Here is a 72,089-nt window from a genome sequence, read left to right on the forward strand (position 1 = left end):
CAAAACCCTGAGAGGGATTGTCAGAAGATCCTCTGACCAATCCTGAGGAAATCTGGTACACTGATGGAAGCAGCTTTGTCTTGGATGGAAAAAGAAGAGCTGGATATACAATAGTCTCCAATTTTGAGACCATAGAGGCTAAACATTTGCTACCAGGTACTTCAGCCCAACTGGCTGAGCTCATAGCCCTGACTTGAGCTTTAGAGCTGGGAAAAGGAAAAGAAGTAGCCATTTACACTGACTCCAAATCTGCCTTTCTGGTGCTACATGCACATGTTGCTATTTGGAAAGAAAGAGGCCACTTGGCCACCCAAGGGTCCCCGATCAAGTATGGTGATCAAATCCTTAGACTCTTGGAGACAGTCCATCTGCCTGCTGAGGTTTCAGTCTCCCACTGTAAAGGACAGCATAAAGAGAGCATGGAAGTGGCATGAGGGAACCAAGCAGCTGATCAGGCAGCTAAGAGAGCAGCATTACAGAACAATGACCTAATAAGCATTGCCACCTTAGTTCCACAGACTAATTTGCCAGAAACTCCTTCATATACTGAAGGTAAGATTCTTAAAGCTAAGAGTGAGGGCTTTCAAGAGGATCATATGGGGTGGTTCCAAAAGGAGGGACTCCTTTTTCTGCCTGGGGCCGTCTAGTGGAAAGTTGGTTAATTCTTTACATGTCACCACTCATTTAGAGGAGAAGGCCCTCCGAAGATTACTAGAAAGGTCTTTCAAAGGAACAGGCCTCCAAACAACTACAAGGCAAGAAGTCTCCTCTTCTCCTACTTGCCAATCAAACAACCCCCAAGGAGCTCAAAAACTCCAGCTGGCCCAGCCCATCCAACAGTGTGGGACCTACCCAGGAGAGGACTGGCAGATGGGCTTCACCCAGATGCCAGTTTCTCAAGGGTATGAATACCTCCTAGTCATGATATGTACATTCACAGGATGTATGGAAGGTTTTCCCACTGGACTGAGAAGGCTGAGGAGGTGGTAAAAATATTGCTCCATGAAATCATTCTGAGATTTGGTCTGCCCAGGTCATTACAAAGTGAGAGTGGGACATCATTTACTTGTAAGGTCACCCAAGGGGCCTCTAAAACATTGGCATTACTTCTTGCCTCCATTGTGCCTGGAGGCCTCAGTCTTCAGGAAAAGTAGAAAGAACCAACCAATTCTTAAAATCAGCAATAAAAACGATAACCCAGGAGACCTCCTTCAGATGGAAGGAGGCTTTACCAATAGCTCTCCTCTGCACCCATATTGCCCCTAAGGAACAGGTTGGTCTTAGTCCTTATGAGATGCTATATGGGAGACCTTTTGTTTATGTCAATGACCTCTTCCTAGATCCAGAGGCTCAGACCCTCCAGTCTTATACCATGGCCACTGGGCAATTCCAACAAGATATATGCTTGTGGGGTGTCAACCAGGACCCAAAAGATTCTAAAGAGCCACTATGCTCCAGGGACTCAAGTTCTAATTAAAGTCTGGAAAGATGGGTCCCCAAAGGCTCAACTCCAGCCCACACAGAAGGGCCCCTACCCTTTAGTATTTTCTATCCCCACAGAAGTCAAGGTACCAGGACAAGACTCCTGGATTCACTACTCATGAGTCAAGCCATGGAAGAAAACATAACAGCACACTCAATATACCTGTGAGCCCCTGGGAGCTCTCAGATACCTATTCAAGACTACAAATGAGTGCCATTCTAATGAACACCCCAAAAATTAAGTTTCCAGGGATAAGATTTCTTAGGATAGCTCTAAAGAGCCAACACAGCTTGGCAGGTGTTGTACTCCAAAATAGAGAGGAGACAGATCTGATCCCTGAACAAGGAGGGACTTGAGCCATCTTGAATGAGACGTCCTGTTTCTGGGTAAATACACCCAGCTAAATTAAAGAAAGTCTCATGGTCCTCAAGGAAAACATTCAGATCCTACAGAATCTCAAAGAATGAGCTGGAGAGTTCTCGGGGTGGCTACAATCTCACTTTGGGAAATCCTTCTCCTGACGAGGGGGAATTTGGTTGTGGCTAATGCCCCTACTAATCCCTGTTATCACCATATTGATGCTGCTTATGATTGCTCCATGTATTATCAACTGTCTAACCCATTTTGTCTCTGCCCAGGTCAACAAGCTACAACATGCAGTGACAGTTCAATAAGGATATATAAAACTACAGCCGACCACAGAAAATATCACTCACCCTTAGATGAACACCACTATAAAGACTCTGAGGCTTGAGACTAGCAAGAGGGGGAGGCCCAAAGCCCCTCACCATCCCAGCTCAGCAGGAAGTACCCAGAGAGACCTTGATGCCCCTATTCGAAAGAATTGGGCCTCCCATCTCTAGAGGGGGGAATGTTATATAATTAGAATAGGAGAAAGGAATCCAAAATGGCAGTGGCTAAAAGACAAAAAAAGGAAGAAACCCACGAAAATGGAACAAAGTAAAATCTGAGGACCTGAGTGAGAACCTCAGGTGAAACAAACAGCCCTCCTGGCTAGCCTAATTTACAGAGGGCAGGCTCAAGGAGAGGAGAAAAAACATAAAAAGAGGAGCCAAAATTGAGCCCCTCTCTTCTTTTGGGTTGGCCTGCCCTCATGCCTCATGGATGTATTTTCCTTTGCTTGCCAAATAAATCTGAGCTGTAACCAAGCTGTAACACTAGTCTACCATTTCAAATCTTTGCTGCAGTGAGACAGAATCAAGAAATTACACACTCCCCAGATAAAACCATCAGATCAGATCAGATCAGATCAGTCACTCAGTCATGTCTGACTCTTTGTGACCCCATGAATCCCAGCACGCCAGGCCTCCCTATCCATCACCAACTCCCAGAGTTCACTGAGACTCACGTCCATCGAGTCAGTGATGCCATCCAGCCATCTCATCCTCTGTCGTCCCCTTCTCCTCCTGCCCCCAATCCCTCCCAGCATCAGAGTCTTTTCCAATGAGTCAACTGCCCGCATGAGGTGGCCAAAGTACTGGAGTCTCAGCTTTAGCATCATTCCTTCCAAAGAAATCCCAGGGCTGATCTCCTTCAGAATGCACTGGTTGGATCTCCTTGCAGTCCAAGGGACTCTCAAGAGTCTTCTCCAACACCACAGTTCAAAAGCATCAATTCTTCGGCACTCAGCCTTCTTCACAGTCCAACTCTCACATCCATACATGACTACAGGAAAAACCATAGCCTTGACTAGATGGACCTTTGTTGGCAAAGTAATGTCTCTGCTTTTCAATATGCTATCTAGGTTGGTCATAACTTTCCTTCCAAGGAGTAAGCGTCTTTTAATTTCATGGCTGCAGTCACCATCTGCAGTGATTTTGGAGCCCAGAAAAATAAAGTCTGACACTGTTTCCACTGTTTCCCCATCTATTTCCCATGAAGTGATGGGACCAAATGCTATACTGACTTATAATTACATGATTATTCAACTTAATTAAAAACATTCTAAAATAGTACATTTAACAAAAGTGGGTTTATTTCCATGTAATACTTATTACATTTTTCTTACCTCAGTTTTATTTAAAGCCAGGTCAATATCTTACTCTAAATCACTTTATTAGTAATGCATGCTCTTTAGATATAAAGTCCTTCTGGAAAACATGCAACATTCAGTTACCTATTGGCAATGCACTTCAAGGAAAGTTTTGAAATTTGGTAAAAATAAACTTCAACCCCATGACCCCATACCAGGGTGAGGTGGGACAGGGAAAATATACACAAAATCACAAAGACATTACTGTCAAGCACCTTAGAGCTAATATCCATTTCACTTTAAAATAGCATTGCATATGGATTCAGGAAGAATTTCAAAATATTTGAAGATCAAAAGGAAAGAGTCAAAGACTGACATGAATGTGGAACACATTAAATTAGCTAACAGGGTAGCTCTCATTCATTATTTCCATTTCTAGCTATAGGGGGGTAATCAAATACAAGTAAATTTACAGTTAAAAAGCCTTTGTGAATATTCAAATTGTAACAGAAAATAAATTTAAGGGTTTGTTACTTCTAAGGGAATTCATTATGTAATATTTGTTAGATGGACATCTCTGTAGTGCATTTTAAATATGATTCAACATCAAGGTAAATTCATATTCCAATAATTCTTTGCTTAAAGTGAACTCATTTGGGGTTCTATCATCAGAATTTATGGCACATTCTCATGAGTATAGTTTTCGTGGCAAATTTAATCCTTTCAGAATTGATTTTGGGAAAGGAATAGGCAAAAGTCTAGCTGAATGGCTGCTCCATGAAAATGGATTAAATATGGTAATCAAAGAAGTCATATAACTTTTTAAAATACACAGATTTTAAAGAAAATTTGGCCCTACTATGCAGCTTGTGGGATCTTAGTTCCCTGACCAGGGATTGAACTCAGGCCTGGCAATGAAAGCACTGAGTCCTAACCTTTGGACCACCAGGAAATTCCCATATTATTTTCTATTTTTCAAAAAGCTTAAGCAATTTTATGATATGTCTGCTGAGTGAAATGCCCTTATATTTTGTACACATCAGTTTGACTGCATATGACTGGGTTTACAATTCTTAAATACTCCATGCCAGTGTGTGTAAAGAATATTAGGCTAATTTCTAAGCGGACAGAAAAGTAGGTGATTACATTTGCACAATATGAACCTGCACTCACTGCCGGCCAGAGTCAACAGAGCTCTATTGTTATGCAAGAAACCCAATGGAAAAAGGGTCCATCTGATAATCTGACCTAATAAGTCCAATTTTGGATCATAGGAAAATTCTATTTCCAAAAATAAATGCTATTAGAAGTCAAGATTTAATTATAGCAGTATCCTTATTAAAAAGGAGTCAATTATTTGTGAGCATTGTGAATACTTCTGCTATCTAAAAGCTATCTGAAATTACTAAAAAATATCTACTTTATTCATGAATATTGACCCACTGGATCAAAGTGTTACTCCCCAGTTTAGACTTTACAAATATTTCTCATACCTTGATCCAGGCAAGTGCCCCCTATTCTTTTCTTGTCCCCACCATAATCACTGCACCCTATTCTCTGAAATGCTCCAAAGAATAAGGAACCCCAAACCTCAAGGGTTCCTGAAAGCTGTTATTAGAGCAGCCAAAACTCTTTGCAAATGACTTTTCTGATGGGAACAATCATTTCTAACCTGTATGAAGAGGGGAATTCCCTTTTAGGTGCCTAGAAAAGAGCAATAAAGGTTGCTGGGTATATTAGTCAAGGTCTCTTGGGAAGACTGTTTTGTGGTTTATTCTTCTGAGCCCCTGAGTCATCCCACATTTTTGATGTACCTGTACTGTGATTAGCAATGTAACCAATAAAAATGTTTTTAAATACAACATGTAGAGCCATCAACTCTAAAATCCCTTGGATCATGACAACACCATCTCAGCGATAAGTCTTCCCCATAGTGGAGCTGGTCTATTGATAGTTTTACTTAGTTTCGAAGAGCAGGAAGCCTGCAAAGGTAGAGAAGCGCTGGTGGTCCCCATGAAGAGCGCCATTGCCCATTCTCAGCCACACCTCATCCCCTTTGGCCAGCTTCAGCACTGCATGGTTGCTGGATGTATCTGATTTCCCCTTTGTTTCATAGCTAAAAGGAAAAAGAAAATGCACCAACTACTTAGTCTTTGAAGAGAACAGTCAGATCTTAACCAAAATCTATCCCCGCTCTCTCCCAGAGTCCCATACATTTAGGTATAATCTGGATTAAATTCTCTAAATGACACATGAGCAGAAATTACATGTGCCACTTATAGAACTGGCCAGTAAAACTCCCACAAACCATCCCCCTTGATCCTTCCTCATTACGACTGTGTGGAATGCTAATGACAATGACCAGAATGAACTTGGAAACCTTTTGTTGAAACCTGAGTGCTTGAAGATTGTGGCATGAAAAGAAAAGGAATTTCTATCGTGTTCAAGCCCTTGGGTCAATGTTAGAGCAGTTCAATCCACCTTAACTAACAATAGAATTTGTATCTAAAGAAGTGTGCTGCCCTAACCCAAACTAAAACATGTTGCATCAGCTCATGGTCAGGGATGGAGCAATGAGGAAATAGATATTGTGAGCTTCAAAGCTGGAGATCCCTGTCATGTTAGAGAAAACCATCTGGGAAAATGTGGTGACTTGGAGTAGAATGTCTGATGCATCAAAGCTTGTTGTTCTTTCCACCTTCTGACTATGGCAATGATAATGACCAGTGCAAATTTGGGAGTCAGTTTTACAGATGGCAGAAAAGCTTTTACCAGCCCACATCCCTCAGAAACCTGTTGGAGCAATCCTCCATCCAACTTCCACACATTCTCCTCCTCTCTTTCAACCCCATTGCTCCCCAACCTGGAACCAGCCAAGAAAAATAGAATTCTAATATGTTCAAGCCACAGTCTTCTAGATCTCTTTGTTGTAGCAGTTTCACCTATCTAACTCATCTTTTCTCTTTTGGCTTTTCAAATACACTATCTTACTAGAGGCCAGGTTCCAAAAGAAAAAAAAGATGGCAATCCCCACAAATCATCAAAAATAAAAAAAAGCAAACATAAAGTTTTTCACAGTTTCTCAACACCCATTTCTTTAATTATGGGAAAGGTGTTGGCTCTCTGCCTCTTCTCTACAACTTAAGCTTGCTGCTAAGCTGCTAAGTCACTTCAGTCGTGTCCAACTCTGTGCGACCCCATAGACGGCAGCCCACCAGGCTCCCCCGTCCCTGGGATTCTCCAGGCAAGAACACTGGAGTGGGTTGCCATTTCCTTTTCCAATGCATGAAAGTGAAAAGTGAAAGTGAAGTCACTCAGTCGTGTCCGACTCTTAGCGACCCCATGGACTGCAGCCTACCAGGCTCCTCCATCCGTGGGATTTTCCAGGCAAGAGTACTAGAGTGGGGTGCCATTGCCTTCTCCGACATCTTAAGCTTACATCAGAGCAAAGTGCATTTTTTCTTTTTTATATGGACTTTTCTCCAAGGAGCCTTAGGGCCAGGTTGCTAAGATAAACATCAGAATTGCAACACAGCCTAAAGAGGGAGACTGGTTCCCAGCTCTTAATCTGCCAGCTCCAGGGATGATAGAGAAGGCCATCAAGAGAGCTAAACTCTAGGCAAACGGAGCAGAGAGTAGGAAAGGAGAAGGAAAGCCTGAAAGAGAAGGAAAGCCTGAGAGAGAAGGAAAGAAAGAGTTAAGAAAAGAACGCAAATAATTAGTTATGATGAGCGTTGCTAGTAATCAACTTAAGACCTCTTATCAACCTGCATGTTTTCAAGTTTATCAGATTCACTGCCCCACAAAGAGTAACGGTAATCTGACCATGTACTTGTGTATGGGAGCTCTGGATAACAAAGTTTGTGCTGGTCTCTGTTGAATCCTATTCACGTCCTGACATTGGCTATCCTTTGAGCAAACAATGGCAGCGTGCATACCTACGCTAGGAAAGACCACTTACCTGTACATGCTGAAGACCGTGTTGCCATTGTGCATGAGGTATACATACACTTCCTCCACATCCTCATGCTTCATCATGCTGAAGGTGAAGAAGTACACACCTGGAAGAGGCAGATATGAATCCACACTTCCGTTAACTATTGAACACTGAGGACTGGGACCTCACATTCATGTCACTGGACTTCACATTTCATTTATTGCTATTCTAAGTGGTATGTAGGTTCTTTCTTTCTTTTTTTTTTTTTGCTTGGTTCTGTCTGACTCTTTGCAACCACATGGACTGTAGCTCACCAGGCTCTTCTGTCCATGGAATTCTCCAGGCCATTTCCTTCTCCAGGGAATCTTCCCTTCCCAGCAATTGAAACTGGGTCTCTTATATTGAAAAGAGATTCTTTACCATCTGAGCTATCAGGGAAGCTCATGTTTTTCGTGTTTTTTTTTTTGGCTGTCCTTGGTCTTAGTTACGGCACTCAGGATCTTCAGTCTTCATTGCGGCATGTGAGATCTTTAGTTTCAGCATGAGAACTCTTTGTTGTGCCATGTGGGATCTAGTTCCCTGACCAGGGATTGGACCTCAGGCCCCTGAACTGGGAGCACAGAGTCTTAGCCACTGGACCACTGGAGAATTCCTGTTATGTAGGTTCTTCTTGGCCTTTATTCCTATGAGTATCCATTTATCTGCTTGCACCTTCAAACTCCTTTAAATTTTTATGAGACTTTCTCAGTGCATAGAATAAGGTATAAAAGCCTGTCCCTTAGGTTTAGAGTAACCATCAGCAGCACCTTCCTCAGAACATATATGAACACAGTAGAGAGCCCAGCATGAAGGTACCCATGGCCTCCTGTGGCCCGACAAAATGACCCAAGGACAGCACTACCATTAACCAAAGATAAGGAAATCATATGGCACAGAGAAACGTTCATCACTTCTAATGACTGCAGTGATTTCTCATGTTATTCACTGTAAGTAGGTGAAATTATGTACAATAAATAGATTGAACTTTGACTGAGCAGCGTGACCTTACTACTAAAAATATGAACACTTTTCATTTAAAAAAGACCAACACACTTTAAAATATGTTAGTTTTCTCATAAGGGCCTAGGGTTGCTAATTGAAAGCAACTTAATATACCTGATTCACTTTAAATACCAGTTTAGAAAATACTTTTACTGAAAGATTAAGAGGAATCCAATAGTAGAGAGATGAATGAAAAGGAAAATCTTCCTAACTTCAAATGATCTTGGTTTTGAGAGTGCATTTTAGAAAGATGAATGAACATAAAGTAGCACATTCTTACTGATTTCCATGTTACATGTTTAAACTAATAGCCTTGCCTTAATGTATTTGAGCTGCTATAACCAAATACAACAGACAGCTCGTGCTCAGTTGCTCTGACTCTTTGTGACTCCATGGACTGTAGCCCACCAGGGTCCTCTGTCCATGGGATTCCCCAGGCAAGAATATTGGAGTGGGTTGCCATTTCCTCCTCCAGAGGGTCTTCCCAACCCAAGGATTGAACCCGGGTCTCTTGCATCTCCTGCACTGGCAGGTGGATTCTGCCACTGCACCACTTGGGAAGCCCCAGACAGACTTAGTAGCTTAGAAAGAGCAACACATTTATTTCTCACAGGAAATAAATTTCTGGAGGCTGAAATTCCAAGACCAGGTTAGGGCCCTCTTTCAGGTCACTGAGTTCTGGTTGTGTCCTCTCATAGCAGAATGGACCCCATAGACTCTGTGGGGTCTCTTCTCTGAGGGCACTAATTCCATTTACGAGAGTTCATTGTGATGCCTAACCCCATCATCTTGGGCATCAGGTTTTCAGTATGTGAGTTTTGGGGGAACACAATCAGACCATAGTATACTTTGTGAAAGAAAAACCCAGAAACATCTGGAAGGAAAAAAAAAAAAGCACCACACAGTTCTATGCTGTTTTCCAAAGGTGCAATCAAGTAAAAGAGAAGCTATAAGGCTACCATGTTGATCCATCTGCCTCTGAGTCAAGTTGAACCACATACAGATGTTATCAGTTCAGTTCAGTTTAGTCGCTAAGTCGTATCTGACTCTTTGTGACCCCATAGATTGCAGCACACCAGGCTTCCCTGTCCATCACCAACTCCCGGAGTTCACCCAAACTCATGTCCATTGAGATGTATGATTTTGCTTAATTTGGAGCCAGGCTTGCATTTTCAATGCGCTGAGAATAAAAGATACAGTATAAAAATAAGCCACATCCATTCATATGCCTAAAGGTGGATCTATAGATGAAAGATAAAGGCAGATAGAAATCAGAGACTCAAATAAAATAATTTCTACGTGTGCAGTTTTTTGCATTTTACAAAACTTATTACTTACACACACAACTTTCAATGCCTCAAGAAGATAAAGTGGGAATAAAAATGACAGAAAAAAAATATTACTTTTCCTGAAGAAAAATGATGACTGCTATTAAAAAAAATAGATGTAGAGGTATATTAGAAACACTAAGAAACCAGATGGCAAATAAATGAAATGACTAGAATTGGAAATATAAAAGTGCATCTATATTACATCCACACATGGCTTTTCTCTGCAAGGGAACATACTGAAATCAGAGACAATATATTTTCACTCTGGTTTTTACATCTTCATGTGAAATTCAACCTTCTCTGTCCCATAACTCTCATATGGTCATTTATAATCAATTCAAAGTTTAAACAGTAAAGTGGGAGTCTAATGATGGTTGTTATTGTCCAAATTATGTCCAGCCCAAGAAAATTCTAAAAAACAACTAAATCCTTGAGCTTCAATTATAAAATCATTGAAAGCAATGGAACCACTCATTGGGCATATCTAGAAGTGTTTAACAAAACAGTTATAGGAAAATTTAACACAAATCTTCAGAGCAGAAAATCACATAAAAAGGTTTAAAGCTAACTGAAGGGTGATGAAAGATTGCTTCTTTCACTTCATATGTCAGCTCATTTCTGACTTCAGCTGGGTAGAAAAATAAATCAAAGCACACATTAAAAGTATTTGTGACAAATCTAACATGGCCACTGCCTCCATCAGAATATTCTTCTTTTCCTTCTCAATGGCATAGACAGAGACAAAGAAAATTGAAAACAAGCACCAAAAATATCCATGCTCTGCAAAACTAGGAGACCGGAAAGAAAATCAATCAACTTGAAGTATCAGTTAAGTGCTGTCCTATGTCAGTGATAGCAGGCAGAGTCACACGGAGGCAACATGGAGGTTGGGCAAGGAATTTTGAGGAGGCCAAGTGGCAGCAGATCTCAAACAATTCCCAGGAAAGTGCCCTCCCCTAACCCCCAGTACAGAAGGGTCACTCTGAAGTACTGATGCTGAAAAGAAGCTCCCTTGAGCAGAGCCGGGATAAAGCAAAAGTTATGTTTGGGAGGAAGTTTGCCAGATAAAGTACAGAAAGTGTGAAAGGTCCTTCTGCAATGGTGGATCCTGGGATCTGCCAGCAGATAGGAGGCAAAGGAACTGGCAAGCGCAAGGCTGGCTTCATGTTTTTCTAGACCCGGTGTAGTCTGGGAAGACAGAAGAGTGTGGCCACACAGAAAACACACAGAGCTGCTGTAGTTGAAAGAAATGGAGAGTGCCCGCTTCGGCAGCACATATATTAAAATTGGAACAATACAGAGAAGATTAACGTGGACCCTGTGCAAGGATGACATACACATTTATGAAGCATTCTATATTAAAAAAGACAGAGAGAGAGAGAGAGATGAGGAGTCCCCTGGCAGCAAGGGAGGAAACATTGAATTACCAAGCCAAGAAGTATGCTGAGGTCCCTTCCCTTCTTCAAGAAACTATGGCATAGTGCTGATCTAGGAAACCCATCAACCATCAGTTAATTTTAGAAAGTAGAAAAGAACAAAAATTATCAATAGATAAAGAATACTCCACAAGAAGAAATGTCGTCATGTGGGAGATGGAAAATAAAACCAAAGGTTCCATCATGGGTTTAAAAGTATATTAATGAAGGAAATCCCTCTATGAAAGAACATTGTAAGACAGAATGTGGAAACCCATGGTAGAAATGATCAGACAAGAGGCAGAACTGAAAACCAGGATGACAAGACTAATGTAAAACACAGAAAAGGTTAAAATAGTACCACAGAAACAAGGCAGAAGAGAGAAGGAACTGGGAGAAGAAAAGGAGAATTAATCCTAGGAAGAAGCAATTAAGCCTATGCAGGATGTGTGTGTGTTGGCCGCTCAGTCGTGTCTGACTCTTTGCAACCCCACGGACTGTAGCCCATTAGGCTCCTCTATCCATGGAATTCTCCAGGCAAGAATACTGGAGTGGGTTGTCTGTACCTCCTCCAAGGGATCTTCCCAACCCAGAGATGGAACCTGCATCTCGTGTCTCCTGCATTGGCAGGTGGGTTCTTTACCACTAGTGCCACCAATGGAAAAAAGCAAACATGAAACGGAAGTAAAGAACACCAAAAAATTAGAGAAAATAATACATGTAGAAGACAGAGGAAAGTTAAAAACAAAACAAAGTGTGATCAGAGTTCTTAAAAAAGTTAACAAGTGTTGTACTAAGATGGACGGGGTACTGTTTGTGAGCACGTAAGAATATCTTATATCTGACATTGTTCGGAACTGCCAGTCTATGATGATAAAAACCTAGTTGACTTTTAATTGGGTTTATTATAACTGAAATATGCTATAGACAATATAGCCCATTATTGCCTGATTTCCTAACACAAGACAAACTGCTCCCAATGCCACCTCACCTTAGTACAACAACGAGAAGAAAAAACTGTATTTATATTTTAAGATATAATTCAAAGAAACTCTCCTGGACAAAAAGAAGGGTTCCATACACATAATGAAGAGACACAACAGGAAAATTTGATCCAGAATGATTAACATTTCTTCTGGAAAAATCACTAAACTTTGAAGATAAAGAATTCTTTGGGAAGTCAAGAAAAAGATTAAGTCATTTATAAGAGGAAAAAGCTCAGATTTATGTCTGAGTTCTCCAGACCAAATGCCAGAAAACAGGACCAGAAAAAAATATATAAACTAACGTTTTTATTTGCAGCCAAGGTTATAACAGTTTAAAGCAGGTAAAGTCTTAGAGAATACTGATGTCATAAGCTTTTTTGAGAAAATAATTAAAGGACAAGAATACTGGAGTGGGTAGCCTAACCCTTCTCAAGGGGATCTTTCTAACTCAGGAATTGAACCAGGGTCTCCTGCTTTGCAGGCAGATTCTTTACCAACTGAGCTATTAGGGAATCTCTAATTAAAGGACAAAGTTTAGCTAATAAAGAGATGTTTGGGAAACTTTGGAAAAATGACCAATGGTGAACAATGAATATATATAACTACAGGATAAGTTCAAATTATAGAAGAGGATAATGTTGATAAACTAAAATGCAATTATTTTATACCTTGACAATGTACAAATGATTCAACTGGCAAAAGTTAAAAATTAAGAAAGCGAGAAAGATAGAATAAGTTCATTGACTGGCTTATTTGTAATAATATATATAATATTACATATTATATATATATATATATACACACACACATATATACATAATACGATCCAAAAGAAAACTGAAGAAGCTGTAATGTATTAAACAAAGTAGTTTTTTGCCGGGAGCCAGCGTGAGGAACTCCACCCGTGGCAAAGGTCATGAGGAAGGAGGCTCAGCATACACAAAGGCGGGATCGAGCCTCAGGAGTCCCCCTGGAAATTCTTGAGCATCTACCCCAAAAACCAGAGTCTGCCTACTTTACTGCTTTGTGTTCTCACCTACACCTCTGATTTACAGGGGGCTGTCCCCCACCACCTCTCTCTGAAAAAGAGTTAACTTACAACTCCAGTTAATAAAGTTCCTGGGTGTGACAAGAGTGTTTCAACCTACAAACTCCTTTGGAAGTCCTCTAGCCTGCCTGAACAGGTTCTTCTGGCCACATGTGATTATTCACAGCCTCCCAACCATGAGAGGCATGAGATGTTCTACACTGATTACAAAGGAATACAGATTCCTTTGAGCAGTTAAAAGATTGATTAGAAACTGTATTGGTGAAGGGTTTTTCACTTGTTGGGCCAATGTTTGCTGCTAAGTTTCCATATCCCTTACCTACTGTGTCCCTGGGAGTGTATTGATTAATATAATTGGTGTATAGGAATGTAAGTAGTAGCTTTAATGTTTGTAACCTTGAACCCTTGAGTTAATTCTTTTCTTGTTACAGCCCACCACACCTTTGGCCTATAGGAATGCAACTTTATCTAATGCTTTCAGAGGGTGGCGCCTAACTTTAGAATAATCACCTTTAGAGAAAAATTAGTTTTCTGAAGAAAGAGTCATAAAATGTTAACAGGCCTCCTGGCCAGAAGATGATGTAAATCACCTAAACTTTTGCATATGATAAATTTGCAGGAAGAAAGCCTGGCTTCCATTAGGATCAAGGACTGCTGTCCTTGCATGACTCTACCCCTTCCCCTATTATCCTCTATACACAACTTAAGGTATAAAAACTACTTTGGAAAATAAAGTGCGGACCTTGTTCACCGAAGCTTGGTCTCCCCATGTCGTTCTTTCTCTCACCTTCTGGCTGAATTCCCATCTGTAGCATGGAGACTCATCAAGCCTACTAATTTTGCCTGGGCTTCTAAGATCCGACCGGGGAGGCCTTAGTGTCTCCTCTCCTTCGGGAGAACGGGAGGATGCCTGCGGCCTACGTAGGTGACGCAAATTCCTTATCTTGGAATTTTATTAGCTTTCCACATAAACCAAGTTATTCAGCCTCTTTTCTCCACTGAATTTTCTCACTGAGCTATCCTTATTTAACCACTCTTTATATCTTTAATTCTATTGTATCCTGATCGCCAAAGCCGTCTCCCCTTCGAATTCCCTGGATCCACCGGGGCTGGACCCCGGCAGTTTTTGTTTTTTAGTCACAAAGTCGTGTCCAACTCTTTTGAGACCTTGTGGATGGTAGCCTGCCAGGCTCTTCTGTCTATGGGATTTCCCAGGCAAGAATACTGGGTAGTTATTCCCTTCTCCAAGGAATCTTCCTGACCCAGGGATTGAACCTATGTCTCCTGCTTGGCAGGTGTTGGCAGGTGGATTCTTTAACGCTGAGCCACCAGGGAACAAACAAAGTAGACCTCAGAAATATTATTAAGGACAAATAGAAACATTATATGATGATAAAGGGTCAATTCACCAATAATCTAAATTGTTTTTTTAACTCATGAATGGATAAATTAATATCGCCACTCAGTGAAATACATAATCAGAAAAAGGAACACACTGCTGATTAATACATAGACATGAATAAATATTAAATTAATTTTGTTAAGTGACTTATATTCTACTATTTAATACCAGAAGACTATATGACAATTCCATTTATATGATATTTTAGAGCTCTAGGGATGGAAAATCAATCAGTCATTGTCAGGGGTTGACTACAAAGAGAGCACAAGGGAAATGGGGAGATGAAAGCTTGTTCTGTTTGAAACAATAGTGATGGAGACATACCTCTATGCACTTGTCAAAACTCGTAGAACTGTACATCACAAAGAATACATTTTGCTGCAGGAAGAATTTTAAAAGCTCAAGTAGAATATCAGAGAATCTCAAAATAAGATTATGACAAATGAATCTAACTGTATTATGAAATCAATGAAGTAACAGAACTAAATGGCATGAAGAAAAAAGATGATCGGTTTTAAGGACTTCCCAGGTGGCTCAGCTCTGCCTGCCAATGCAGCACTAGTGGGTTTCATTCCTAAGTCAGGAAGATCCCCTAGAGAAGGAAATGGCAACCCACTCCATTATTCTTGCCTGGGAAATCCCGTGGACAGGTGAGCCAGGTGGGCTACAGTCTATGGGGTTGCAAAAAAGTTGGAGACAACTTAGCCACTAAATAACAACAGCAAGGGTTTTAAAGATGGCATTTTGAATTGATACCATAAAAAGAAAAAAAATGTATACAAACATTGCACCTTAGTTGGTAAATTTATTTTTCATGGGACATGGGTGTGCAATTTTTTAACTACTTTATTTGTATACTGCTGCTGCTGCTGCTAAGTCACTTCAGTCATGTCCGACTCTGTGTGATCCCATAGACCGCGGTTCAACAAATAAGTAAATATATTACAGATTAAGAGGGTTGGGGTTCTCCTTGTCAAAAAAAAAAGCTGCAAAGAAACAAAGAGGATGCTAGGATGAACCCAGTGGTGCTGGATTTGAGTCAGAGGTATCATAATTAACTCATGTTTCTTTCTGTTTTTTAACATACAAGATAGATAGATAGAAAAATAAATATAGTTATGTTTTATAGTTTATAGTATTTCCCAGCCCTGCCCATGGATAGGACCCAGAAGAAGTGACATCTTCAGAGCAATGAGTATGTTTAGCATGGGTCTTTGTTTCTAAATATTGCTGCTGCTGCTGCTAAGTCACTTCAGTCGTGTCCAACTCTATGTGACCCCGTAGACAGCAGCCCACCAGGCTCCCCTGTCCCTGGAATTCTCCAGGCAAGAACACTGGAGTGGGTTGCCATTTCCTTCTCCTTCTAAATACTGCTCCTCAACAAAAGGAACCACGGCTCCTTGGAAAAGTGAGTATTGCTAGAGCTGGGACAGAAGAAAATGGAATATGAGCTTGAAGCAGCTTGTGGCACAAGAAGTAAGAAAGTTGTTGGGGACTGAATAATAGACTCCACATATGCTCATGTCTGGGCTTCCCAGGTGGCACGAGTGATAAAGAATCTGCCTGCCCATGCAGAAGGTAGATATAAGAGACCTGGCTTTGATCCCTGGGTTGGGAAGATCCCCTGGAGGAGGGCATGGCAACCTACTCCTGTATTCTTGCCTGGGAAATCCCCCGGACAGAGGAGTTTGGTAGGGTATGGTTCATGGGGTTGCAAAGAGTGGGAAAAACTGAAGGGACTTAGCATGCAGGCATGCATACTCACGTCCTAAAATCCCCAGAATCTGTGACTGTTGCCTTATATGGCAAAAGGGATTTTGTGGGTGTGATTAAATTTAAGGTTTTATGATGGGGAGCTTATCCTGGATTGTCGAGGTAGGCCCAAAGTAATCACACCATCTCTGTGAAAGAGCCAAGGAGGTCAGAATCTGAGAAGACAAAGTGACGTGACAATGGAAGCAGAGCCTGAGATGTTGTGGGGCTGGTGACAGCCTCTGGAAGTTGGAAGAGGCAAGACACTAGAGCTTCCAGAGGAACCAGCTTTGGCCACACCTTGACTTTAGCCCAGTTGAACTCATTCTGAACTACCAATCTCCAGAACTATAAGAGGATAATTTTGTGTTGTTTTAAACGTAGTTTGTGGTAATTTGTTTCAGCAGCAATAGGAATTGAGTACAGAAGTACTCAAAAATTTTTTTTAACGTTTTAAAAAAATTATGTGAACTTCCTTAGGGGTCAAGGCGAAGGGATGAACACAGCTATGACATGTTTAAATTGCAATGAACTCAGTTATAACATATTTAAATTGTGAGAATATAATCTAAAGGGTTTTTTCAAGTCGGAGATAACTGTGCCCTCTCACTGAACTCTCAGTTCAAATGAGAGTTAAGAATGTAAGTAAACATGGTCATCATTTTAAAAAATATTTTTGTCTTTTCAGATTCTAATTCATTTATTTTGAAATCCAACAGGGAAAAAAATTATATATATATTATAGATATATAGCATATATACACATATGTGTATATGTATTTACACACACATATACATATGTGTATGTATAAAAGTGAAAGTGTTAGTTTCTTAGTAATGTCCAACTGTTTGCGACCCCATGAACTATAGCCTGCCAAGCTACTCTATCCATGCAGTTCACCAGGCAAGAATACTGGCGTGAGTTGCCATGCTCTCCTCCAGGGGATCTTCCTGACCCAGGGATCAAACCCGCATCTCCTATGTCTCCTGCATTGGCAGGCAGGTTCTTTACCACTAGCGCCACCTGGGAAACCAGGAACTGAAGATTAACTGTACCTACAACAATCAAGATGATGTTGGTCAGATGACTAAAGATGACTGTCAGAGCTGACTGTGCTGTTTCTGCAGGTAACTTTCTCCTTCTGTATATAAAAGCTCTTGCCCCATTGGTTGCCTGGGGTGGGGGTGGGGATGGGCAGTTGCTGGCATCTGAAATAAAGCTAATTTTCCTTTCCACCCCTGGCCTGTTTATTGGTGGCAAGCAGCCAGACTCCCCCACCCACCACCCTTTCGGTAACAGGTTGACATTTCCTTCTCCAGAGGATCTTCCTGATCTAGGGATCAAACCTGAGTCTCCTGCATGGCAGGCAGATTCTTTATTGTCTAAGCCCCATGTATGTGTATATATGTGTATATTTACATGTGTGTGTATGTATGTGTATACACATATATGTGTGTATGTGTATATATATATGTGTATGTGTTTTATATATATATGTATGTTTTAACCAGAAATACAGAGAACTCATTCCCTTCCTCCCTCTCTTCCTCCCTCCCCTCCTTCCTTTCCTCCTTCCTTCCTTCCTTCCCCATTTTGGTTGCTAGATTGATTAATCCACTCATTTATTTTTACCTCTCACCTGATACTGGGGCCCCAAATCTCCCGGTCATGACATCAAAGAAGTTTCCAATGTTGGTTTCAACACTGCTGAAAATGATCCCACTGTTTTGATTGGTGAAGTGAGTTGCCAGGGAAGCCATGAACGCAATCTAAGGAAAGAGTTAGAGGTTAAGTAAAAGGCAATTTATCTTAGAGAAACAAGGTTTCAGAACAAGTATTATTTCAACAATATTTGTAACAGCAAGAGTGGGAATAATATGAACATTAATCTATGGAGAAAAATTGAATCATGGTGATTTTTAACATTTTAATGCTATGCAGCCACTGGAATGACAGTATATATCAATAGTTGTGAGCATGGGTTTCAGTGAACATTAGACTTTAAAAGGCTTTTTGAGATATTAAAATTCTATTAGCAAATAATACTGGAAAATTTTGACGAAATCTTCTATGTACAGTTATTAAATGCCCATTGGCATATACTAAAGGATCTGAAAAGTCCTTCAGCCAAATAACTTTTTAATTTTATTTACCTTGTGTTTTTTCCATAAAAGACACCTGTGACATTATGATTTATGATAAATATATATTTTATATTTGTCCCTCAGTTTTGACAGAGACCTCCTAAAATCCTCAGAATTTCCTAAGTGTTAAGGGCAATCAAGGTGTGTTTTGTTATGTTAATGAGGTAATTTTGGAAAAGCCCCTCAGGAGGGTCTGGTTGCCTGTAAAGCCAACTGAAAGTTTTGAACTCTCAGTGCCTCCTGATGAAAGTGAAAGAGGAGAGTGAAAAAGTTGGCTTAAAACTCAACAGTCAGAAAACTAAGATCAGGGCATCTGGTCCCATCACTTCATGGCAAATAAATGGGGAAACAGTGGAAACAGTGAGAGATTTTATTTTCTTGGGCTCCAAAATCACTGCAGATGCTGACTGCAGCCATGAAATTAAAGGACACTTGCTCCTTGGAAGAAAAGTTATGACAAACCTAGATAGCATATTAAAAAGCAGAGACATTACTTTGCCAACAAAGGTCTGTCTAGTCAAAGCTATGGTTTTTCCAGTAGTCATGTATGGATGTGAGAGTTGGACTATAAAGAAAGCTGAGAGCTGAAGAATTAATACTTTTGAACTGTGGTGTTGGAGAAGACTCTTGAGAGTCCCTTGGACTGCAAGGAGATCCAACTAGTCCATCCTAAAGGAAATCAGTCCTGAATATTCATTGGAAAGACTGATGCTGAAGCTGAAACTCCAATACTTTGGCCACCTGATGTGAAGAACTGACTCATGGATAAGACCCTGATGCCGGGAAAGATTGAAGACAGGAGGAGAAGGGGACGACAGAAGATGAGATGGTTGGATGGCATAACCACCTCAATGGACATGATTTTGAGTAAGCTCTGGGAGTTGGTGATGGACAGGGAAGCCTGGCGTGCTGCAGTCCTTGGGGTCGCAAAGAGTCAGACACGACTGAGTGACTGAACTGAACTGAGCTGTGCCTCCCATCCCCCATACCTCTCTGCTCCCAGCCCTTCCCTGACAGATCTCTGCAGAGAAGACCGGGCCTGGACAGAGAATCCAGTAGCTAGTGATTTAATCATTTATGCCTGAATAATGAAGCCTCCATTAAAACCCAAAAGACAAGTTTTAGAGAGTTTTCAGGTTGGTGAACACATGGAGATTTGGGGAGAGTGCCTCTCAGCCCCCTTTCTCCACACCTTGCCTTATGCATCTCTTCTATCTGGCTGCTCTTCAGTTATATCCTTTTATAATAAATTGGTGAGAAAGTAAGTAAAATGTTTCTCTGAGTTCTTCTATGAGCCTCTTTAGTACATTAATCAAACCCAATGAGGGGCTCATCTGGAACCTTTGATCTATAGCCAGACAGAAGCACAGGTGACAGCCTGAACTTGGATTGGTGCCTAAAGTAGGGGAAGGTGGAGCAGTCTCAAAGGGCTGAGCTCTTAACGGTCAGAATTGAGCTGAACTGTAAGACATCGGCTTCCCAGGTGGCACTAGTGGTAAAGCATCCACCTGCCAATGCAGGAGACGTGGGTTCAATCCCTAAGTCAGGAAGATCCCCTGGAGAAGGGAATGGCAACCCACTCCAGTATTCTTGCCTGGAGAACCCCATGGACAGAAGAGCCTGGTGGGCTACAGTCCATGGGGTCACAAAGAGTCACGACTGAGTGACAGCACACACACACACATAGGACATCTAGGTGGTGCTGGGGAAGTGCTCAGTGATGTGGGAATAACCCACACGTGGAAATGGTGCCACCACTAGAGAGTCACATTTGAAAGTCAACGCCAATCCCCTGTCCAAAGGAGTCATTGAAACTGAGTGTGAATTAAATCAATAATTTCTTTTTAAAAAATAAAATTATTATTTCTTGGCTGTGCTGGTTCTTCGTTGCTGCATGTTCTTTTCTCTAGAGCCAAGGACTGGGGTTCACTCTCTAGTGTGGTGCGTGGGCTTCACATTGCACTGTCTTCTCTTGTTGCAGAGTACGGGCTCTCGGGCGCACAGGCTTCAGAAGTCAAAAAAGGGGGCTTGGTAGTTGCAGCGTGGGCTCTACAATGCTGGCTCAGTAGTTGTGGAACACAGGCTTAGTTACTCCATCACATGTAGGATCTTCCCAGGCCAGGGATCGAACCTTCGTCTCCTGCATTGGCAGGCAGATTTTTTTATCACTTAGCCACCAGAGAAACCCCTAGATCAGTAAGTTCTTTCATTTGGGGGGTTATCTTCTTGAATGAATGGAAGTTTTAAGTGAGAAGAGTGAGAGAAGAAAGAGCAAATAACGTGAAGTTCTGGAAGACTTGGGGCAGAGTGGGAAGGCAAGCCTGGGAGAATCAACACAGAAAGGATTTGGGCAGTCAGAAGGACCACATGAGGGCACTGGATGCAGAAAGATGAAGAAGGGGTGACGTCAGACGAAAGATTTAGGAATGGGGATCAAGGGCCAGAAGTTACCCTCCTTTACAATCTGCCTAAGACCAATCTTCTATCCTCTTTAAGGCTTCCTTCAAAATGTGTGACTGTAGTTCTCCCAAATGATCATATTATGGTTTTAGGGTCAAGAAGCTGACAGAGCAAAGGTAACAGTTGCCAAGGTGTTCTCCCTTAAACTGGCTACTACAGGGCCCCTTAACTAGAATATAACCATTCACACATTTGGGTTAATTTCTAGCCCTGAGAATGTTTATCATCTATCTTAATAGGTACCTATAACCTGGACAGGGAAGCCTGGTGTGCAGCAGTCCATGGGGTCACAAAGAGTCAGATACAACCGAGCAACTGAATAACACTAACAATAACCTGGGCAGCCGTATCTGTCTCCTTTTCTTTCTAAATTTATACTGGCACCCAGACCCCAGGTTATTAAAATTATTAAACAGCATTCATTAAAAAGTTACAAAAACACAAACACTGGTTGAATAACACACAGGACCTCTTAGTTCACCCTTTAAAAAAAACCTGAGACCCAGAAAAATGATGGAATTTATCCAAGGGTAATCAACTACCACATGTGCTCAAATAAAGGGCAGTTTTCCCCCCACTGATCTTTCAGATAGTTACTGTACTTTCTAGTTCTTTAAAAGTTTCTCATGTTATAGTATTGTCCATGAAAACATTAATAATCTATGAAAGAAACTGGAAAGTTTTATTAGAGCCAACCTGAGGATTCTAACCCAGGAGACAGTCTTTCAGAAAGCCGTGAGGACTGTTGTGAAGAGGTAAGGGGGTCAGGGCAGAGACCAGCGTGTACGTGGTTTTGGTGAAGGAGTGCATGCTGTCATACTCGCATCTCAGTAGAAGGTGACTGCTATTCTCGAGGACCAGACGTCTTAGTCACTGGTTTCAGTGCTTTTTTCTAAGTGTGGGAAGATCCAGGAAACTGGGTCCATGAGATTCTCTCCTGAAAAGATTTAACTGTCTGATGGCCAATTCTGCCAGTTTTCCCAGAGCACAAAGTACTTCATCCTGATCTTCACCTTGAATTCCTTTCAGGGTATACTGTAGATCGGCGACTGCAGTGGCTAACAACTTGGTTCTTATAGAACTGGCTGGTGGGCAACACTCTTTATTTTACAATCCTTTCCCTTTTGCCCTTAATTTCAACCACGGTCTGGGAGGCATTTTGTGACCAACTGTCCCATTGCCCTAGGGATGCTCATTCCAAGGCCAAGCCAAGATTTCCTTGATAAGACACTCCATGTACTGTTACTGGATGAGGCCCACTTAACAGTAGCCAACAGCCTCTGGACCACCTGCCTTACTAGTCTGTAATGGTCCAAGAAATGGTTCCTCCTTGTTGCTTCTTTCCGTATCTATTACAATCATTGATCTTACAGAACTGTTTATTTGGTCAATTGTTTTAAGTTCCCTGCTGCTGCTGCTGCTGCTAAGTCGCTTCAGTCGTGTCCAACTCTGTGTGACCCCAGAGACGGCAGCCCACCAGGCTCCCCCGTCCCTAGTCATCACTATTTTTATCAGAGACTCAGTCACTTGCTGGTAATGCAAGAAACAATAATCTTGTAAAATAGGCAGAATACAAGTAATATCGCTAGTAACATTAATAAGGTTGTAAGTAAGTAGTGTTATCTTCTAAGGAGTTACATGTCTGCTGTCAAAAGAAGAGAAATTGAGCTTTATGGTCGAGTAGGTATTTCTGCCACTGGCGTGGTCTGGTTAATGAATAATGCAGATGTACAGTGCACACTAGAAGGGAGAGAGGAGGCCCAAATGGGCAGAGAAAATATTATGTATAAATTTTCCTTGACTTGCTTTAAAATATAAGTTTTATTTCATCAGTATATTCTCTCAATTACTTAATTTTAATCACAAGTTATTATTTCAGAAAGACATTTCAGCCAGAAACAAGCAATATAAAATGCTAGATTTCAGTGTTGATAGGTGTTTCTTGGAGGAGTCCATTTTAAAAATATTAACCAAATAAATAAATAAATAAGCAACTCAGACTTAGTAATTTTCTTGGTGTGACCTAATCTCACATTTGCGAGTTTTAGGTGTTACTGACAACGAGAATTTCGGAAGATCACTTAAAAGAGAAATAACAGATAAATGGGTAGTTGGGCTTGAGATTAAAATGTCCAATGATAGCCTCATAAATGAATTTTAAAAACTTTAAGTTGAAGTGAATATGGTCTGGTCTGGAAATATGTAGGTGAAGGGCTCAGAATGTCTTTAGTGATAAAGAAGATACTGATGAGAAAATTTAAGTAAAAGTTAATGGCACAATGGCAGTTAATGGCTGATTTGATAGACAGCAGTATTTGTGCATTAATATCTATCCGTGTGACCTAAACATGCAAATGTAACAAAATTGATAAATAAATGGAATGGTCAAGTGTCTAATAATATTTCATGCATCTAAAAGTTTATATATTCAAGTTGCCAAAAACCTTTTTATTGCACATATGTTTTCATTTGGAAAGTGGAAATTAGCTGATGTTCAAGGTTACTCTGTATTTGGTCTAAAGAGGGTGCTGAATTTCACCCTTCGTACATTTCTCTTCTCCCTAAGAATGATTTCAAAGCACTTTGACAGCATTGGTCTTAGGCAAATATCCTGTGGTGAAAAGACTGAGATGAACACATTGAGACAGGGTTTGTTTACTCAACACTGAGGATGAAAAAACGCTCAAGCCTTCTGACTCCTGGACCCTAAGGGTCACCTGGAGACGTGCCAAGATGGTTTACCTGCAGTTCTGGTGGAATCCCCGGGTAGCCCTTCTCTCCTTTGGGGCCATGCTGCCCACGCTCCCCTCGTGGTCCCAGGTCGCCTTTGTCTCCTTTCTCACCTTTGGCCCCTTCGTGGCCAGTGGCTCCGTTATTGCCATTGTTCCCATGGTTTCCTTAAACAACCAGACATCATCATGAGAAAGCCTAGTCACTCATACTCACTGTCTATTTCTATAGAAACATAATTCCTTTCTTCAATAATACAGATTCAATGGCATAAGGGGACCATTTGAAACAAGCCTAAACACAGCCATGAGGTCATCATGGAATAGGATCTCTCTTAAATGGAACAATGAAAACAGACTTAGATACTCTTAAGTCTCCAGATTCTAAAGCCTATTTTTCCTATAAAGCAAGACTTGGAAGAATAGTTGCATAGAAGGCTGATTATCAAAGGATCCTTTATAATACCAAAGATTAGAAACCACCTAAATGTCCATCAATACTGAAAGGGTAAAATTTTAAAATGGTAGGGAATTCACTGGTGGTCTAGTGCTTAAAACTCTGTGTTTTCAGCGTAGGGGGCATGAGTTCTATCCCCGGCCAGGGAACTATAATCCTGCAAGCTGCATGGCACAGCCAAAATAATAATAATAATAATAATAAAGGATTTGTAAACAGAATTGTTTAAAAATGGTATATATATATATCCCAGTAAATAATGTTATATAGTCACAAAAAAAATAATGATGAAGAAAAATATTAAATAACATATGTTTTAGATAAAAGAGGCTACGAATCAACAGGGTTCCCATGATACTACGTGTAGGTATGTATATTACATATACATATATATATGTATATATATATACATGCTTTATCCAAAGGGGGAAAAACTATAACAAATTACATAAAAATATTTTACAGTGATTCATTTTGCTTGGGAAATCGGACAGAAGAGCCTGCCAGGCTAGAGTCCATGGGGTCGCAAAAAGTTGGACGGGACTTAGCAACCAAACAATAGCAATCTTTTTTCTAAGTGGATGGAACACAGGTGATTTTTGTATTATCCTATATAACTTTCTGCATTTTTAAAAATTTCTACAATAATATGTACCACTTTTATAACTGAAGGAAAAGTAAATCATTGATGAAAATTATAACAATAATCTTGAAAGCAAGACTTGGATAATGATTTCAACTCTTTACTCAGAGGGAATTTCTACACCTCTTCCTTTATTTTTACACTTGTTGAATTCCAGGCCCTTCTGCCATTTATTTTGTGTGCCACCTTTGGTCAGGTTTCATAACAAGCTTGCAATTCTTCCATACTGATGAACTTTGACTGTATTTGCAGGTTAACGTGCTGATGACAAAACTGTTTCTGATGGGAAACATGAGGTCAAAGCCAGTCCATCCTCTGGCCTCAGAAGAGTGTAGACCTAAGAAGATTTTAGGAGGGTCTGAATGTTCCCTACCCCTAATCACTGCACCTGCTGCCTGCTGCCCATGATGGTCAGTGACATAGGTTCCAAGCTACTAATCATAAAGTCTAACAGAGCACTTGCTCGTTCTATATTTGGTTTTGTTTGAGAAGCCTCTCAAAGGTATTAAGAAAAATTAAGTCTCATTGTTTTTTAACTACTAACATCAATGTGAGTAAGAGAAGAGTAAGAGGACTTTTGCCAAACCTTGAGAAAAGGTTGCACTCCCAGGAATTGACCTGGAGACTACAGAGTCACATAGGCCCTCAGATTTGGAGGTCGTGCACCTGGCTGCCCTCTCCTTGCCTGACCCAGGAGGCTAGCGAGTTCCCCAAATGATCCATGCCTGGAGCCCCACTCAGTAGAGTAGATTTGGCTGAGCGGTGGCTCTAGAGGGTCCCAGTGGAGCTCGACAGCACACCCCGTGCCGCCATATGGTGCTCTAGCCCAAAAATGTTCCCATGAGTCCAAGAGAAGTACAAGGGTCAACTGAGAGATAGCTGAGCATGGAGCGCCTAGAGGCTAGAGGAAGACAAACTCAGCTAGACCTAGAATCAAACAGAAGGATGTGTCATTCAGTGAAAAGGACTGTGAGGATGACTATAACCCAGATCAGCAATCTCTCCTCCCCACTCTCACTTCCCAAATCCCCAGAAGGCTAGATCTAGAGTGCCCTATGGAGCACACAGTGGCAGAAACACTGAAACAAAAGTATGAACCTGTTAAGCTCCAGTGATTCCACATTCCACGCTGGTGAAGGGCCTCCTGGCATGTAGGCTGAGGTCCCAGTATGCCTAATGCCTGTGGGATTCTGTGCATGGTATGGATAATAAATACTATATCTTATATACTTCTACCTCATGGACTCAGTAAACTCAGTTGCCTACCCCACTCTCTTTTGGATTTTCCATGCGCAAGCTCTGGATCATACACAAGTGATCCCAGATCACTGAGGTTCACCCCTGGCTCCTGATTTGGTATGGTCTGCAAGTAGACTGGAGATAACGCATCTCTCTCATCCTTACCTGGAATGCCAGGGGGACCGGGAGGTCCAGGGGGTCCTTGGTAGCCTCGGAAGCTGTAGTCTCCATGGCAACACTTGCTGCAGTCTGGGGGCAGTCCTCCGGTTTGTGGAGACTTAAAAAAAAAAAGACACAAAAAGAAACTTCAAAGAAAGGCACATGTGAGTACTTAGAACTTTTGAATTTCCTCTGGCTTTGGTGCCTAGGTAAGTTTAATTCCAAACAACCCACAACAACATCAGAAAAGAAGGTATGGGGTGGGTATGTCAATGGCAAAGGAGTCAGGGAATAGCTCAGGTGAGGTGATGATCAGAAGGCAAAGGAAGCAACAGAGTGGGTAGAAGAACAGGCTCCTTGGAAAGTGGGAGTGGGAGTGGAGGATGGGGGCAGTGTTTCAAGAAAGTATGTTCCAGAAGCTATGGGAAAAGAGAAATCTCCTTCAGAAGTAGACTTGGAAACATTCCTTTTCTTTTCCAACTGTCTATAGTCTCAGACATAGCTAAACTGAGTAGATGACCCACAAATGATAAAATTACCAGCATCAAATACAGTAATTAAGACTATGTATATTCATGATACTACTATGTTAAAAGTTCTTAGAAATTTTAAATTGCAACTCTAGTTTTTCCAACAGTCACAGCACACAAAAATTGCCTTAGAAAATTAAGATTCATGACTCCAAAAAGTTATTATTAATTATTTACAACTTGAAGCAATTTCACTTTTTTAAACTTCTGCCTTTAACATGCAGATCTGTTTCATATTCCACTTGAAAATTTAAGTGATTATTGCATTGTTTGAATCAGGATTGAATGTCCATTGAGTCAGTGATGCCATTCAACCATCTCATCCCCTGTCATCCCCTTCACTTCCTGCCTTCAATCTTTCCCACCATTAGGGTCTTTTCCATGAGTCAGTTATTCGCATCAGGCCGGCCAAAGTATTGGAGCTTCAGCATCAGTCCTTCCAATGAATATTCAGGGTTGACTTCCTTTGGGATTGACTGGTTGGATCTCCTTGCAGTCCAAGGGACTCTCAAGGGTCTTCTCCAATACCATAGTTCAAAAGAATCAATTCTTTGGTGCTCAGCTTTCTTTATGGCCCACCTCTCACATCCATACATGACTACTGGAAAAACCACAGCTTTGACTAGATGGACCTTTGTTGGCAAAGTAATGTCTCTGCTCTTTAATATGCTGTCTAGATTTGTCATAGCTTTTTTTTTTTTTTGCACTTTATTATTTTTATTTTTTGAAATTAAATCTTCCTAAAGCAGTACTGTTTACAAGTTGGCCAGAAGGGCCTGGAGCATATGTGTGTCCATGTGCGTGTGTGTGTGCACTGCCCCAGGCGTGCCCTGTGACTCCTGGGGAGGGAGGTGTTGAGCTCTGCATCTGGACTGAGGAGCCGGAGGAGAGCAGGTGGGGCTCGTGTCGTGGAGCTTGTCTTCCTCCTTGTGTGTGGTCTGCTGCATCGGCATCGTCCTTTTCCCTTTTATAACGCTTTCCTTCCAGCATTTACATTTTTAAACTCTGGATCCTCAAACCCACTGGCTGAAGGTGCTGAAGCTCCAATGGGCGCCGGGTTGCTTGTGAGCAGCGGGCAGAGGCTGGGATCTGGGGTCCACGTCCTCCATGGCAGGAGGAGTGAGGCGGGCCGGGCGCAGTGCTCAGTGGTGACCCAAGCGGCTTTGCCTTTGAGCGGGGATTTCTCTGTGCTAAGCCCTTGCTGGTTCTGGTTGGTGGGTCTCCGGCAGTCTTAATGTGCTATTGAATGTCATGACTTCTGATCACTTGGCGAAAGCCACTCAAGGTTTCTTGAGGAAAACACCAGAATTAAAGAATGCTGATTTATGTTCTCTGTGGTAACTGGTAGCAGTCTGGGCCCACAAAAGCCCGGTTGGTCCCAGGGTGCCTCCGGGACGTCAGCACCGCCTCCTGTGTCTGGTGTCAGATGCGGCACTGGTGTGTCCTGCGGGGCCCTCCCAATGCACGGGGCACACGCTCACGGGAGACCGCGAGGCTGAAGTGTGACCCACGGCCAGAGCGCGTGCTGACGCCGCCTGCCCACGGCAGGCTGACACCTCCTCGCCCACTGAGTCTGGAGGGGCTGGGTCCTTTGCCAGCTCCAAAGGGACAGACAGCAGCTCGCTGTTTTCCTGGGCCTCCTGTTTCTCCTGATGTCTTAGTTGTCCATTTCCTCAGAGTAAAAGTGCTTCTTTGTGCCTCCTTGACGGAGGTTGGCGTGTTCTGGATTCCACCCCTCACCCCTCCTCAGTGCTGAGGTGAGACGTGGCCCCTTTCCTGCCCGAGGCCCCTGTGCTCTCCCCTCACCTGCGTCTGCGCCTGTCGTCAGGGGAGGCACAGAGCTCGGCTCTGGGAAGAGCATGCTCTGCTGGAAGCAGTGTCGGGAGAACGCACTGGAGGTGAAGTGCAGTGAGGACTGAAGACTCCGTCCACATGGTACCTCCTGCCCTCAGCTCAGGAGGGCTCCCTTCAGACCACCAGCCTTGTCTGACAGCAGCCTGAGACCCACTGGGCGCAGCTGGTGAACTTTTCGAGAATGAAAGTGGCTCCAGGGCTGTGACCCCAGAGGCAGCTCAGCCGTGGGCGCTGGGTCCTCAGGAGCCCATGTGCACAGCAAGCCCGCCTCCAGACTTCCAGCGACTGAGCATCTTCTGTTTTCTGTAACCATCACTTAATTCAAGTAATGGTGCATGTCCCCCTCTGTCCACAAGGATCTTGACCTAAGAGGCACCAGCTGCTCGGACAGGCCGAGTCAGGCGGCTGGGACACACTCGGGGTCGGGACGTCCACACGAGAGACAGCCGGGGGGAGAAGAGCCACACCACTTATCTTGCTTCGAGACCGACAGTATCTGTCACTTTGTCTAGAAAGTGAAGTGAAGTCAAGTCGCTCAGTTGTGTCTGACTCTTTGCGACCCCATGGACTGTAGCCTACCAGGCTCCTCCCTCCATGGGATTCTCCAGGCAAGAATACTGGAGTGGATTGCCATTTCCTTCTCCATGTCATAGCTTTTCTTCCAAGGAGCAAGCATCTTTTAATTTCATGGCTGCAGTCACCATCTGCAGTAATTTTGGAACTCAAAATGATAAAGTCTGTCACTGTTTCCATTGTTTCCCCATTTCTATTTGCCTTGAAGTGATGGGACCAGATGCCATGATCTTCGTTTTCTGAATGTTGAGTTTTAAGCCAGCTTTTCACTGCCCTCTTTCACTTTCATCAAGAGGCTCTTTAGTTCTTCTTCGCTTTCTGCCATAAGGGTGGTGTAATCTGCATATCTGAGGTTATTGATATTTCTCCCTGCAATCTTGATTCTAGTTTGTGCTTCATTCAGCCTGGCATTTCATATGATGTACTCTGCATATAAGTTAAATAATCAGGGTGACAATACACAGCCTTGACGTACTCCTTTCCTGATTTGGAACCAGTCTGTTGTTCCATGTCCAGTTCTGTTTCTTCATGACCTGCACACAGATTTCTCAGGAGGCAGCTAAGGTGGTCTGGTATTCCCATCTCTTTCAGAATTTTCCACAGTTTGTTGTGATAAACACAGTTAAAGGCTTTGGTGTAGTCAATGAAACAAAAGTAGATGTTTTTCTGGAACTCTCCTGCTTTTTCTATGATCCAACAGATGTTGGCAATTTGATCTCTGGTTCCTCTGCCTTTTCTAAATCCAGCTTGAACATGTGAAAGTTCTCGGTTCACGTACTGTTGAAGCCTTGCTTAATGAATATTAAATGTATTCAGATATGACTCTGAGTTCAACACTTACGTATCAATGATAAATGTCTAAAATTTGGGCTTACTGTCAAGGAGGTAGAGATTTTGCAGAAGTTGAACCGCAAAAGAGTTAGAGTCATTCATAAAACTTTGAGTCTCTTCTAAATGGGCAACTTTTAATTATAGATAGCATACAAAAAACTTGTGGAAACTTTCCTTGACACCAATTAAAAATCAAAGTTTTTTTGAAAATAGCATGTTGTTGCTAAGGGATTCATTTTTTAAAAGGAAGGGATGGGGTGAGAGAGGAAGGAAGGAAGAGAGAGAAATGAAGAAAAGGAGGGAGGAAGAAGTCATTTAAAATTCAAGTTTTCTCTGCCATTAGAAATCCAAGCAGAACAATGTATCAGCGCTTCACGTTGTTGCACCTCTAGACATTCACAGCGCAGCAAATTCTACTCAATACTCTGTAATAGCCTGTATGAGAAAAGAATCTAAAAAAGAATGGATAGAACATCCCTTGTGGTCCAGTGGTTAAGAATCTGCCTGCCAATGCAAGAGACCGGTTTGATCCCTGGTCAGGGAAGATTCCATGTGCTGTGGGTCAACAGAGCCTGTGCGCCACAACCACTGAGCCCACGTGCCCTAGAGCTGATGCTCTGCAACAAGAGAAACCACCACAGTGAGAAGCCCAAACACCACAACTAGGGAGGAGTCCCCGCTCACAGCAACTAGCCAAAGCCCATGCATGGCAATGAAGACCCAGTGGAGCCAGAATAAAATGAATAAATAAATAACTTTTTAAGAAAGAGTGTATGTGTGCTAAGTTGCTTCAGTTATGGCCTACTCTTTGCAACCCTACGAGCCTTCCAGGCTCCTCTGTCCATTGGATTCTCCAGGCAAGAATACTGGAGCGGGTTGCCATTTCGTCCTCCAGGGGACCTTCCCAACCCAGGGATTGAACCAGAGCCTCATATGTCTCTTGTATTAGTAGGCAGGTTCTTTACCATTATCACCACCTGGAAAACCCCATGTATATGTATAACTGACTCACTTTGCTGTACACCTGAAAGTAACACAACATTGCAAATCAACTATACTCTGATAAAAATTATTTTTAAAAACTAAATTTGCACAAACAAAACATAAAACAAGCTAGAATTTTTTCCCTGACTCTTATTTCTTTTTTATTTAAACAGGTTCCCACCTAGTTATAATATTAAGAAACAAATGCCTCATCTGTAGTCCAGCAAAAGCTGCAACAGCTGAGAGCCCAGACTCAAGGTTTCAGGAGCTAGGATTTGGACCAATCTCCTGGTCTAGTCTTCAGTCCCTCAGACCCAACCCTGGACAGGTATGGGAGTCTACGAAAACCTTCTACGAAGCCGGTAGAGGAAAAGAAAATTAGCCAAAGCAATTGGTTGGAGACAAGGGATTTCAGACACTTGGGAAGTCAGACACTGCAGACTGCCCCACCTTCTAATCCAAAGATGAAATCTGAGGAGTAAGTATTCTGTAATTTCCTGGTATAATTTTGCTAATATGAAATACAGATTTTTAAGCTCCAAGAAATTCTAAGCTCTGCCAATAATGAATTTAAGGGAAGGAGACGGGTGGGGATGAGGGAAAATCCTGAAGTGGAACCATTTATTTAAAAATAGAATTTAAAAACTGAGACAACCAAGAATGTCAGAAAGAGAACTGGACTGGAACCAGAACTCCCATTACAGGTCTGTGTGACTTTCATGAAGTCATTTTCTCCCAGACATCATTTTTCTTGTCCACTAAATTAGAGGACAGGGTAAAAATGGTCATGAAATTTCCTTCCAGCTCTATAACACAAACAATGATACTGAAGTCTTTCCCAAAGCCTCAGATGGTGACTTAGAAAGCTTTTGTTTTGAAGGCTAGTGTCTGGGCACAGGAAATCAGCTCCAGGAGATGAGGTGCACACCCAAGCACTTGGAGAGCACGGTTGTTGTTTAGCCGCTAAGTTGAGTCTGACTCTTTTACAACTCCGTGGACTGTAGCCTGCCAGGCTCCTCTGTCTGTGGGATTTCCCAGGCAAGAATACTGGAGTGGGTTGCCATTTCTCAGGGGGATCTTCCCGACCCAGGGATTGAATCCGTGTCTCCTGCATCCCCTGCATTGCTAGGCAGATTCTTTACTACTGAGCCATCAGGGAAGTTGAGAGCACAGAGCTACCACCAAAACAGGGAGAGATTTCTGATCACTATGTGGGCCCCCTCCTAAGAACCCTCTTGGAACATTTCACAACACGGTCCTCCCTCTGGCCTGGTCTTTGAAAAATCAATCAAATGGAACAATGTCTGTGAGCCTTGGAACAAATTAGACAGGATGTGTTAGTTGAGAAGTTTTCTCCCAGGCAAGGGAGATTCACATTCTTGGTAGTTCTGCAGGTCACCTTGCTATTGACTCTTCCCAAAATTAGGTCAAATTTGAGCACGAAGATCATGCAAATGTGTGGTATGAGAGGAAGAAAGTCCCTAAGACGGGTTTCATCTATTCTGAGGATGGAGGCCTAGGGGCAGCTATCGAGAATGAAGCTCTACTATTGGGGAATGACTTCAGGAAAAAGGGTCCACGGCTTCTTCTGTGGAAAGGGAAAAGCGAAGATAAAGAAAGTGAAGGGAAGTGGAGGAGGGAGAGACAGGCGCCTAGGAAGAGCAGGGAAGGTTGATAAAGGTGGAAATGGTGAAGAGCTGCAGAGAAGAAAATGCCAGGAAAAGGGAGAGCAGGTCTCCCTGGGAGAGTGGTCCCCCACCTCTACACATCTTTGCACAAACCCTATGGCCAGAGTCCTCTTTTTAGAACACAACCCTGACTTCACTGCCCTGCTATGCACGAACAAAACTTCTGCTTGCAAAATAAGGTCTAAGCTTTTAAACCGGTCAACAGAATCCATCAAACGGCACTAAAATCATGGGTGTCTTCCTTCCACAGCCCAGGCACTCCACTGACACCCACTCCTCCAGGCTCTCTCAAGGCTCTTTCTGTCACACAAATTTATTTTATCTTTTCTGTGAATAGCCATCCTTTTTGTCTCATCCTTTGAGATTCAACTCAACAGCCACCACCATTCTGACCCTTTCCTCCCAACAGTCTTTTGTGTGTGAACTTTATCACATGGCATTGAATTATCTGTTAATTTATCCCCACGAGAGCCCTTCAGAACTGTTCAGCAATAGAAGCTTGAGTGTATCTATCCCCATCCTAAAATGTGACTCACAGAGAAGCACAGGAAAAGATTGGTGAAGGAAAAAAAAAAAGATTAGTAAAGGAGTGAATGAGGATTAAGAGAAGAGGTGGGAAGTTGGGGGAGTGAGGAAAGAAGGAAGCACACAGAAAAATCCTAAATTCAACACGGGGCTCCATATCCATGGGCAGAGAATTGTACTAAAACTTCTAGAGTATCAGTGGCTAAATCTCCACAGTGACTCCTGTTGGGGGCTGATTTGGAAATACTGTAGGAATCCAAGGGAGTTTAAAAGCACCCCCCTTCAAAAGAAAAAAAAAAGGAAACCCCAAAAAGGCTTCTTACCCACCTCATCTGATTTTAATATGCTAGATGCCTAGGGCCGCTAGCAGGCAGCATGGAACAGAAATTTGAATTTCAGTGGCCTGCTGGATGCCAAGAAATAATGACCCATGACAGCCCTCATCTGCCTTCTGCTGCCTCTGGGGGCTCACACAGCCATGGCCAAGAAGGATCCAGCAGAGAGCCCATTTACTGAAGTGGAAAGTCCAGATCAAGGCTCAGACAAAAGCACAGATATCTTCACCACTGATAAACACAAATCAGTATTAATCACTCTTCAGCCAAAAGACTATCAGATGAAAGGATAATCTCTAAAAGTGGCCTTCAAAAAACAGGACTGGGGACTTCCCTGGTGGTCCAGTGGTTAGGGCTTCTCACTTCCACTGCAGGGGACACAGATTCGTCCCTGGTTGGGGAACTAAGATCTCACTTGCCACACAGCATGGCCAAAATAAATAAATAAACAAACAGGATTGTGTATAGAGTTTATCTTTTCTCCCGCAGCTCCACCAGTTCAACCAGGCCCCACAGAACGGTTTGAACAACTGTATCTGTGGTCAAGTCAGAAGTCCAGGTTTGTCTCAGATCCACAACTGCTTCTGCCTGTGATCTTGGTGTGATCTTCTACCGGTCTCAACCCACACGTCAGTCTGTGGTTGGCAAGGCTGAGATTTCAGCGGCATGGACGTTTTCAGGGCCTATCCAATGCATGTGTGTGTGCATGCTCAATTGCTTTGCATGCTCAGTCACTTCAGTCGTGTCCCACTCTGTGACCCCATGGACTGTAGCCCACCAGACTCCTCTGTTCATGGGATTCTCCTGGCTAGAAAACAGGAGTGGGTTGCCATTCCCTTCTCCAGGGGATCTTCCCAACCCAGGAATCGAACTGGGGTCTCACACATTTCAGGCAGGTTCTTTACCAGCTGAGCTACCAGAAGCAGTTAATTCTTATAGTAAAATTTATCTGTTCAAAAATCATATAATTCAGAGTAACTCTCCTTGCCCCCTCATCTGATTTCATCATGCTGATTCCTGGAAGGCAAATCAAAATCTTCTTCTTCCTTATGTTGTATACCTGAGACTAATATCATGTTATATATACCTCAATTAAATTTTTTAAATAAAAAATAATAGACAGTTAAAAACCTGTGTCTTCCTGTTCTTAATGTTTTCAATGAAATTGAGTTTCATCCATTTGCTATTCACTACACTAAAACATGAACTCACTCCCACACCACCCTCAAAGAGTTAAAGATGCCTCCTTAGATGCTGAGCTTATACTCAGCATTTTACACAAATCCTCTGATTAGTAGGCCCTGGGTCATACAATAGCATGAGGTCTGCATTTTAAATACAGATATATGTTTTTGTTTTAACTCCTTTTTAAAACAAAGTGAAAATAGAGTGCTATTAAATCAAATAATCAAGCCTGGCATGAAATGTCACAGTAAACTCGCAAATCAAATGAAAAACTCAAAGGGCAGCTTCTCTCTGCCAGGAAGAATTAAGAAAGTCCAATTTATGATCTGTAAATGATTATCTCCAGCAACCCGTCTATCGGCAAAGGTCAGCTCTCCTCCTCCTTTCCACACCAACAGAGCAAGAAAGAAACAAAACCACAGCAGAGCAGGGCTGATGCTCCACTCCCCTTTCTGATGGGGCGTCTGTGGCTTCTCTTTATCTCAGTACATCAGTGCTACCTCTGCTGAGTGTCTAACACACACTGCCAGCGCCCCTAGCATCCCACAGCAAGCCAGAGAGACAGACCCGCGAGCAGTTCAGCCAGCTTCTGGAAAGCACTGTTCCCGGGAATCACAGCTGAAAAAAAATAAAATAAAAGAGCAAAGACAACAAAACTCATGAAGCTTTGACAGTAACCCTTAAAAGAGAATTCCGAGTACCTGGCCCCAGAATGGGGTGATCTGGGCTAGGTCATCTACCTCGGGGGGCGGTAGCTCATCCGGCCTCAGGGATTTTAGGTCTGTAGAAGTGTTATTATCCACAGTCCCAGTTCTAGGATGGCTCCGCTCTCTCACTTTCTCCCTTCTGGAGCCGCTACGGCCAGTCTGCTGATGGCTTTGCACTATTCGCGCCACCACTTTATTAGCTCTTCCGCTCACCTCCATGTATTCATCTTGACACAGGCAAAAAGGGAGGAAAAGCAAAGCCAGAAGGTGCCAATAGACGAGCTGCCTCCCCAGCATGGTTCTCAACAGAGCCACAGAGCTTCCCGGGGAAGACGGCTGGGGCTCTGGCCGCCGTGGTCTCCTCGGGCAAGCGCCAGGGGCTGGAGATCAGAGCTGCCTCCGGCCGGGCGGTTTTTATAGTTCAGCGTGTAATAAATAAGGCAGCAGGCAAGCCAGAGGGAGAGCGGTCCTCCTCCGCGGGCAGAAGGGGCCCCATTCATCACTTTCCCATACCACAGGCAAAACGATTTGTGTGCACAGCTCCCAGTTGGTGGGGTTCATAAATGTCACACCTTGGCACGTTTTTTTGTGAAAGTGTGAAGGGAACATACACAACCAGCTGGAAACAGGCAGCATGTGTCCAGCGGTTTGCTTTTGCGATTAGACATGGAAAGGCTGCTCCTTTGTGGTCTAAGATGTCTTTTGGAAAAAACTCCTCCCGGGCTTGCCAGGAAATTCGGGCTTAACTGCATCAGTTCCATCTGAAATGGCAGTGGGAACGTGTTCAGGGCCATCGAGAGAGCTATGCACTCTCATTATACAGTTCATATTTCCCCCACTTAAAGGAACTAATTTCCCGTTCTGGCTCCGGCAGCAGAAGGTAGTTGGGTGACTCCAGAACACTGAGCTGGATTCAGGTTCAGAGTTTCTGGGTTTAGCAAAAGCATCTCCCCATCGTAGGTTTCATTTCCTTTTCCCTGGAGTTTTCAAAAGCCAGAGTTAGATCAAAGTGGATGAAGTCGCTTCTGGCCAGATGAATATCTGACATCCTGCTTCATATTAAAAGAAAATTGTCTCTGGCTCCTCTTCCTTCTGACACATTCTTGATTAAAATGAAAGAAATGCAAAGATTCCAACCAAACACCCTCCTCCAAGTAGATCAGGCTGGAGAAAACTGTCATTGCCTTTAGGATGCTTGCCACATTTTAATGAATTCAGCCAAAGAGAAGGTGGACTTTCCTAACTCTTTTTTTTTCTCTTGGCCTGCTGGGTCTTCCTTGCGGTGAGCTGGCTTCTGGAGTTGTGGCACCAGCTTAGTTGCCCTGCATCGTGTGGGACCTTAGTTCCCCAACCAGCAATTGAACTCACGTCTTCTTCGTTGTGGATTCTTAACCGCTGGACCACCAGGGAAGTCTCGCTAAGCTCTTTGTGATAATAAAGAGAACTCATATAGTTTTGCCGTTAAAAACTGCCTCTATTTTCGCATCATTTTATTTAATAGTGCTCATTCACTCACATAACACAAAGTCACTGTCCTCCCCCGTGAGAAGAGACCCTGGGACTTAAAGGCAATGAGTGGCCAGTATGTGTGATGCTAAGAGGACAAGGGCAGCACTGTCAGAAGCCACAGTGGGGGAAGCCAGGCCTGAGGATGAGGTGACAGCCACTGGAGAGAGGGGAGGAGCTGCTCACAGCTGTCCTCCTCACTCAGCAAAAGGGGCCTGGGAACCAAAAGCCATCTCTCGCTGCAGGACGCCTCATTCCTGCCTCTGCCTGAACAGCGGCTTCTAGAGACCACACTTCGGCATAGAAAGGATTCGGTATGGAGGATGGATCGAGAGAGTCAGTAAAATAAAAGTTCACTGGTTCACAAACACAGGGGTCTTTGGAGTAATGCTTCTTCCAAGCAGGCCACTCCCCCCTCAGTCAGTTCAGTCACTCAGTCATGTCCGACTCTTTGTGACCCCATGGACTGCAGCACGCCAGGCTTCCCTGTCCATCACCAACTCCTGAAGCTTGCTCAAACTCATGTCCATCTAGTAGGTGATGCCATTCAACCATCTCATCCTCTGTCATCCCCTTCTCCTCCTGCCTTCAGTCTTTCCCAGCATCAGGGTCTATTCCAGTGAGTCAGTTCTTCACATCAAGTGGCCAAAGTATTGGAGCTTCAGCTTCAGCATCAGTCCTTCCAATGAATTTTCAGGACTGATTTCCTTCAGGATTGACTTGTATGATCTCCTTGCAGTCTAAGGGACTCTCAAGAGTCTCCTCCCAACACCACACTTTAAAAGCATCAATTCTTTGGTGCTCAGCCTTCTTTATGGTCCAACTCTCACATCCATACCTGACTACTGGAAAAACCATAGCTTTGACTAGATGGACCTTTGTCAGAAAGGTAATGTCTCTGCTTTTTAATATGTTGTCTAGGTTTGTCATTGCTTTTCTTCCAAGGAGCAAGTATCTTTTAATTTCATGGCTGCAGTCACCATCTGCAGTGATTTTGGAGCCCAAGAAAATAAAGTCTGTCACTATTTCCATCGTTTCCCCATCTGTTTGCCATGAAGTGATGGGACCGGATGTTGGGCTGTTGAGTTTTAAGCCAATTTTTTCACTCTCCTCTTTCACTTGCATCAAGCGGCTCTACCCTAGTGGAATGTAAGAAACTCGGCCATCCCCACTTCATAAGTCTTCCCATAGATGTCCAGAATGTACCCCCTGGAGGATTTTTTGAGTTCTTTGATGAACACTCTTGAGCAGATATCCCCAGGGAAGGCAGCACATCAAGATATTATCTGCCATTAATTCTTAACAGAGTATTTTTGAACAGATCTGGAGCAGGAGGCTGGGGAAGGACAGCTCTTAGGTCTGGTGGATAAGCAAGTGTATGGCAGATTGCTGTGGGAGAAAAGGCCTAGGGTCTCTCAATGGGGATGCACCATCATCAGGGAAGCCCAGAAAACATTCTACAGGGAGACTACAAGGCAAGACATGTCTCTGAAATCTAGGTCACCTCATTCACAAGTTTTCTAAGAGCTGTTTCTGGCAGCTCTACTAATCCGGATAAGTAGCTTCAGGTCAACCTGTTCTGACTTTCAACTGCGTTGAGATTTTCTATTGGTGTTTTCCCCTCTTTCATTTATTCTTGTGGTTCTCAATCCTATCTGTGTAATAAATAAACCAGGGAGCTTCTAAATATATCATGCCTGGATCTCATCCCAGACCAATTGAGTCAGAATCTCTAGTGGGGCCTGGGCACTAAGAGCTTTTGAAAATTCCCTGAGATGATGCTAATGTGTAGTCAGGGTTAGGAATCGCTAACCTAGCCTTTCCTTGACTCAATAGGGATGTTGTTGTTGTTGTTTAGTGGCTAAGTCGTGTCCAACTCTTTGGTGACCCCATGAATTGTAGCCTGCCAGTCTACTCTGTCCATGGGATTTTCCCAGACAAGAATACTGGAGTGGGCTGCCATTTCCTTCTCCAGAGGATCTTCCTGACCCAGTGATTGAACCTGCGTCTCCTGCATTGGTCAGCAGATTCTTTACTGCTGAGTAGGAATAAATGACAATAATATCTCTCCTTTGTTGATCATTTACCATATGTCAACTGAGTACTTCTTTGCTTTAGCTCACTGACTTCTCTCAGTAAACCTATTGGTCTCATTTTATAGATGGAGAAATAGAGGTTCAGAGAAATAAAATGACTTGCCTGGTACTGCAGTTGGAAGGGGGTCATTAGGCTATGCCTCCTTCTGTCCTCCTGCCTTCCTACAGCAAAACAAGAGAAAACCAGTATCAGGCAGACCGCAGAGAGAAGGCCAGCTCCATAGCTTCCAGGACAAGAATTTGGGTCTGAGAATTATGAGCTGAATTGTAGGACCCCAAAAGACATTTAGATCCTAACCCACAGTACCTGTGAGTATGACTTTATTTGGTAATAATCTTTTTAGACAATCAAGTTAAGATGAGGTAATTAGTGTGGATCCAGATATGACTCTGTTCTTATAAACCAGGGGAAAACTAAACAAAAAAACAGATATGGACACAGGGAGAACACCGTGTAAAGATGAAGGCAGAGATGGGGTGATGCATTTATAAATTAAGGAATGCCCAAGATTGCCAGCAAACCACCAGAAGCTAAAAGAAGGGCATGGAGGAGATTCTCCCACACAATTGTCAGAAGGAACCACCCTACTGACACCTCCATCTCAGACTTCTAGCCTCCAGAACTATGAGACAATAAATTCCTGTTTAAGCCGCCCAATTTGTAGAACTTTATTATGGCAGTCCCAGCAAACCAATTAAGAAATCATGTAAAGAAGTCTTTAAAAAACCTCCAGACCTTATCATTTTATAGACATGGAGGTGGCAGTCTAAAAGATTTAGCCAGTTGTTCAAGTTCATGGACAGAGAATAGCAAGCCTGTCCCAGAGAAGAGTCCCCAGCCCTTAGTATGTCTTCTCAGGCACCTTCCCAGGAAATGCATTTTAAACCTTGGCTTATTATTAAACCTTATTTGGATGCTCTGGCAATGTCCCTTGCTCAAAGATGTGAATCAGAATCAGGTATAATTTCTTGTCTGTGGACTGAGGGTTGAGAATATCTACCTTCAGAAAATCCATGGAAGGTACCAGAGTCCCAATTCTGCACAGTGATCTCTGGCTCTGAAAGCCCACAGTAAATGCCTGGGGACAGCTGGCTGCTATCATGCCCTGGGACTGCCACAGCTTGCTTGCTTGGCTCCTATAGTATAGTCAGGATGTTGGCACAGCTGAAACAGGAGGTAAGGGGCAGGGCATGACCTTTAAAAGAATGACATCGTGGTAGGACATGACAAAGACTGGTTAGAACCATGTCCAAGATGGTGGAAGATCAGATTTTCAGTAGACCTTAAGCCTCGTTATATGCTCATTGTAATGCATTGTTGTTCAGTCATCAAGCTGTGTCTGACTCTTTTTGACTCCATGGACTGCAGCACACCAGGTCTCTTTGTCCCTCACCATCTTCTAGAGTTTGCCCAAGTTCATGTCCATTGAATCAGTGATGCCATCCAACCATCTCATCTTCTGTCACCCTCTTCTCTTTCTGCCCTCAATCTTTCCTTGCACCAAGATCTTTTCCAGTGAACCAGCTCTTTGCATCAAGTGGCCAAAGTAGTCCAGCTTCAGCATTAGTCCTTCCAATAAGTATTCAGGATTGATTTCCTTTAGGATTGTCTGGTTTGATCTCCTTGCTGTCCAAGGGACTTTCAAGAGTCTTCTCCAGCACCATGTAAAACATTGAAAAAAGTGAAAATGAAAGTCGCTCAGTCATGTCTGACTCTGCAAGAGTCGGACCCATGGACTGTAGCCCACCAGGCTCTTTTCATGGAATTCTCCAGGCCAGAGTACTGGAGAGGATAGCCGTTGCCTTCTCCAGGGGATCTTCCCAACCCAGGGATTGGACCCAGGTCTCCTGCATTGCAGCTGGATGCTTTACAGTATGAGCCACCAGGGAAATCCATGTAGTATATTAGTATATGCTAAATGATACACCTACAGGCACCACAACCAGTCTGAGACCAACTATAAAAGGTCAAAAAGTAGGCAGAGGCCCAATTCCTGCAATGCCAATCCCTGCCTCTTCTCCCCAAATGATTGCAATAACCCTCCCACTCAGCCTATGTAACTACCCAGTCCATAAAAACTAAGCACGTCATATTTCAGGGCTCTCTTGCCTTCTGCAATGGCTCATACTCTGTCTGTGGAGTGTGTTTCTCTTTAAATAAATCCACTTCTTATCACTTCATCTCCAAATTCTTTCGAGATGAACCAAGAACCTCAGATTCACGGGGAACACAGTCATCATCGTGAATGTAGAGGCGGAGACACTGCAAATACGTGTGAAAACTCAGCTCCACAGACCAACTTTGCAAGCCAGAGGCAAATATTTGTTTAACGTCACAAAGAAGGCTGTTATGAAATGTGTAGGTATCCTGTGGCTTCCCCCAGGGCGCCCCACTGTGGTCTTGGCCAAAAGGAGATCAGCTCTGGTCTGGCAAGGGACAGTTGAGACTTGTATGGGATTGAACATGTCTTTATATCAGCGCCAAATGAAACAGTAGCTGAGGAAGGCATATGTTTGCATGAGTTCTAGAAAGGATCAGTTGGAGTGTGACCTGCCTCTCTCCTACCCCTTCCCACTGAAAAATTTCCCCTACACTCAGTTAGTGAATTCTGAGGTTCTAAATTCAAGGCCTGATCCGTTTCATGGGAACCAATTAGAGGTTTGCATGCATGCCTGCGTGCTCAGTCGCTTCAACTGTGTCTGACTCTGTGACCCTATGGTTTGTAGCCAACCAGACTTCTCTGTCCATTGGATTCTCCAGGCTAGAATACTGGAGTGGGTTGCCATGCCCTCCTCCAGGAGCCATTTTATACCATTTGAATAAAAACAGGTTCATGCTTGACACCAACATAAAGCAAAATCAGAGAAGGTATTGGTCAAGTAGTCAGAATGTCATTGCCTCAGTGGAATTACATAGTTTATGGTCTGACCCTCATTAGGCAAGTGAAGGAGACCCGTTGCCAGTGTCCCAGGAGAGGACAGGTCTCTATGACCAAAAGAAGGCTGTCAGAGACTGATGTTTAAAAATACACATTCAAACATTTTCACTTATAATGAAAAGTATGACTCTCAAATGAAGTATACATGTTGTACTCATTTGCTGGACAGCAGATGTTCTTTGTAGAAATCTCCAAAAGATGTCAAATTCTAATCAGAGAGGTGTGTCATAAGCATGAAATTGTGTGTGTCTGTGGGTGTGTGAAATGAAATCTATTTGTTAGCATTAATGACTGGTATCGTCAAGCATTTTTATCAGTAATTAGAGTCCAAGCAGAAAATCATATACCACACCAGATATTTCAATAGAGGAGAATTTAATATCAGGAATGGGTTCAACACAGAGACAGTAATCACAAAAAGTAACCATCTTTCTTACTACCCCTGGAGACGGCACCCGGACACCTGGACTGGATTAGAGCATTCATAGATGACCTTTTGAGTCATTCTCTTTCAGGGAATAGGGGACACTAACAGAATGACCTCCCCTAAGAGAGCACTACCCCATTTTCTTCATTCAGAAACTGAGGTTTCACTTCTACCAATGGAAGCCAAATGAACTTGATCCAGATGCTGAAGAAGCCTGAGGCAGAAGAAGCTGACACTCAGGAATTCCATTTTCTAGCAGGGGCCAGGCCATACCATCCTCCTGGTCACTTAAGGCATAGTATAGTCACATAATCAAGATGAGACAAGGGTTGTTTCCTCAGAGATCTTGCTGGACTTAAAGCAAGATCCAGCAAATGGAATCAATGGATGCATATATACATATATATACATATAGGTGTGTGTATATATATGTGTGTGTGTGTATATGCATACATGTATCTATGTATTCCTGCTGTGTGTGTCTAAGTTGCTTCAGTCATGTCCAACTCTTTGCAACCCTATAGACTGCAGCCTACCAGACTCCTCTGTCCATGGGATTCTCCAGGCAAGAATACTGGAGTGAGCTACCATGGCCTCCTCCAGGGGATCTTCCCAACCTAGGAATCAAACCTGTGTCTCCTGCAGCTCCTGCATTACAGGTGTATTCTTTACCACTGGGGAAGCCCATATCTATGTATATCTATGTATCCATGTATAGATATACCTGAGAGATTTGGATGCATATACACATAAAGAGTGGAGTAGGAAATGACAAGCCACTCAGTATTCTTGCCTGGAAAGTTCCATGGACAGTGGAACCTGGTGGGCTACGGTCCACGAGGTCACAAAGAGTCAGACACGACTGAGCGCACACACACACACACACACACACACATACATAAAGAGAGGGCTTCCCAAGTGGCGCCAATAATAAAGAATCGCCTGCCAATGCAGGAGACGTAAGAGATGCAGGTTTGACCTCTAGTTCAGGAGGATTCCCTGAAGGAGGGCATGGCAACCCACTCCAGTATTCTTGCCTGGAGAATTCCACAGACAGAGGGGCCTGGTGGGCTGCAATCCATAGGGTCACAAAGAATCAGACAGACTGAAGTGACTTAGCATGAAGTGCCCACACATACAGAGATTTACTTGAAGGAATTCCACGTGCAACTGTGGAGGCTGACAAGCCTGAGACCTATAAGACAGACAAGCATTCTGGAAATTCTAGCAAAATTCCATGCTGCAGTCTTGAATCCAAAGATGACGTGGAGGCAGAACTTCTGTCCTCCTTGCGGACCTCGGTCTTTTCTCTTAAGATCTTCAGCTGATTGGATGAGGCCCACCCACATTATGGAGGATGACCTACTATACTCAGCACCTACTGATTTTGGTGTTAATCACCTCTTTAAAAACACCCTCAAAGCAACATCTAGACTGGTATTTGACCCAGCAACTGGACACCAGGGCTTGGCCAAGTTGACCTGTAAAGTTAATCACTACAGGTGTCATTATAAAAGGTGAATGAATAGATATCTCAGGAAAGCTGGGTGTCTTTGGTAACCACAAAGATTAATCCAAGAGTCTTTGAGATTCTGGAAGAGAATTTTCTCATCCTGAAATATTCCAGAGAGGACTAGCCCTTGGGCACAGGCCTGTGGGGGTCCCTCACTCTCCCTACCTCCAGTGTCTCTAGGTCCAGGCTTCCTTAGCCTTCCAGAGATGTCCTCGCCCCAGCCTGACCCTTCCTTCCCATGCGCAACAGTCATACGTTCTTCTCTCCTGGTTAGTCTCCTTGCCTCAAAAGCCCTCCATGATGGCAGAGTTTTTCATCACATTTTGCCAGTCTTAAGCAGATGACACCAGATCGGTTTCTCTCACTGTTATAATAAATGTCTAAACATTCATTTCACACTTAGCATCATCTCCATGGAAGACACTATTTGTTTGAGGCCCAATAAATACTATTCTCTTTCTTCCTTGTAACAAATCTTGATTTTGTTCTTCTTTCTGAGGAAGCAAGTCTCAGCCACAGGCAATAAATCAGGATTGATGTCATTTTTCTGCCTGTGATTACTTGGGGCATCAACATTAACATAACCCAGTGGGAAAGGAATCTGCTAGGGTACTTAGGGAAAGGACTCCTCACTCTTAAAAACAAACATGCAAAATGGAAAATACACTTCTTCTGTCTCTTCTTTCACTTAATCATGTCATGTTTACAGATGAAGTGGAACAACCCCAAGGACAGCAGAAGGGAAAGATGTAAAGAACCTGATCCTCGAGAGCTTCTATGAGCCATTGATTCTAAATGCCACTCGACTGTCTTGTTCTGTGAGAGCATACATTTGTATTGTTTATACCTTTTATAAACAGTACTGTCTTTATTACGTTATTTCTTAATACTCTCTGCACATTTGCCGTCTTTCAACTAGACAGAAGAGATCCTTGAGGGAAATAATAACACCATGTTTATTATTGTACAGAGCCTTATTCTGCAACTTTCACATAGTAAACATTCCATAAATGCCTTTCATTGGTAGAATAAGTAAACGGAAAATATAACCCAAACTAATAGGTTTATGTGTGGACCACTTAGTGAAAGCTTGCTTTTAGTGGAGGTAAATAAATCAATTATAAAGAAACCAAGGAATTTGGAGGCTGGGGAATTCTGCCCCTACTCGCAGGTCTCCCGGTACTTCCTAGAGAGGCAGTGTACCCCCACTTCACGTCAGTCCCTTTTTCCTCCAGGAAGGCTTGTATGACGTCTCACAGCAGAAACAGTGCCCTGTGTTGCCATTTCATTGTTCTCTTCCTAGACATTTCCCAACCTCCCTTGCTGCACAGTTGGGACCAGGTGACTGGATTTTGGTCGATGGACATGGGTGAGGTAAGACACTTCTGAACTTGGCCTTGAAAATCTCCAGTGAGATTGTCCTATTTTTCTTCTCCCACACTGACCTTGGAGGCCACGTGTTCCAGATGCAGGCTGTGACGGCAGAGCCTCTGTTAGCTGAGTGCCTGGATGGAGGAGAACCCTGCTCACCCCTGTAAATCATGTACTGTAAGTAAATGATGAACTTCATTGGGTTAAACCACTGTATTTTGAAGATGAATTTATTCATATGAGTAGTCTATATCCTACCCCACTTAATTGGCATCCTTAACTAGAGCAGTTCCTTCTATGTTCTTGGAGCACTAAAATCCCTTCTTTGTAGTACTTTCCCAGTTAATATTTGTGTTTGTTTCTTATATTCTTTTTATTGAAGCATAGTTGATTTGCAATGTTGTGTTAGTTTGAGGTGTACAACAAAGTGATCCATATGTGTATATATATAAGTGTATGTGTGTGTGTGTATATATATATTTTCTTCTTCTTCTATATATATATAAAGCACCACATCTTCTTTATCCAGCCATCTATGGACATTTAGGTTGATCCATGGCTATTGTAAATAGTGCTGCCATGAACACTGGGGTACATCTATCTTCTCGAATTAGTGTTTTCCAGGTATATGATCAGGAGTAAGATTGCTGGTTCATATAGTAACTCTAGTTTTAGTTTTTTAAGTAACTTTCATACTGTTCTCCATAGTGGCTGTACCAATTTACATTCCTATCAATAGTGTAGGAAGGTTTCCTTTTATATGTACCCTCTCCAGCATTTATTATTTGTAGACTCCAATGATGTTGTATTCTTTTATTAATGTTGTTCTGTTCTCTAGAATGTGTATTCCATGTTAGATCTTTTGTTTTATATTTTTAGTATTCAATATAGCACCAGGAATATAAGTGCAAATAAATATTTGCTAATGATGAACAGATGGATGAGTGGATGAATGGATGAATGATTGACAGATGAATGAATGAATGATGAATGATGGATGAGTAGATGGGTGAATGGATGGATGATGGATGGATGACAGATGGGTGGATTTGCAACTCTATGGACTGTAGCCCTTCAGGCTCCTCTGTCCATGGGATTCTCCTGGCAAGAATACTGGAGTGGGTTGCCATTTCCTTCTCCAGGGGATCTTCCCAACCCAGGGATCAAACCCAAGTCTCTATGTCTCCTGCATTGGCAGGCAGGTTCTTTACCACTAGTGCCACCTGAGAAGGCCATGTATGAATGAAAGGATGGACAGATGGATATTGATTTTGACTTCAGACTCAACTTGAGTTTGAGTCCCAACTCCCAACTTTTAAGCTGTGTTTCCTTAGCCATTCTAAGCCTCAGGTTCCCCATTAATAAAGTGAGACTAATCACATTTATCTCTCATGGTTGTGGTGAAGATTAAAAAAGATGGTTCTGTAGTGAGGCACTGTCTTCCCAGCACATTGCTTGGCACCCACTAACTATTATTATAGCTCAGGGATAGAAAAAAGGAATGGAGCTGGAGGAAATTATTAGAAAGAAAACATCTGGTCAATATAAACTTTATTATCCTTCTTGCTAGTGAGTAAGCAATTAAAAATAACATTTGAGTCATTAGACCTATTAAGAGATTTCAGATCAATAAAAACAGTGTGTTTCTTTTTGTAAGTGCTGGGAGAAACGTTTCCTCCGTTGAATTCAGCTTCAGGAACTATGGGGTGTTGGTGTCCAGTAAATAGCTTGGAAGACTTGTGTAATTTTAAAAGATATTTCATTAACTTCTTTTATTTCTCAAAGATACATTTGAGGAAATGAGGATAGATTTCTTTTCTAGGCAGAAACAGAGATAAAGCTCCTGAAGGAATAAAGCTCTGAAGGTATATGAAAAACTCATAGAACACTTTTAATTCACCTTGAAAATTAATCATTTGGTTCAGCAAATAATAGAGCAGCCCTGTCTTGCCTGCTTTCATGGTTTGCCACAGGCCGTTCCAGGATCTTCTGGAGGTATTAAAGAGAAAAATGTTTCCACATGAGTAATGCTGATTCCAGACACTCCACCCCAACCACAGAGTGGAGTAGATCTGGGGTTGGCGTCCCAAATACATTTCTTTATTCCAAGCCTTAAAGTAGGCCATACAGGAAAGACATTCTTGGATTCTAAACCAAGAGTCTACCCAGCCATGTTGGCTAGTTAGCGTCTTCATCCCATTGGTCCCTATCCTCTGGTGTGACACGGTGGTCTCATCTTTCAGAGCCATCTTTTCTTTCAGGCTGCAGGACTTCCCACGAAGCCAGTCGAATGCTCGTGTCCATGACTACATCCCTGGCTGGCCCCACTGAGGATGAATTTGGAAGCAAAATCAGCCAGCTTTAAAAAAATAATAATTTTATTTATTTATTTATTTTTGGCTGTGCTGGGTCTTCACTGTTGCTCGGGGTTTTCTCTTGTGACGAGCAGGGGCTACTCTCTAGTTGCAGTGCATGGGCTTCTCATTGTGGTGGCTTCTCTTGCTGCAGAGTACAAGCTCTAGGGCACATGGGCTTCAGTAGATTGCAGTTCCTGGCCTCTAGAGCACAGGTTCAGTGCTCATGGTACACAGGCTTTGTTGCTCCGCAGCATATGGAATCGTTCCTGACCAGGGATTGAACCCTTGTCTCCTGCTTTGGCAGACAGATTCTTAACCACTGAGCCACCAGGGAAGCCCCAGATCAGCCAGTTTTTATGCACTTAGCTGGGATGTGCATCCGTGGAGAGGTCACATGATTTATAGCAACAAGAGCATCTTAAGAAAAGCAGATTTCATCTAATTCCCCCTGCCCTGTTATGTCTGAGCAGATAATGGCCCAGGAAAGGAGAAGCAATGTGTCAAGGGAACTGAGCTAGTTAGTGGCAGAGTTAGAATGAAAGCATGGGTCTGCTGACTTCTAGATCGGTGACCTTCATGCTTCATGAATGGTGCGGTATGTCTCTAGCACACCGAAATGCTGCTCTTCAGCACTTGGGTACTGAAGGGAGATGAAATAATGGTCTTGGCTTGGGTGGGTCTCATTCTGGATTCTAAGGGAGACTCAGCTCCCACCATCTCCTTTAAGGCTTCCCTGATGAACCAGAGTGACAGCAGAGAGGGCGCCAGGCTGGTGTAGGAAGACTTGGCTTTGGGTCATAGTTCTCCTTCACTAACCAGCCTGTGGTCTTTAGCACTTGGCTTCCCCACGCTGCCTCCAGAAGGGTCCAGGCCCCCAGGGAGCAAGGCTGGAGAGCTGCTTCCATATTCTGTCCCTGGTTGGTTCCTATCCTCTAAGAACACGAATCCCAGGCCTCCGAGATAGGACAGGCCCCTTGAGTTAACCTTCAGCATGGGGAAAGTTTACCTTGGGCACACTCCTTCTCCTTTCCTGGCCCTTTATCTGCTCAGACATAACAGGGCGGAGGAGGAGGGATGGGGATTAGATGAAATGGACTGTAGCTGGCTCTGCTTTTCTTAGGATCCTTGGCTGGGCTGCTCCTGTTGCTCATAAAACTTGTGACCTCTCCATGGATGCACAGCCCAGCTAGGTGCATTAAAAACTGGCTGATTTTGCACCCAGATTCACCTTCAGTGGGGTTAGCCAAAGATGCACTCATGGGGCTGGAAAGGGTGGGCCTCTAGGTAAATAGTGAAAAATAAGAGGAAAATAGATTCCTGGGGAGGAGCTAAGATGGCGGAGGAATAGGACGGGGAGAACACTTTCTCCCCCACAAATTCATCAAAAGAACATTTAAACGCTGAGTAAATTCCACAAAACAACTTCTGAATGCCAGCAGAGGACATCAGGCACCCAGAAAAGCAACCCATTGTCTTCGAAAGGAGGTAGGAAAAAATATAAAAGACAAAAAAAGATACAAAAGAGGGAGGGACGGAGCTCCATCCTGGGAAGGGAGTCTTAAAAAGAGAGAAGTTTCCAAACACCAGCAAACATTCTCACTGCCGAGTCTGTGCCAAGCCTTGGAAGTACAAAGGGCAACATAACAGGGAGGAAAAATAAATAAACAATTAAAACCCACAGATTACGAGCCCAACGGTAACTCCCCCAGTGGAGAAGCAGCGCAGATGTCTGCATCCACCATTAGCAAGCGGGTGCTGGGCAGGGAGGCGCGGCACGGGCTGCATCACTTAGAGTAAGGATCTGGCCTGAATACCCCGAGCGCTACCTGAGCGAAATAATTTGGGCTAGCAAACCAGACTGTGGGTTATCTACCACGCGAAAAGCCAGCCCTAACCTAAGACACCACCAGGCCCGCGCACAGACCAAAGGACTGTACAGAGATAGCCAGCTGCAGACCATCCCCCTCCAGTGACAGGCAGCCAGAGCCAGAAGGGGGCAATCACAGCCCCAGAGAGACATTATCTACAAAACTGTAAGCAGTCTTCTTTGCTAACTAAAACTTCTTGGGGTTCTGGACAGTCAACATCCGCCTGAGAAGGTGCGCCGGTTGTACACCCAGATAACCGAGCGGCGGGGAGGCGATAAGTCGCAGCAACCACACTCGCCAAACACCTCATCATTGAAAGACAAGTATATGTTTTGTCTTTCTTGTCTGAGCTGCTCAGACCTGGGAAGGGCACAAAACGCAGGCCCAACCGAGTCTGTGCCTCTGAGGACTACCCGAGTGCCTGAACCTGAGCGGCTTAGACCTAGGAGGTGCAAGCAGCCCAGGGCTGGCCACGGATGATTCCCGGCAGAGCAATCTAGAGCCTGAGCAGTGTTGGCAGGAAGGCCACATGCGCCGTGAGTGGGGGCAGGCCCAGTGTGGCTGAGGCACTGAGAGCACACACCAGTCTTATTTATTTGCAGCTCCCCTCCCTCTCCACAGCACGCCTGAACAAGTGAGCCTTAAAAAAAAAAAAAAAAAAAGGTGTCCACCACCGCCCCCTTTGTTATCAGGGCGGAAATCAGACACTGAAGAGACCAGCAAACAGAAGAAGCTATAACAGAGGGAACTGCCTTGGAAGCGACAGGCAATAGATTAAAACCTCGTAGTTAGTACCGACTACATAGGAAGGGGGCTATAGATCTTGAGAAATATAAGCTGGAACAAGGAACTAGCCGAAAATGAACTGAACCCACAATACCCACAACAACATCAGAGAAAATCCTACATATATTTTTACTATTTTTATGATCATTCTTTCTTTCTTTTTTTTTAATTTAAAAAAAAATTTTTAAATCCTCTATTACTCCTCTAATTTTCACTTTTATAACCCACTATTACATTGCAAAAAAAAAAAGACCCTTTTTTAAAAAAAAGCAAACTTCATATATGTATTTTTAATAACTTCTGTCACCTTTTTTTTTTTCTTATTCTTCTTTTCTTTAACATTGTATTTTGAAATTCCAAACTCTGCTGTAGATTTTTAATTTTAGCTCTTTGGTATTTGTTATCAATTTTGTACCTATTTTTTTTTATATAACTTTTGTGACTTTTTTTCTTTCTTTCTTTCTTTCTCTTCATCTGTTCTTTAACATTGTATTCCTGAAATTCCAAACTCTACTCTAGATTTTTAATTTATGTTTTTTGGTATTTGTTATCAATTTTTTACCTATATCTTCTTTATAATTTTTGTGACTTTGTTTTTGTTTGTGTTTTTTTCTCTTTCTTTTTCTTCTTCTTTTCTTTAACATTATATTTTTTGAAATTCCAAACTCTACTCTAGATTTGTTAACTTTTGCTTTTTGGTATTTGTTATCAATTTTTTACCTATATTTTCTTTATAATTTTTGTGACTTTTTTTTTCTTTTTCTTTTTCTCTCTTTCTTTTCCTTCTTCTTTTCTTTAACATTGTATTTTTGAAATTCCAAACTTTATTCTAGATTTTTAATTTTTGCTTTTAGGTATTTGTTACCAATTTTTCACCTTTAAGAACCCAATCTTCAGTACCCAGTTTTTACTAGGGAGCGAGATTACTGGCTTGACTGCTCTCTCCCCCTTCAGACTCTCCTTTTTTCCCACCAGGTCGCCTGTGTCTCCTCCCTAACCCTTCTCTACTCTACCCAACTCTGTGAATTTCTGTGTGTTCCAGATGGTGGAGAACACTTAGGGAACTGATTACTGGCTGGATCTGTCTCTCTCCTTTTCATTCCCTCCTTTTATCCTCTTGGCCACCTCTGTCTCCTTCCTCCCTCTTCTCTTCTCTGTATAACTCCGTGAACATCTCTGAGCGGTCCAGTTGTGGAGTGCACATAGGAAGTGATTACTGGTTAGCCCGCTCTCTCCTCTGTTGATTCCACCTCATCTCATTCGGGTCACCTCTAACTCCTTCCTCCCTCTTCTCTTCTCCATGTAATGATGTGAACCTCTCTGGGTGACCCTCACAGTGGAGAAACTTTTCATCTTTAACCTAGATGTTTTATCAATGGTGCTGTATAGAAGGAGAAGTCTTGAGACTACTGTAAAAATAAGACCAATAACTGGAAGCAGGAGGCTTAAGTCCAAACCCTGACTCCAGGGAACATTAATTGACAGGAGCTCATCAAATGCCTCCATACCTACACTGAACCCAAGCACCACACAAGGGTCAACAAGCTCCAGGGCAAGACATACCAAGCAAATTCTCCAGCAACACAGGAACACAGCCCTGAGCTCCAATATACAGGCTGCCCAAAGTCACCCCAAAACCAAAGACATCTCATAACTCATTACTGGACACTTCACTGCACTCCAGAGAGAAGAAATCCAGCTCCACCCACCAGAACACCGACACAAGCTTCCCTAACCAAGAAACCTTGACAAGCCACCTGTACAAAACCACACACAGTGAGGAAATGCCACAATAAAGAGAACTCCACAAACTGCCAGAATACAGAAAGGACACCCCAAACTAAGCAATTTAAACAAGATGAAGAGACAGAGGAATACCCAGCAGGTAAAGGAACAGGATAAATGCACACCAAACCAAACAAAAGAGGAAGAGATAGGGAATCTACCTGATAAAGAATTCCAAATAATGATAGTGAAATTGATCCAAAATCTTGAAATCAAAATGGAATCACAGATAAATAGCCTGGAGACAAGGATTGAGAAGATGCAAGAAAGGTTTAACAAGGACCTAGAAGAAATAAAAAAAAGAGTCAATATATAATGAACAATGCAATAAACGAAATCAAAAACACTCTGGAGGCAACAAATAGTAGAATAACAGAGGCAGAAGATAGGATTAGTGAATTAGAAGATAGAATGGTAGAAATAAATGAATCAGAGAGGAAAAAAGAAAAATGAATTAAAAGAAATGAGGACAATTTCAGAGACCTCCAGGACAATATTAAATGCTACAACATTTGAATCATTGGGGTCCCAGAAGAAGACAAAAAGAAAGACCATGAGAAAATACTTGAGCAGATAATAGTTGAAAACTTCCCTAAAATGGGGAAGGAAGTAACCACTCAAGTCCAAGAAACCCAGAGAGTCCCAAACAGGATAAACCCAAGGCGAAACACCCCAAGACACATATTAATCAAATTAACAAAGATCAAACACAAAGAACAAATATTAAAAGCAGCAAGGGAAAAACAACAAATAACACACAAGGGAATTCCCATAAGGATAACAGCTGATCTTTCAATAGAAACTCTCCAAGCCAGGAGGGAATGGCAAGACATACTTAAAGTGATGAAAGAAAATAACCTACAGCCCAGATTATTGTACCCAGCAAGGATCTCATTCAAATATGGAGGAGAAATCAAAAGCTTTACAGACAAGCAAAAGCTGAGAGAATTCAGCACCACCAAACCAGCTCTCCAACAAATACTAAAGGATATTCTCTAGACAGGAAACACAAAAAGGGTGTATAAATTAGAACCCAAAACAATAAAGTAAATGGCAATGGGATCATACTTATCAATAATTACCTTAAATGTAAATGGTTGAATGCCCCAACCAAAAGACAAAGACTGGCTGAATGGATACAAAAACAAGACCCCTACATATGTTGTCTACAAGAGACCCACCTCAAAACAGGGGACACATACAGACTGAAAGTAAAGGGCTGGAAAAAGATTTTCCAGGCAAATAGGGACCAAAAGAAAGCAGGAGTAGCAATACTCATATCAGATAAAATAGACTTTAAAACAAAGGCTGTGAAAAGAGACAAAGAAGGTCACTACATAATGATCAAAGGATCAATCCAAGAAGAAGATATAACAATTATAAATATATATGCACCCAACTCGGGAGCGCCGCAATATGTAAGACAAATACTAACAAGTATGAAAGGAGAAATTAACAATAACACAATAATATTGGGAGACTTTAATACCCCACTCACACCTATGGATAGATCAACTAAACAGAAAATTAACAAGGAAACACAAACTTTAAATGATACAATGGACCAGTTAGACCTAATTGATATCTATAGGACATTTCATCCCAAAACAATGAATTTCACCTTTTTCTCAAGCGCACACGGAACCTTCTCCAGGATAGATCACATCCTGGGCCATAAATCTAGCCTTGGTAAATTCAGAAAAATAGAAATCATTCCAGGCATCTTTTCTGACCACAATGCAGTAAGATTAGATCTCAATTACAGGAGAAAAACTATTAAAAATCCCAATATATGGAGGCTGAACAACACGCTGCTGAATAACCAACAAATCACAGAAGAAATCAAAATATGCATAGAAACAAATGAAAATGAAAACACAACAATCCAAAACCTGTGGGACACTGTAAAAGCAGTCCTAAGGGGAAAGTTCATAGCAATACAGGCATACCTCAAGAAACAAGAAAAAAGTCAAATAAATAATCTAACTCTACACCTAAAGCAACTAGAAAAGGAAGAAATGAAGAACCCCAGGGTTAGTAGAAGGAAAGAAATCTTAAAAATTAGGGCATAAATAAATGCAAAAGAAACAAAAGAGACCACAGCAAAAATCAACAAAGCCAAAAGCTGGTTCTTTGAAAGGATAAATAAAATTGACAAACCATTAGCCAGACTCATTAAGAAACAAAGGGAGAAAAATCAAATCAATAAAACTAGAAATGAAAATGGAGAGATCACAACAGACAACACAGAAATACAAAGGATCATAAGAGACTACTATCAGCAATTATATGACAATAAAATGGACAACGTGGAAGAAATGGACAAATTCTTAGAAAAGTACAACTTTCCAAAACTCGACCAAGAAGAAATAGAAAATCTTAACAGACCCATCACAAGCATGGAAATTGAAACTGTAGTCAGAAATCTTCCAGCAAACAAAAGCCCAGGTCCAGACGGTTTCACAGCTGAATTCTACCAAAAATTTAGAGAAGAGCTAACACCTATCCTACTCAAACTCTTCCAGAAAATTGCAGAGGAAAGTAAACTTCCAAACTCATTCTATGAGGCCACCATCACCCTAATACCAAAACCTGACAAAGATCCCACAAAAAAAGAAAACTACAGGCCAATATCACTGATGAACATAGATGCAAAAATCCTTAACAAAATTCTAGCAATCAGAATCCAACAACACATTAAAAAGATCATACACCATGACCAAGTGGGCTTTATCCCAGGGATGCAAGGATTCTTCTATATCCGCAAATCAATCAATGTAATACACCACATTAACAAACTGAAAAATAAAAACCATATGATTATCTCAATAGATGCAGAGAAAGCCTTTGACAAAATTCAACATCCATTTATGATAAAAACTCTCCAGAAAGCAGGAATAGAAGGAACATACCTCAACATAATAAAAGTTATATATGACAAACCCACAGCAAACATTATCCTCAATGGTGAAAAATTGAAAGCATTTCCTCTAAAGTCAGGAACAAGACAAGGGTGCCCACTTTCACCATTACTATTCAACATAGTTTTGGAAGTTTTGGCCACAGCAATCAGAGCAGAAAAAGAAATAAAAGGAATCCAAATTGCAAAAGAAGAAGTAAAACTCTCACTGTTTGCAGATGACATGATCCTCTACATAGAAAACCCTAAAGACTCCACCAGAAAATTACTAGAACTAATCAATGAATATAGTAAAGTTACAGGATGTAAAATCAACACACAGAAATCCCTTGCATTCTTATACACTAATAATGAGAAAATAGAAAGAGAAATTAAGGAATCAATTCCATTCACCATTGCAATGAAAAGAATAAAATACTTAGGAATATATCTACCTAAAGCAACTAAAGACCTATATATAGAAAACTATAAAACACTGGTGAAAGAAATCAAAGAGGACACTAATAGATGGAGAAATATACCATGTTCATGGATTGGAAGAATCAATATAGTGAAAATGAGTATACTACCCAAAGCAATTTATAGATTCAATGCAATCCCTATCAAGCTACCAATGGTATTCTTCACAGAGCTAGAACAAATAATTTCACAATTTGTATGGAAATACAAAAAACCTCAAACAGCCAAAGCTATCTTGAGAAAGAAGGATGGAACTGGAGGAATCAACCTGCCTGACTTCAAGCTCTACTACAAAGCCACAGTCATCAAGACAGTATGGTACTGGCACAAAGACAGAAATATAGATCAATGGAACAAAATAGAAAGCCCAGAGATAAATCCATGCACATATGGACACCTTATCTTTGACAAAGGAGGCAAGAATATACAATGGAGAAAAGACAATCTCTTTAACAAGTGGTGCTGGGAAAACTGGTCAACCACTTGTAAAAGAATGAAACTAGAGCACTTTCTAACACCATACACAAAAATAAACTCAAAATGGATTAAAGATCTAAACGTAAGACCAGAAACTATAAAACTCCTAGAGGAGAACATAGGCAAAACACACTCCGACATACATCACAGCAGGATCCTCTATGAGCCACCTCCAAGAATATTGGAAATAAAAGCAAAAATAAACAAATGGGACCTAATTAAACTTAAAAGCTTCTGCACAACAAAGGAAACTATAAGCAAGGTGAAAAGACAGCCTTCAGAATGAGAGAAAATAATAGCAAATGAAGCAACAGACAAACAAGTAATCTCAAAAATATACAAGCAACTCCTACAGCTCAATTCCAGAAAAATAAATGACCCAATCAAAAAATGGACCAAAGAACTAAATAGACATTTCTCCAAAGAAGACATACAGATGGCTAACAAACACATGAAAAGATGCTCAACATCACTCATTATCAGAGAAATGCAAATCAAAACCACTATGAGGTACCATTTCATGCCAGTCAGAATGGCTGCCATCCAAAAATCTATAAGCAATAAATGCTGGAGAGGGTGTGGAGAGAAGGGAGCCCTCTTACACTGTTGGTGGGAATGCAAACTAGTACAGCCACTATGGAGAACAGTGTGGAGATTCCTTAAAAAACTGGAAATAGAACTGCCTTATGATCCAGCAATCCCACTGCTGGGCATACATGCTGAGGAAATCAGAATTGAAAGAGATACGTGTACCCCAATGTTCATTGCAGCACTGTTTATAATAGCCAGGACATGGAAGCAACCTAGATGTCCATCAGCAAATGAATGGATAAGAAAGCTGTGGTACATATACACAATGGAGTATTACTCAGCCATTAAAAAGAATGCATTTGAGTCAATTCTAGTGAGGTGGATGAAACTGGAGCCTATTATACAGAATGAAGTAAGCCAGAAAGAAAAACACCAATACAGTATACTAACGCATATATATGGAATTTAGAAAGATGGTAACGATAACCCTGTATACAAGACAGCAAAAGAGACACTGATGTATAGAACAGTCTTTTGGACTCTGTGGGAGAGGGAGACGGTGGGATGATTTGGGAGAATGGCATTGAAATATGTATAATATCATATATGAGACGAGTCGCCAGTCCAGGTTCAATGCACGATGCTGGATGCTTGGGGCTGGTGCACAGGGACAACCCAGAGGGATGGTGTGGGGAGGGAGGAGGGAGGAGGGTTCAGGATGGGGAACACATGTATACCTGTGGCAGATTCATTTTGATATATGGCAAAACCAATACAATATTGTAAAGTTAAATAAAATAAAATTTTAAAAAAAGAAAAAAAAAGAAACTAATAAATATTGTAACAATTACCTGTAAGTCCTATTAAAGGAAATAAATGTGATTATATACTCATATTAAAAAAAAAAAGAAAGAAAATAGATTTCTGTACTTTAATTCCCAGAGATTCAGATGTTCTGGTCAAGGGATCAATCACCTCTTCTGAGAAGGGCCTTGGAGTAAGTATTTTAGGCTTTGCTGGCTGTACAATCTCTGTCTCAACCACTCAACTCTGCCTTTGCAGCTTGATGGCAGCCATAGACAAGACGGGAATGAATCAGCATTTCCTTGGTCTCCAAAATCACTGCAGATGGTGACTGCAGCCATGAAATTAAAACATGCTTGTTCCTTGGAAAAGTAACTATGACCAACCTAGACAGCATATTAAAAAGCAGAGACATTACTTTGCTGACAAAGGTCCATCTAGTTAAAGCTATGGTTTTTCCAGTAGTCATGTATGGATGTGAGAGTTGGACCATAAAGAAGGCTGAGTGCCGAAGAATTGATTCTTCTGAACTATGGTGTTGGAGAAGACTCTTGAGAGTCCTTTGGACTGTAAGGAAATCAAACCAGTCAATCCTAAAGGAAATCAACCCTGAATATTCATTGGAAGGACTGATGCTGAAGCTGAAGCTCCAATACTTTGGCCACCGGATGTGAAGAATTGACTCATTGGAAAAGACCCTGATGCTGGGAAAGATTGAAGGCAGGAGGAGATGGGAATGACAGAGGATGAGATGTTGGATGGCACCACCGACTCTGATGGGCATGAGTCTGAGCAAGCTCTGGGAGTTGGTGATGGAGAGGGTGAGGGACATGAGTTTGAACAAGCTCCTGGCGTGCTGTAGTCCATGGGGTTGCAGAGAGTCAGACGTGACTGACTGACTGAACAGTTCTGGTAAAACGATTTACCAAAACAAATGGAGGCCCACAGGTTGCAGACCCCTGGTTTATTCTAAGCCTGGTCTCTCCAGAGTCTTCTGGACTGAATTAGGGAACAGTTGTTATTTACCAGGAATACTATCAGTATTTGGAAAGATACAGTTTTTTAAAAAATAAGGGATAACAGATAATGCTTCTAAAAGAGCTGTGGGAATCTAAATTTTTCATCTACTTCATAACTTTTCTATTTGTCTTTTGTCTTCATCTATATGTTCATGGCTTCCCTCATAAGTCAGTTGGTAAAGAATCCACCCACAGTGCAGGACACCCCAGTTTGATTCCTGGGTTGGGAAGATCCGCTGGAGAAGGGATAGGCTACCCAGTCCAGTATTCTGGCCTGGAGAATTCCAAGGACTGTATAGTCCATGGGGTCGAAGAGTTGGACACGACTGAGCAACTTGCACTTGCACTTTCATATCTTCATGATATTTCTATCATCTCCTCCTTTTTGATTACCACTATGGGCCACTTGTTCCCCACCACACAGAGACCAAAAGGCATGTGTATCAATCAGGGATGTGGGTGGAAGCAACGGAAGCTATCAGAGGATGTCTTAGGCAAAAAAGTTCACAATGGGAAACTGTGAGATGCTCATACAATGGACTGACAGCTAAAGGACCAGACTTTGAAAACATGTCACAAAGGCACTATAGAGGCTCCTATACAGGACGTGAATCAATTATCTTGCAGGAGGAAACGTAAGGCTGCAGTGTCATTGTCTTGGGATCAGATCCTGTGTCCTCCTGGAGACCCATGAACCCACCATGACTAAATTTTAACTGACCCTTCATTCTTTGTTGTTTAGTTGAAGTCCTGCCTGATTCTAAACCACACCCAAACCCACTCCACAGTTAGCAGTGGGTAGGTAGGACAAGAGATCTCTATATTTCAAGTGTCCTAGTGGACAGCAGGCCATTGAGACCCACAAGCACTACACACAGTGGGGAATTCTCCCATATGGACAGGGTAGGGGCATGGGATAGCCAGTGCAATGCCAAAAGTCAATTAGCACAGATGAGAAATTCAAAGCCAAATTTGACCCCTTTGTGAAATACCCAATTCACATCTGTGGACTGACATCTGAGGGGTAGATTCTAAATTGACCAGAACATTGTTCCATGTGTTCTGGCTACGGGCACAGGCATGAGCCAGGGGTATGGATTGTCAATATAATCAGACCCACATTCCTTGCAGTAGAAGGATTTTCAATTCATGGAGGGAGTGCAAGGCTACAGATTAATCACTGACATGGGATTATACCCCTGTCAATGCTGGCTGGGCCACATGTGTTTTCTAAGTCCACAAGGTCTTTATCAATAAATTGAAACTCCAGAGACCAACACAATGGCCCAGCAGTTATGCCTGTGAAAATCTCATATTTTCCAGCGTGCAGTGGGGAATGTGCATATGTTCATCACTTTTCAATCCTGAAAGACACAGCAGCTGGGAGACAGCTGCTTGGCCTGGGGATAACAGAGTTCATTGCCCCTCACAGCCACTCTTCATTAGCTGGTCATTTTGCTCAAGTGGTTGCAGTTCTAGGTAACAAGCCTCTCTGGGGATGTATCACCTAACCTGGTCATTGTCATTAGAATTTCTGGGATTGCTCTTCTCCAATTTAGGGGCAGCATTCCTCAATTTTACCTTGAAACGCATGATTTTTACAAAGCAAAAAACAAACAAGTGTGTGTGCTCAGTGGGGTCTGACTCTTTGTGACCCCGTGGTCTGTAGCCTGCCAGGATGTTCTGTCCTTGGAATTTTCCAGGCAAGAATACTGGAGTGGGTTGCTATTTCCTACTCCAAGGAATCTTCCCACCCCAGGGATTGAACCCAAGTCTCTTGCATCTCCTGCACTGGCAGGCGGATTCTTTACCGCTGTGCCACCTGGGAAGTCACCATGAGTTTACCCTTGTTCTCCCCAAATTTCATTGGTTTGCATGAAAAGATTCTCTGCTTTGATTGAAAGTTATGCAAGACTTCGATGAGTTCTAACCCATTACTCTGTAGTTTCATAATAGGCAACACATTGGAAAGGGAGAGAATATGGAGACTGGATGAATACAGAATAACAAAGCTCAACTGTAGGTATTCATCATGATACAGCCTCTTTGCCCTTCTCTTACAGTTGTTTGTGTATATTTATCACACTCATGGTTTTACCTGTCCCAGAACACACACACTTATTAGTCACTATTTACCCAAGACCCCTAGTTCACTTTTTTAAAAGTTTGACATTATTTTGGGTTGTAGAATTTTACTTGTTAATTTTTATCATGACTTTATAGTCTAGTGAACCTGTCCAGGTAATTAATGCACTTTTATGAATTGAGATATAATATAAATAAAAAAGAAAGAATAAAAAAAAAGTAGTTAAACAAGCATGAACAACAACATACTCAACACCATAACAACTTAATGCCATCAGCAGACTCCGATGTCATCTTTAGCTGAACCTGAGCAGAGTCCAGTGGACCAAGCTCTACCTTCGGTTCCCTTACAAAGTATAACACTTAAAAAGGATGCTGTGGTGTTTCTGAGCTAATAATACTCCATCTAGTACCTCAAAATCTGTGACATTTTTGTACACCCACTTATTTATGTCTGAAACTGTCACACTACCTGCTCACCATGGGATGGAGATGTGATCAACAGTTGTTTCAAAGCCCACACTTTGAAAAGTACTTGGCTTTCACATTGATGAAATAAAAGTTATATCTGAAGGCAGGACAAGAAAAAGATTAAACCTAGAATTCTCTCTCTGAGTTTGTGTGAGCCTCCTCCCTCCCTCGCTCCTTAATATGCAGTGTGCATCTGCATTGCATTAACCACAGCTCCTCAAAGTGCCTGCTTGACCATAAAGATTGATTTTTTGCCTTTTCTCTGACACTAGCAATGTAACTTCTTAAGAACAGTGTTCTTTCCCAGCTCTGTATGGGATCATGGTGCCTTGGGGCTTGCTTTGTACATGCATCACTGGAGTATGTATCCTTTGTGAAGTTTATGTAAAATATCAGTATGTCATTTTAATTACGATCACTTATCTCAAAAATGTATATGACTGTGCCTTTGACTTCTAACAGGCAGAACAGTTCTCAGAGCTTCTGAGAATCTGTTTTCTGGGTCATGATCCTTGGTTTGGCTCGAACAAAAATTCCCTTTTTCTTCTGAACTTAATAGTTCATTGAATTTTTGTCAACAATGTCAAGTGGTAAGTAGAGCAAGTGGCATGGAAATATTTAGACCCTAAAATCATTGAGTTTTGGGTTGAAAGGATCTCTAGGAATCATCTATAACACCATTGAAGTTCATGAGCTGTGTGAATGGCCGATTATATGTATCAACTTGTCTGCACCACAGTGCCCAGATACTTGGCCAAACATTATTTTGGACGTATCTATGAGTGTGTTTCTAAATTGGATTGACATTTAAATCAGTGGACTTTGAGTAAAGCATGTGGCTCTCTATAATGTAAGTGGGCCTCATCTGATCATTTGAAGGCCTTGAAAGAACAAAGATGAACTCCTCCCATCCTTCCCAAGTGAGAAGGAATTCTGGCAACAGATGACCCTTGGACTGGAACCACATTAACTTCCCTGGGCTTTTAGCCTGACAGCCTACTGTCAGATTTTGGACATGTCAGTTTTCACAATTTGGTTAGTCAGTTCCTTATTTCATGCTTTTGTTTGGTTGGTTTAGTGACATGTGCAATTATTAAAGTTAGCTGATACCTGTGCTGTGCGCTTCAGTCGGGGCTGACTCTTTGTGACCCATGGACTGTAGCCCACCAGTCTCCTCTGTCCATGGGATTCTCCAGGCAAGAACACTGGAGTGGGTTGCCATGCCCTCCTCCAGGGGATGAGCCAATTCCTTAAATAAATCTCTGCCTCTCTGTCCATATATTGGTTCTGCTTCTCTGGACAACCCTAACACAAATCACTAAGGATGAATATGTGAAACTGAGTCAAGCCCAGGACAAAGGTGACAATGAACTTATAATAATAAGGTATGACTGGCCTTCTTCTTCAGGAAATGGTTTGCGTGGACACAGATGATGTACAGGAACATTTATCTTCATGCTACACACCATGAGGGCAAAAATGTGCAGCTGTCTCGTGAGCCATTTATTCCCAGCTTCCTTTTGCCAATTGACAGATCTTCCCTATAATCTTCTTTCCCATAATCCATTCTCCAGGAAGATGTGCCCTTCAGCAATTCTAAAATATTTATAAATATGCTTTCTAAATCTTTTAGCAGCAATCCTTTGCTGAATGTCTTTTTTTTTTTTTTTTTTTATGACTAGGGAAAATTTCTCTGTATCCAGGAAACTTGTCTTCATAGCAATGAGGAAGGCTGGAAACCTGAGGCATATGCTTCACATTGACTGGTTTAATTCAAGGATAATGAGGCCTTCCTGTCTGTGAGCTAAGGCAGAAGGTATCTTGAGTTCCTAGAATCCACAGTTCCTCCAACAGAGCCAGGTAAACACTTTTCTTCCCATTGTAAACATGCCTGTGGATACTTGAAGTAAATGGCTTTCGAATGAAGTCCTAAATTGTTTTCCTGGGCAGGAGGCAGGCCTCCCTTGGCTCCTCAGACACCTGAGCTCCAATCTGGACCATTTTTGGTGAGAAGGAAGAGGATTGCTGCTGCTGCTGCTGCTAAGTCGCTTCAGTCGTGTCCGACTCTGTGCGACCCCAGAGACAGCAGCCCACCAGGCTCCCCCGTCCCTGGGATTCTCCAGGCAAGAACACTGGAGTGGGTTGCCATTTCCTTCTCCAATGCATGAAAGTGAAGAGTGAAAGTGAAGTCGCTCAGTCGTGTCTCACTCTTTGCGACCCCATGGACTGCAGCCTACCAGGCTCCTCCGTCCATGGGATTTTCCAGGCAAGAGTACTGGAGTGGGGTGCCATTGCCTTCTCCAAGGAAGAGGATTGCCTCTGGCTTATTCACGAAGATGGCTCAGTCCACTGAAAGCATGTCTGTGAGTTTCTCCAGACAGTCTTATAGAACAAAGAACAGAGTCAATGATGGGGAAGTTCCTCTGGAAAGTCTCAGCCTGATTTATTTTCCCATCATATGTATTTCCCCTCTGTGGATATGATAGGAAGCTTCTTTTCACCTCAGACTTGGTTTCCCCACCCCTTTATTTTGCCTATCTTCTCTGAAGTTTAAATGAAGACTATGAGCTCTTTGTGAATTCTGACTCTGCCAACATTGAGTAAAAGTTGCTGATGTTGTATGGAGGGTAGAAGGAAAGCAATAGAGTGGGAGAGAGAGAGAGAAATGAGGGGCAAGGCAGAGACCTGTTTAACCACTTTTCCTACAAGAGTTCCTGTCAAAATCTATAACTCACCCATACATTGTTTCCATGGCTATTGAGCAGCTACTCTGCATGCATCCAAACAACCCAGGGGGCTCAGAGAAATGTCATTCTCATCAGAATATGATAGTTTTCAGCCCCAGGGAAAGCCTAAGTCAGACAAATGATGGGCTGGCAAGGGAGGCTTGGCCAGCTCTCAGTGCATACCAGAGCACGGAGGAGATGGAAATGTTGCTGGCAGCTAGCTCTGCGTTTTCCCCTTCCTCTAGCAGTTGGTCTAGCTCAAAGCCTTATACAATGTGTTAAGTTGCAGAAAGTAGACTTTCAAAGCCCACTGTTGGAATCACAATTGTCCTAACATTCTATCTGCCATCCTGCATGAGGCTCAGTCAACTGCCCCATTTATTTCAACCAGTCAATCTAAGGGAAGACCTTAAAGGCACACATAGGGACCTCTTCTTGCTCTCTTAGGAGTGGAAGACAGGCATGATTTACTTTCCTTCCCTACTAGAAAGAGAAAGGGAAAACAACAACAACAACAACAAATATATATATATATATATGTATTTTGTTTATGCCAGGCTGGATGAATCACAAGCTGGAATCAAGATTGCTGGGAGAAATATCAACAACCTCAGATATGCAGATGCTACTGCACTAGTGGCAGAAAGTGAAGAGGAACTAAAGAGCTTCTTGATGAAGGTAAAAGAGGAGAGTGAAAAAGCTGGCTTAAAACTCAGTATTCAAAAAAATAAGGTCATAGCATCCAGTCCCATCACTTCATGGCAAATAGAAGGGAAAAAATGAAAACACTGACAGACTTTATTTTCTTGGGCTCCAAAATCACTGTGGATAGTGACTGTAGCCATGAAATTAAAAGATGCTTCCTCCTTGGAAGAAAAGCTATGACAAACCAAGACAGTGTATTAAAAAGCAGAGATATATCTTTACCAACAAAAGCCCATCTAGTCAAAGCTATGGTTTTGCCAGTAGTCATGTATGGATGTGAGAGTTGGACCATAAATAAGGCTGAGTGCCAAAGAATTGCTGCTTTCAAACTGTGATGCTGGAGAAGACTCTTGAGAGTCTCTTGGGCAGCAAAGAAATCAAACCAGTCAATCCTAAAGGAAATCAACCATGAACACTCAGACTGATGTTAAAGCTGAGGCTCCACTACCTGGGCTACCTGATTCGAAGAGGTGACTCCTTGGAAAAGACCCTGATGCTGGGAAAGAGCAAAGGCGGGGGAGAAGGAGATGACAGAGGATGAGATGGTTGGATGGCATCACTGACTCAATGGACACGAGTTTGAACAAACTCCGGGAGATAGTGGAGGACAGAGAAGCATGGTGTGCTACAGTCCATGGGGTCACAAAGAGTTAGACACAATTAGAGACTAATAACAACAAGAATCTACACTATCATACTAATTTAGGTTCCAAGAGTGACTATGTGTTACTCTTTAAATGACCAAATGATTATTGGCACAATAACTGAACAAATGAATAAATGTTTACATCTTCAGCATGACAGGCACAAAAGTCCCTAGTGATACTTCTCTTAAACCTTCACAATGGATTCAAAGTGCTAGGTGTTAAAAATACAAGTGGACCCAAACAGTCCCTCCTCTTTATGGAGTCACAGTCAGAGGAGGAGGCTATAAGGAGAACAAAGAAGTACAGCCATGTGAAAAGTTACAGTGAAGGATTGCACCGGGTGCAGGAGATCAGAGGGGAAGACGGAGGAGCCAAGAGGCTCCCCACCCCTTAACAGCTCTATTGGTTGGCTTGAGCCGTCACCACGAGGTACCACAGGCTGAGCAGTTTAAACAACGAGAATTTATTTTTTCAAAATTCTGGAGCCTGGAAGTCTGAGATCGAGGACCCAGCAGGTTTGGTTAACCCTGAGGCCTCTCTCCTTGGCTTGCAGATGGCTGCCTTCTTGATATGCCCTTACATGGTCATCTGTGTGCATTCAAACTTCTTATAAGAGCACTGGTCAGACTGGATTAGGGCCCACAGCAAAGGCCTCATTTTAATTCAATTATCTCTTCAAAGGCCCTTTCTCCATATATAGTCACATTCTGAGCTACTGGAGGCTAGAGCTTGAACATGTGAACTTTCGGGGAACATAGCTCAGCTCTTAACCAGAGCAATGGCTACTGAGGAGCCTGGCCCATACTTCAGGCCCCAGCATCCCAGCCTCCAAAATGTGCCAAGTCCACCACAACCACCAGAGCCCCCGGACTCTGTCTCTGCAACTCCATCTCCGAGGGTATCATTACACGATGGGGAGTGGCTGCCTTCTTCAGCCCCTGATGGAAGGGTTAGTCATGTCCTTAAATGATACCCTTCTGAAGATGCAATCAGCCTGTAGAATGTGACTATTTATACCAGCTTGACCACAGGGGCTTTCGTGCAAATATTTCCTCACTGAAATGACCTCACCGTCTGACACTGTGGAAGTGGCCTTGAGCAATGTTAGAAAGCTGACAACATGCTTCTCCACATCTGCCCTGGTCTTCGATTGACACTTCTTCTTTTGTCTTGTCCACAAAGGTCTGGTGTTTCCACATAGCCCATTCCTCCATGTGAGAGGAGAGGCCCACTGTGTTCATGGATAACCTGGCCACTGAGGCATTAACCTTCCCATGATGGCTACATTTAAAGAGGAAAGGACAGAGAAAATTTTAACTCAAAAGGATACATGGCTATGACGCTTTTCACAAATTTCACAAAGTGCTTTTCCTAAACCTTAAGTATTCAGAGAACTCCCTTTTGAAATGCCTCAACAATCTTTCCTTCTGTAATTGCTCATTAGTCTCACTCATTAGAGGTGCTCATTTGTCATTGGTTTTGCTGGGCTGCAAGAGGTTCCCTAATAGCATTTCATGGATTTCATGAAACCCTGGACCTGTTTTAATATCTGCAGTGTTACTTTGCAATCAGCTTGCTTGGCACTTGCCTGTTGCATGGGCTAAAACTCTGGGAGAGGCTGAAGACAGAGTTGTGAAGAGATGGATAGTGACAGATGTTAAGTGAGGAGGGAGAGACGGTGGGGGTGACATTTCCATACAGTTAGGTCATTAGTGACCTTTAATTCCTTGTTTGGGGACTTAAATAAGGAGCCTTTGAATAGTAAGGCTCCTCTGTATTTCCTTCACATCTTTCTGGCCATATCCACAGCTCACCAGGCATGGCTTCCTCATCCTGCGGAATGAGGAGTCAGAAGGAAAAGTGAAAATAATTTTAGATTTAGATCTAGAATGGACTACGGGTTTCACTGCAGTATCTGTTCTCCTCTACTTCCTTATTACTGAGAACATGCAGGGTATAATAGGCTTTCCTGGTGGCTCAGATGGGAAAGAATCCACATGCAATGCAAGAGACCTGGGCTCAATTCCTGGGTTGGGAAGATCCCTTGGAGAAGGAAATGGCTACCCATTCCAATATTTTTGCCTGGAGAATTCCATGGACAGAGGAGCCTGGCAGGGTATAGTCCAAGGAGTTTCAAAGAGTTGGACATGATTGAGTGGCTGAACACACACACAACGGCATAATGGCCACTTAGACTAGAGATTGCATTTCCCAGGCTTACTTGGGGTTAGGGGTAGCCATATGAGCAAATTTTGGCCAATGGGATAGAAGAGGTCTTAAGGGTGATGTCCCCATCCTTTCTCCTTCCTGCTGATGGGAATGTGGATGCCACAGCTAGAACTCAAACTGTTCTTTTGTACCATGAGATGGAAACCATATGGGGAAAGTACTGCAATTAAATAAAAAGAGCCTTGGTCCAAGACTACTGTGCCATCACTGTACCAGCTCTTGGATTCAATTTAATTCTGGATTTCATTGCTATGAGAGAAATGAACTTCAGCCTTATTTATGTCCCTTTACCTCTTTAAAGGTTAAATTGTCTCTCACCTGGAGTTGAGCCTAATTCTAAGTGATACAAGATTTTTCCAGGTACATTACTTTATTCCCCTCAATCCTCAATTCTACATTCTTGTGCACAGGGAGAACTAAGTGTCTTTTCCAAACGAAGATTACAGCTGTGGTCCTTGTTCTCACCTTAAGAGTTAACCTCAGGATGGAGGATATCTGGAATATGTAAGATATGGCTCAGGTAGAACAAGACAAACAGATTCATTGTAATGAATGCAATGTTATCTACAGCTAAGAGCAATATGAAACTGAAAGACCAGAAAAGTGAGACAATTCACATTTATAAAGTACCTACCTGTACGCATACCTCATACAAAGCACTGCAGCAGGTGGAACAGGCCCCAGAGATGTTCACGCCATGATCCCTGGAACCTGGGAAGATGCTCTATTCTGTGGAAAAGGGACTTTGCAGATATGACTTAGATTACAGACATAGAATAGGGAGGACCTTGGAATTGGTTGGAGGCAGAAGAGATGAGCTGTAGGGGAAGCTGGAGAAATTCCAAGTGTGAGAAGGCCTTAACATATTTTTTGCTCACTTGAAGATGAGGAGTCAGCTGATCAAGGAATGTAGGTGGCCTCAAGGAGCTGAGAACGGCTCCCACCTAAGAGAGGTTCCTGTTTGATCACCAGGAAGGAAGGGAGGGAGGGAGTAAATGATGGTGCAGTTATTCAACAGAAAGCCTGTGACTATAAAAAATGAAAACCTTTTCCTTGACATGGAAGATGCTCACCATACATAGTGTCAAGAAATGTCGGGTGAAAAACGTACTTACACAATTAGCATATGTGTCTACAATGCAAAATTTTTCAAAGTCACAGAACTCATCTGTAACACCAATTTTTAAAATTTGTTCCAAACTTAAACTAAATTTGTATCTTGAGCTGTCATTTCCTTTAAAAGCAATGCTGCCAGTGCAAGACATTTGGTTAAGTTAGTAATAATTCAATCACTTCATATATGAAAATTTTCAATTTCAGGCAGCTCTGTGAAATTTTCCCATTTTTTCCCCTTAGGATGACAACTAAGTTCTTAAGAGAAAGATTATACCTCAAAACTACAGCTAAAGGACATCTTTAGGGGTGTTCTGTGTCCCTCTGGGCCCAGGGCAGCCACTCAGGGGATTCTCTCAGGCTCAGCTCCAGTATTATCCAGCAGCCATTTCTATTTTCTGCCACAGAATCTTTTCTGGTGTGTGCTTCCATGCGGTTTGCCCTGGAAGTCAGACAGAGGGTTTCTCTATTTTCAGGAGGAGTGAGGGAAGGAAGGAAGGTTGGGTAGGAGCATTTGGGACTGTACTACTTCCAGGGAAGTTTGGCAAGGCTGATAGGTGACCAACATCACCTATCCCAGCAATGAGCCTGCTTGCTGTCCCTGCCACCACTGAGCAGCCCAGGGAAAGATTGGTCTCCGTGGGAACCTGATGATGGATTTCAACCACAGCAGCTGGGATGTTGGTCATTTATGAGATTAAATAATGAGATCTAAACATGCAGTCCATGGGGTCGCTGAGTCAGACATGACTGAACGACTTCACTTTCACTTTTCACTTTCATGCTTGGAGAAGGAAATGGCAACCCACTCCAGTGTTCTTGCCTGGAGAATCCCAGGGATGGGGAAGCCTGGTGGGCTGCCGTCTATGGGGTCACACAGAGTCGGACACGACTGAAGTGACTTAGCAGCAGTAGCAGCAAACATGTCCAAAGCCTTGAAGGTCAGAATCTTTTTAAGAAAGCCATTTATAGCTAGGCATGTCTGACTCTTTGTGACCTTGGGGGCTATAGGCCACCAGGCTCCTCTGTCCGTGGGATTTTCCAGGCAAGAATACTGGAGTGGGTTGCCAATCTCTTCTCCAGGGGATCTTCCTGACCGAGGGATTGAACCCAGGTCTCCCGCAATGCAGGTGGAGTCTTTACCACTAGCGCCACTGGGGAAGCCAGGGCATGGTAAGAGGCTGAAAATATAATACATTTGATTGCTAGAAATTCTTCACTTGTTCATTTGTTTAGAAAGTCATTTTTCTTTCACAAGTTACAGTTGCCACTCAAGGAGGATTGCACTTAGGTGGGGAGACAGATATGAATCATCAACACAGGTACAAATGCAAATATATTTACATATGCAAGTATGCATACATATACATTTTTAAGATAATTAGGACCATATTTTAGCCATTTTCTTTATATTCTTTTATAGAATTTTAAAAATTGTGGCAGATTCGTATCTTTGTAACTAAAAGTTCTTGCAATGATGGCAATCAAATGCCTCTGTGCCTATGGAAATTACTTAAAATGCACAGCCCAGGGGGCCCCTTTCTTGTGATGGCCACCAGAAAGATGCTGGTACATGGTTGAATTCCATGATAGCAAGAAACAGCATCAGAATATGCTGCTCCAATATGCCACTTTGGCATAAAGATCATTTAGAGCTGAAAGCAACTGACAAAGAGCAGATATGACAGTCTCTCCCTGACCAGGCTTCCCAGGTGGTGCTAGTGGTAAAGAACCCACCTGCTAAGGCAGGAGACCTGGGTTTTACCCCTGGGTTGGGAAGACTCCCTGGAGGAGGGCATGGCAACCCATCCCAGTATTCTTGCCTGGAGAATCCTATGGACAGAGGAGCCTGGCAGGCTATTGACCATAGGTCCCAAAGAGTCAGATACAACTGAAGCGACTTAGCACACATGCACTCTCCTTAACCAAACTTCAGTTAGGCTCTTCTGAGCACTGCTTGGCTAAATCTTGACTTTTGTACTTGTATTTTATCTCTACACTATCCAATTAGCAATCCTGTGGTCAGTTTAGTTAGAATCCCCACCTTCAATATCCGATCATCCTCCATATTTAGTCAGGTCCCTCGCCTCCACCAGTCCTGGGATGTCTAATGACTCTGGCCTGCCTTTACCAAGAATCAACCTCCTCTTCCATGTTTTCTTGGTAATTTTCCTTCCACTGACCCCCACCCTGCTTCTTGGCTATAAATCCCCACTTGGCCCTGCTGTAATTGGAACTGAGCCCAGTTCTGTACTGAGGTCTCTTTTCCCCTACTGGAGTAGTCCTGAATAAATCCTGTTTTTACCATTTTACTATCCAGTTATGATATTTCTTTAAAAAGACACAGAAACACTATTTGTCTAAAATCAGGGCATAAATTTCCCTTTGTGGAGGTTTTCCCTATTCGTTTTGCATACCAAGAAGGACAGAACAATTCTAACTCACCATTAATCGCCAGAGAAGACTCTATAGACTCTTATCAGCCCAGAGACACAGGGAGAGGAATCTACACAACAAATCTTACTGATTGACCCTTACCTCCCATGACTTTCCTCTATGTATTTACTTTTCCACAATATACTGCCTCTAAAAGTTCAAACTTCTTTTCCTGTCTGTCCCATGTCTTCAATGTATCTCTTTATGACAAAAATGGTCTATAAGCTCTCAGGCCTAACCACCTCAGAGGGTCTTCATTTCTTTTATATGAAGGATTACAAGTACACATAAAAATATTAACATCAAATAAAATGTGTATGCCTTTTCTCCTCTTAATCTACCTTTTGTCAGTTTAATTTCTAGGGCTCCAGAGGCAGAATCTAGGAGAGCAGGAAATTCTTTTTTTTTTCCTCCTCCACAGTTTAAAAAGGGTGAAAATCAGCATGGAATGAAGAAGGGAAAAGAACATAAGTTTCATCAGTGAGAAGAGTTTTGTTGTGTTGTGATCTAGTGGTTACTCTCAAACTGAACTCTGTCTCAAATAGACTCTGACATTTGAAAGTGAGCATGGTCCTTAAATGTATCCTCTTGGTGTTGGTTGAACTTTGGGGATTGGAACCTGGAGTTGATTTGCCCACAAGACCCTGGAAACAGATAGTAGCTGATTGGTTAGTTTGAATGTGCCTTTGACTGTGGTTTAGTAAAATGGGTCTGCACAACATACACAGCCCAGCATCCATTTGCTTTTACTTATTAAGGTGACAGCTATTCCCAGAGTCATCAGGGACCAGTTTTGTAGAATTTTTTATGTATCTGAATCCCCTGAGTCCAGTCCCTATGGGTTAGGGTCTTGCCTTCTCCTCCCCTCATGGATTTCCACTGCCTGATCACTACCACCAGGTTACAGAAAGCTGAGCCCCAACCCAATTTACTGGGACAAGGAGGTGCTCTAATCTCTGCTTCTTTGTCACAGGCTTTGTTATCAGGGGAAGCTCACTTGTTGCAGTTTGTGGGGGGAGGCTCTGTACAAACAGGCTTTCTGGCTCTCTGATTGCAGCCATGAAGTCAGTTCTCAAATGTGATTCCCAGCTGCTCCCTCGGATTTGACCACAGGCCACATGGCAACTGGCTAACCCAGTATCAAAGCCAAGCCACTCTCGGCGGCTCATCTGCAAATCTTATTCTCCTGGGATTATAGGAACATCTGCAAGGTTCATTTTATCCTGTAGAGTAAGGAAAAGAAAAATGCCACATACTGGCCTGTTTGTTAGAAAGGAAAGACTTTTTTTTGGAGCTGGGCCATTTGCTTCTGAAGAGCAATGCAAATGAAGTCGCTCTGCAGCTGGAGCCTTTGCGGCCACTGAGCCCAGGCTCAGTGATCTTGGCA

At 42.5% G+C, this 72,089-nt stretch overlaps 1 protein-coding gene and 1 non-coding gene across 4 annotated transcripts; one reads left to right on the plus strand and one right to left on the minus strand.

Moving 5' to 3' along the window:
* Nucleotides 1-3,457: 3,457 nt before the first annotated feature.
* On the minus strand, nucleotides 3,458-35,821 carry C1QTNF3 (C1q and TNF related 3). 3 transcript variants are annotated; one of them, XM_086362545.1, is made up of 6 exons: nucleotides 35,646-35,821; nucleotides 26,227-26,338; nucleotides 23,736-23,890; nucleotides 18,029-18,158; nucleotides 7,438-7,537; nucleotides 3,458-5,592 (listed from the first exon to the last, which is right to left on the minus strand). In XM_086362545.1, exons 1-6 carry the CDS (start codon nucleotides 35,727-35,729, stop codon nucleotides 5,433-5,435), a joined length of 741 nt encoding a protein of 246 aa, XP_086218671.1. In that variant the 5' UTR covers nucleotides 35,730-35,821; the 3' UTR covers nucleotides 3,458-5,432. The 3 variants fall into 3 exon arrangements, with proteins under 3 accessions (XP_086218671.1, XP_086218670.1, XP_086218669.1); XM_086362544.1 differs by having other exon boundaries at nucleotides 35,466-35,821; XM_086362543.1 differs by having other exon boundaries at nucleotides 35,427-35,821.
* Nucleotides 11,042-11,148, plus strand: LOC147350207 (U6 spliceosomal RNA). The gene has a single exon (XR_015149296.1). It is a non-coding gene; the product is annotated as a U6 spliceosomal RNA (small nuclear RNA).
* Nucleotides 35,822-72,089: the final 36,268 nt, after the last annotated feature.

Source organism: Bos grunniens, chromosome 20 (assembly GCF_055505025.1).
Source record: "Bos grunniens cultivar Pamir isolate PY7600 chromosome 20, Bosgru_T2T1.0, whole genome shotgun sequence".
NCBI classification, from domain to species: domain Eukaryota; kingdom Metazoa; phylum Chordata; class Mammalia; order Artiodactyla; family Bovidae; genus Bos; species Bos grunniens.

Bases quoted from the DNA above. Each gene is read 5' to 3' on its own strand.
- C1QTNF3 (XM_086362543.1), bottom strand. From the start codon at position 35,729: ATGCTGGGGAGGCAGCTCGTCTATTGGCACCTTCTGGCTTTGCTTTTC. The intron at 23,891-26,226 runs GTAAGGATGAGA...TGGTTGTTTAAG, and splicing joins CGGTCCCCCTGGCATTCCAG to GAAACCATGGGAACAATGGC. The intron at 5,593-7,437 runs GTAAGTGGTCTT...TTTTCCTTTTAG, and splicing joins ACGGTCTTCAGCATGTACAG to CTATGAAACAAAGGGGAAAT.